At 44.8% G+C, this 72,089-nt stretch overlaps 1 protein-coding gene across 1 annotated transcript; it reads left to right on the forward strand.

Annotated features, from left to right (window-relative positions):
• Window positions 1-21,326: 21,326 nt before the first annotated feature.
• RBPMS2 (RNA binding protein, mRNA processing factor 2) lies at window positions 21,327-51,543 on the forward strand. Its single transcript, XM_063926329.1, has 8 exons — window positions 21,327-21,721; window positions 36,042-36,119; window positions 37,277-37,315; window positions 37,402-37,464; window positions 37,862-38,012; window positions 41,234-41,382; window positions 49,225-49,298; window positions 50,630-51,543. The coding sequence occupies exons 1-7, from the start codon at window positions 21,671-21,673 to the stop codon at window positions 49,285-49,287; spliced, it is 594 nt and encodes a 197-aa protein (XP_063782399.1). The 5' UTR covers window positions 21,327-21,670; the 3' UTR covers window positions 49,288-49,298; window positions 50,630-51,543.
• The last annotated feature ends 20,546 nt before the right edge of the window (window positions 51,544-72,089 follow it).

Genomic DNA, 72,089 nt, shown 5'->3' on the forward strand with positions numbered 1-72,089 from the left:
AATAGTTGTCTGTTTGGACTGGAAGAAATTAATTTATATTTGTATGTTTTGTTTTTCTACAGAGGGCAGTGAGCAGGGGCGGATTAACAGAGGAGAGGGCCCGTGTACAGGCTCTATACGAACCCCCTGCTCTCTGGCAGCGGCCACAGAGCTGTGGACTCTGGCTTTGTGTCTCAGTCTACTGCGCATGCGCAGGTCTCTGGGAACATGGCGCCTTATTTTCTGGGACATCTGTACTGTGCATGCGCAAATCACCAGGAAAGTGGCCAACACTTAATTTTCCCAGTAATTGCCAGAAAGGTAAGTATAATAACATGGGTGTAGGGTTTACGGTGTGGGTCCTCCTGGAGCCAGGGCCCCACGAGCACCGCACACCCTGCACCCATTATAGATACACCAATGCAGTGGCGAAGCCCCTGGAAAACTCTTAAGGTGGTATAAACCCTTAAATCTACATATTTTATCATATCCAAATAATCTCGGTATCATGCATATTACAAATATGTGCGATAAAAGAGATTATTAAAGCTTTATAAGTGTATTGGCTCTGCTTACCCAGCTACTAGCCATTGCGGCTGCTGCTCCTGGACTGCAGCCAGAGGCATTTTAAGAGAGGAGGGGGCTCGTGTGCACATTCCATGTGGGCCCCCTCCTCTCTGCAGCGCTGTAGACCCTGCATAGAAACATGGCACCCTCCATGTTACCAGTGACAAATCTCTATTGAGCATATGCATGTCTCCTTAAACATGACGCCTGCCGTGTTCCTGAAGATTAATCTCTACGAATCACCAGGAAAATGGGTGTTGCACCATTTTCTGAGTGATTTCTGCAACAGCAACAGCGCCAACACGGGACTCCAGAGAGGTAAGTAATTAAACATGGGTGCAGGGCTTGTGGTGTGCCCCATCCCCCTGGAACCAGGGTCCTGTGTGGGCCTTACTATGCCCTTTAATATAGACGTATTTTTGCTGCACCCGCGCGCTCCATAAGGGGGCGCCATTTTAACACGGGGGGCAGGGGGGCACGGGATGGCACTCGCTTCCTCACTTCCTAACTTGCTTGATCTGGAAGCGGGTCTCTCCTCCCCGGTCAGCGCCATCTTCCCAGTGATATTTGGGAGGATGACTCGGGTCACTAGAGAGCTAAGGCTCTGGCACAGTGCCAAAGTCTTTGTGCTGTGCCATCTTCCTGAAGATATCACTGGGAAGATGGCGCCGCCATCTGCCGGCCATAGCACAGGTATACTCAAGGGAGGGGAGCGGTAAAAACATATAAACATACCTTTAATGTTACATGTTTTATGTATGATGGCTGCCTGACCCCAGGGATCAGCAGCACTGTGTGTTTCACAGCTGCAGCAGCACTCGGAACGCAGTTCTCAGCTTCAGTTCTCCTTCCTGTATAAGCCTACCCCCAGTCTCCCATTGCTAGTTAGACAGGCATCTGGGTGCGGGTTTATACAGGAAGGGGAAGCTGAGTTCTGCTGTGTTGTGAGTGCAGTGATGGCTGTGTAACACATAGCGCTGTCAATCCCCAGAAATGAATTGCCAAATTACATATTTAATCTACAATATTTAGTGGCTGAATTTGGGGTGGGCCCCATTTATGTGGGTCCCTGGACATTTGTAAGTCTAGCTACCCTGTAGTTATGCCCCTGCACCAATGGCAGCGAGGAATGCACAGTATTTATTCACAATCACAGTAGGTAGGATTTTTAAGACTAGTCTTCATATATACGTACAGGCACAATATAAATATTGATTGATTGTTAATTTAGTGCAAAATGTGATGGACATGTGGGAAACAGAAAATAATGCTCCCATGGGGAAGTGTGGCCTAGTGGCCTTTAACCACTTGCCTGGCATGGTTCTCAAAAGATGCGACCACATAATCTTCCTGCAGTTGCTGCTGCCAGAGGGACCTCTGGTCCCTCTGCTCTCTGGTTCCCTCCCCCTCCAGTGCCTGCCATGCTGACAATAACTGCTGATCGCTGAGCCCGGTTGCACCCTAAGCCCAGCGGCTGCAAACATTAGCAGTCGCTGAGGAAATGTCAAAAAGCAGTCCCCTTGTGTAGCAGGCACGGAAAATGTGAAGTTGCGATGGTCGCGATGTTCTGAACATCAGTGGTTGATGTTCTGACCATCGATGTTTGTACTAATGTTTCTTGACAAAAAAATATATATTTTACTTTTTTTAAATGTTTTGTTTTAGTTTTTTATAAACTCATATTAGATATATTTAAAATAAATGTACTTAATCTAATTCAATCATAACAAAGCCTGACAATTTCTGAGCGTTTTATAGAAAAAATATTCGCCAGTTATGTGGTTAAGAAAGATGTGTCTTAGCAGGACTTGGTTCCAGTGTTAATCAGCTGTTGATCACCTATCACCTATGAGTTTTTCCAGCTCAACCATACATCCCTGAAAGAAGTCGAAACACCAGACTCAAGGGAGTTGCACCATATAATAATTGTTCTGCAATGAACCTGAGGGATAGCTTTAACAAATTGTGGCCTAACATCTTGCCAGATAGATATGGGCAACATGGTTCCACTGGCCTTGTACAATGCAATAGAACAGGCAAAAGTTAGAAAGCTCAGCACACTCCCCTGCAACTCACCTTCCTCTTTCAAGAAGCACCAGAAATTGTCAAAGTTAATTGTGCCTGCCGTAGATAAGTGAAGCTCCCAAACTGACACTTAATTATCTGCGGCTGGTGTTGTTGTTTTCTCATTAGATATATGTTTAGTTAAACTAAACTATACGTCTTAGTTCCATAAATCAAGACTTCCTTAATTATGATAGTTGCCATTGTCATTTCTCCATAATGTCCTGGTAGAAGCCAACAACTCTACACCCCAGTATCATGTAGATGAGTCAAACAGAACTCCTGACCCCTTCTCGTCCTGTCCTTTAAATCATCGCTAAATTCCCACAATGTCAGAACAACTCTGACCTGATACCATATTACCATATATACTGTGATTGGCTAATCTAAGGAACGGGGCAGGTTTTGGTGACATTACATAATAACTTGATTTTCTTTCTACCCATGCAGTTTAGATTTGTGCAGCCTAGAACAATAGGAATACACTCAAGTTAATTAAAAGGCTGAGTCTGGATCAGGGCTGGTAAGCTCCCAATTTAAGCCATGACATGCATTTTTCTGAAACTTCGCTTCCATGTGATTGAAACTTCTTGTCTCAGGGAGAGGAGGAGGCAGGAGAAATAATACACAACAATATATATGGACCTGTCAGAATTATTTACCTGGCCACATTTAAGTAATAATAACCATGAACATCTCAATATCACAGAAATGACACACATGTGAACACAATATATAGAAATAACTTGCATTACATCAAATGGAAACAATATAACACAATAACAGAATGGTCCACAAAATTGTATAATATCAATAATATTGGAATATTCATTAAAATATCCTCCATCCTGATCCTCCCCAAAATGTTATACATATTCCGAACTATTCCCATTCTTCTCCCTAACTACCTGATAGATAAATTTTATTCTGTCTTGAATAAATATGTTTGGCAGGGAAAAAAGGCAAGACTATCGAGAAAAATAATGTCTTTCCACAAGTCGGAGGGAGGCCTGGCTTATCCGGACTTCCCCAAATATCAAGCGGCTTGTATTCTGGCACAACTGGGCTCATGGGTGTCTCTTGATAATTCAATGCCCTGGACCAGGATAGAACGAGGGAAGCTCCTTCCTTTACCTATAACAGATCTTCTCTGGCTATCGTGACTGAGAGAAAATCTTTTGCTAACAGGTTACACTCCGTTAAGGCTACCCGGAAAATTTGGCTGGACTCTGTATATAAGTTTGAGGCTGTCCGCCTACCTTCTTCCAATTTACAGGGTTTGGCGTCCCTCATACCAGATTTAAAATTAGATGATTGGGAGTTTTGTGGCATAATAACCCTAAATGAATTTATAGATGGTGATTCCTTTGCTTCATTCTCAGACCTTACTGCACAATACTCAGTGTCACATCGAGATTTTTATAAATTTTTACAAATACGCCATTGGTGGTTGCAAACATTCCCATACCCCCATACACCCTCTCCTGTCCCTACTTATGTTTGTGACTTACTCACCAAGAGCGGAGCAAGAGGCTCGATATCCCGCTGGTACAATGTACTGAATAAATCTCAGAACCAGCACAAATTACCTTGTCAAATCAAATGGGAAGGGGACCTGAACTGCACTATAACAAACGAGAAATGGGAACATCTGTTCTAACAAGCCCAGTGTTTGTCGAAATGCACCAATCACACCGAAGTATTTTATAAACTTCTACACAGAGTATACTTAACCCCAATTCGGTTGCATAAAATGAGCAATGATAACTCCAGTAATTGCTGGCGCGATTGTGGTAATGTCAGTTCCCTATTGCACATATTCTGGACATGCCCAGCTATTGCTAACCTGTGGACATCCGTATTTTCCCTGATATCTGAGGTCTTGGGCTTTAGCGTGTCCCCTCATCCCAAATTGGCCCTCTTGCATATCTCTACCGAGTACCTCACGAATAATGACAGATATTTAATGAACCATGGGCCCTTTTAAGAAGCTAAGATTCACTCCCAGTAGGCGGCGGCTTAGCGTGTGTAACTCTGCTAAATTCGCCTTGCGACCGATCAACTCGGAATGAGGGCCCATATTTTATTAACTACCAAGACTCTCCTAGCGTACGACTGGTATACAGGTATACTTCCCACAACTGAGATTATTGACAATGCAGTCCAAGCTCACTATGAGTTTGACACTGCAGGTGGAAGCTACTATTCTTCTGCCTCCTGCCCACTTATTGTGTTGCTTCCCTGGAGCGATTATAGACAGCGAAAACTCTTAGACACCCACCCGCACTAATCTTAATTTTTCTTATATATATTTTTATAAATAAAAATATATATAAGAAAACATTCCCACAATTGAGATTATTGACAATGCAGTCCAAGCTCACTATGAGTTTGACACTGCAGGTGGAAGCTACTCTTCTTCTGCCTCCTGACCACTTATTGTGTTGCTTCCCTGGAGCGATTATAGACAGCGAAAACTCTTAGACACCCACCCGCCCTAATCTTAATTTTTCTTATATATATTTTTTTTTTACAACAGTCTCTGTTGTTGTGATCTGATTTTTACTTATTAGGCTCTGTACCGTCATATATGCCAATATGTTGTACTGTCTCTATTACACTGTTGCTTGTGCCACAATATTGCTTGTACCATGATGTTGTATTTCCTTCCCCTCCATCCCCCTCCCCTTTTTTCATTCTGTACCCCTATTTCTGCTGCGGGGTACACTGGGCTCCACAAGGAATGGACAATGGGGTGTAGAGTAGGATCTTGATCCGAGGCACCAACAGGCTCAAAGCTTTGACTGTTCCCAGAATGCATAGCGCCACCTCCTATATCACCCCGCCTCCCTGCACAGGATCTCAGTTTTGTAGTTGGTGCTGCAGTAGCAGGCACTTAACAGAGGGGCTGCTCCAGGCAGCCCTAAGAAGAGCTTTTTTTCTGAGGAAAAAAGTGAAGACTTCAAGGGCAGCAGCAGTGTTACATGTCAGTGGACATTCACGGCTGCAGCTCCGGCTCTCCCCAGCGGTGCTGTACACTCCCGAGTCCTGGTTGCCGGGTAACTACAGCTGGAGGCTCCGGTTTTCTTCTTGTCAGGCACACACGACGGGGGCTCTCTGGGATCGCGTGGCCGCGCTTCGGGAGGTGGTAAGTGGGTCCCGCTTGCGGGACCCAGTCTTTATCGCGATCCAGCGCGGTCAGTGGGAGGCAGGCCGCGCGCACTGGCGGTGGACACTGTGGCAGTACAGGCGATCCCACTAGATCACCAGGGCATGGGACAGGTCAGATTTTCTCTATAAACCGTTTTATTAGAGCCCGTAGTACCCAGTGGTTTTGCCAGCAGGGGGATAGAGCTTGGACCTGAAGCCCCTCCCCCAGCCCCACGGCGCCATTTTCTGCAAATGTTCCCGCCCTGGAGCTGCATATCAGTCTCTCCCTCACTCCCTGTCAGTGTCTGGGCACCATTATCCCTCAGCTCACTGTTCCTGGGAATTCTTGGGCAAATCCTCCTAAAGCCGCCTGGTTGTCAGTGCTGTGACTTTACAAGACACTTAAGTATTCTACCTGCCTTTTTTAGTCAGTGTTAGTTAAGAAAGAATGCATTTAGTCAGGGTTTCCTAGTACAATTACCCCGTGATATACATCCAGTTCTTACTGTGTACTGTTATATCTATTGTTATATAGCTGTGTAAGCTAGTCCAGTGCAGTATTATTGTTAGTAATAACCTCTGCATTATACAAACTGTGACTATTTGTGTGTGCATTTGATAGCTGAGTGGTGTCCATTTCGTATCTTTCACTCAACCTGCTATCCCTATATTCTATAACCTGAGGAGGCTTGGTGCGTCAGGTTTTATCTAATATAGGGTTTTCACAAAGATATACTGTTTTACGTATTTTTCTCTGTGATTTAGTCACCATATCTCTCTTTTATCTCTGCTGTTGCTGACTACACTGCGCAGGGGTTTGGGCTAGAGTTATCGTGCTGCTGACAAATTGTACTGTGTTACCTGATACTGCAAGTTATATCATGTCTGCTTCTGAGGGTAATGGTTCTGGGGCTGAACACACTGCCGGTGTTGCTGAAGCCGCAGATACCTATGAGGAGAATATAGCAGCTTTGGGCTCTGGTTCTGGGGACAGCTTGCCCCCCAGTGGGACGGTGGCAACGGGGGCAAATAATGACCCGCCGTGGGCCGCTTTTTCCATGCTTCTGCATACGCTAGTTCATAAACTAACACCCCCTATGGGACCCCCAATGCCGGTACAACCGTTTGTGGTCCCTGCAGCTAACCCGCCGTGGGCGGACGATTTATCTGCTCAAATAAAGAAGTTGAACCAGTCCCTGACTACTAAAAAGTCTGACCGTCGCTCGCCTATGTCCAAGGGGTCCTCTAAGCGAGCGCTTGTCTCCTCACAATCCACTGCTGTCACTGACACCTCATCGGATGAAGACGGCACTTACACTGACCCCACAGGTTCTGACTCAGATACGGCTGATGGGGAGAGTGGTTCACATGTGGATGTTCCTGATCTCTTGGAGGCTATTAAGTTAATTTTACAGATTATGGATGATCCCGAGCCATCCGTTCCTCCTAAGAAACCAGATAGGTTCAAGCGTCAGAAAATGATTAAACAAGTTTTACCTCACTCTGACCACCTAATTGATATATGTCAGGAACCCTGGAAAACCCGGGTACGAAGTTTGCGCCTCAAAAGAATATGCTGGCTCGCTATCCCCTCGCGCCAGAGCTGTCTAAGAATTGGGAAACGCCTCCTCCAGTGGACTCACATGTGGCTAGGATGGTGGTTTCCTCAGCTCTACCGGTCACCACCGTCACGTCTCTAAAAGTGCCTACGGATAAACAAGTGGAGGGTTGTCTGAAAGCGATTTACACCCTCACGGGTGCTGCACAAAGGCCCACTATTGCAGCTACTTGAGCTGCAGAGGCCATTGAAGAATGGGCCTTGGAGTTAGATGCTGAAATCTCCTCTGACCATGCTAGACAATGCTTGTCTTATATTGTCACAGCTTCTCGTTATATTTAGGAGGCGGCTTCTGATGCTGGTATCCTGGCAGCCAAGGCCTCTACTACATCAGTCCTGGCTCGCCGGATATTGTGGCTGAGATCCTGGTCTGTGGATCTGGACTCTAGAAAAACCCTGGAGGTACTCCCTTTTAAGGGAGATATTCTGTTTGGGGAGAATTTAAATAAGATTGTGGCTGACTTGGCTACTGCCAAAACTGCCTGTCTGCCAAGTACTGCTCCTTCTGTGTCGAAGGCTAAAGGTACTCCCTTTCGCCCCTTTCATCCTTCAGGTAAAGCAAAAGGTCAGGCGTACAACAAGCAGGCCCGCACTTCCAAACCTGGTAAGCCTAAGCCCAAAAGAGCCTGGGCGGCCCGTCAGCCAGCTTCCAAGACAGATAAGCCTGCCGCATGACGGGGCGGGCCTCCCTCTGGGGGATCCCAGGGTAGGGGGCCGGCTTCTAGGGTATACCCAGGAATGGTTGAAGACCACTTCAGATGCCTGGGTACGGGAAGTCGTCACTTGAGGTTACGCCATAGCCTTCAAAAACCGACCCCCTCATCGATTTTGCCAGACAGATGTCCCATTGGACAAGACAAAGGCAAACACTCTACATTCGGTGGTACAGACCCTCCTGGATACAGGAGTCGTAGTACAGGTGACTCTTGCGCAGAGGGGCCGGGGGTACTATTCTCCGCTGTTTCTAGTCCCGAATCCGAATGGGTCCTCCCGGACCATTCTCAACCTCAAGGCATTGAACAGGTTTGTGAAGGTTTCCAAGTTCCGGATGAAAACCCTTCACTCTATAGTTCTGGCCTTGGAACCTGGGGACTTCATGGTCTCCCTGGATATACAGGATGCTTACCTGCATGTTCCTATAGCAGTGTCTCATCAGCAATACCTGAGATTTGCGATTGGCAACTGCCATTACCAGTTTTGGGCGTTACCTTTTGGTTTAACAACTGCTCCGCGAGTCTTTACAAAAGTCATGGCGGTGATGACGGTGGTACTCCGCCGTCAAGAGGTCAGGATACTGCCGTATTTGGACGACTTGTTAATCCTGGCAAATTCCCCAGAACTTCTCCTGCATCATCTAGATGTGACGGTCTGGTTTCTGAAAGCCCACGGGTGGCTCATCAACTGGAAGAAGTCATCCCTGATCCCTGCTCAGAGCATGGTGCATCTGAGAGCACTATTGGACACTCACAACCAGCGGTTGTTCCTGTCTCAGGAGAAAATCCTGAAACTTCAGGACAGGATTCGTTGCTTCCTATCTCGTCCGCAAGTGTCGATACATTCGGCGATGCAGGTGCTGGGCCTCATGGTGTCTGCATTCGACATGGTGGAGTACGCTCAATTTCATTCTCGCCCTCTCCAGAGGCTGATTCTAGCCAAATGGGATGGCCTGCCTCACCGGATCAGGTCTCAAATGATCTCATTGACTCCGGAGGTCCGTCTGTCCTTGCTCTGGTGGCTCTGGGACCAACAACTGTGCAGGGGCCGTCCGTTCTGGATATCTGGGTCCTGTTGATGACAGATGCCATTCTAAGAGGTTGGGGCGCGGTGCTGGAGCAACACTCCCTTCAGGGGCGGTGGACCAAGAAGGAGTCCCTCCTCTCGATCAATATTCTGGAGTTGCGGGCGGTCTTCAATGCCTTGAACCTAGCCCAGCATTTAATTCAGAACCGTCCTGTTCAAGTACAGTCGGACAACGCCACCACAGTGGCTTACATAAATCATCAAGGTGGCACTTGAAGCCGCCTAGCAATGAAGGAAGTCTCACGGATTCTACAGTGGGCAGAACGCCATCTACCGGCCATATCGGCAATATTCATTTCGGGAGTACTGAATTGGGAAGCGGACTTTCTCAGTTGTCAGGACGTGCATGCCGGCGAGTGGGGCCTCCATCCAGAAGTGTTTCAACTCCTTGTGGAAAGGTGGGGCCTTCCAGATGTAGAATTGATGGCGTCTCGACACAATCACAAGGTTTCGGTCTTCGGAGCAAGGACAAGAGATCCTCAAGCAGCATTCGTGGATGCGCTGGCAGTACCGTGGAGGTTTCGGCTGCCGTACATGTTCCCTCCGGTGTCACTCCTGCCCAGGGTAATTCGGAAGTTCAAGCAAGAAAAAGGAAATCTGCTTCTCATAGCTCCAGCGTGGCCCAGACGGCAGTGGTTCTCAGACCTGCATGGCCTATCGTCAGAGCGTCCATTTCTACTTCCACAACGCCCAGACCTCCTCGTTCAGGGCCCCTGTGTCTACCAGGACCTAGCCCGGCTGTCTTTGACGGCGTGGCTCTTGAAGCTTCCGTCTTAAGGGCTAAAGGGTTTTCGGAGGCGGTCATTCAAACTATGTTGCGGGCCCGGAAACCGGCTTCGGCTCGGATTTACTATAGGGTCTGGCATTCTTACTTTGTTTGGTGCGCATCTAACGATTATGACGCTTCCAAGTTTAGTATAGCACAGTTGTAGTATACGCACTGTGTGGCATGGGGATAATAAAATATGCTTATCACAATTTGTATATAACATTAGCATATAAGGTTGAAGAGTACATTATATATAAACAGGAACACATTTACAGTATATGGACAGGGTAAGCTCTACTTCAAATACTGGGACAGTGCCCCATTCCCAATGACCTGGGGACCATCAGAAATGCTAGAAATATATCAGTTCTTTGCTCCTCACGTTGTAAGAACAAAGCACAGTTTGACTAACAAATAACAGTACTCCATCATGTAAGTAGCCCATGACTAATCAACTCAATTCAATGGAACACTTTCCCTTCAAGCACCCATTCCTATTTCCTATTTTCACCCCTTTGCCATCTGACTTCCCAGGGTCCTTTCCTTATTACTAGAATGTGACTACACCAATATGCCAAGGTAAAGTTATTTGACCAACAGTGAATAGGAAATCCATGAATCTGTTAATGCAAAAAGGTGGAACACATGCCACGCACAAAATCTGTGCAGACAGATTTAATGTTGTTTTCACCCAGGTGTCTCATTACATACATGACACTGCTCAGTGTGAGGCTTAAGCATCTCCCTTTCCCATCCTCTCCTTACTTGAACAAGCTCCCAACAGCTTTCCTCCCATGTTGCTTACTACTGTGGGAGGATGAGGGGCCTGATTCCGATTTGCATGCTAATGCCGCTACAGCTGCGAATATATACACAGATACTGCATCCGCCTGGATTTATACTGAGACGCCCACCAGCGGCTTTACGAGTCCCAGCAGCTGCAGACAAAGATGCAGCATCGTTCATATATCAGTCGATTATTGGGCTTGAATAGCCCTATGGTGGCATAGCATGGCCACAAGAGGTGAGCCACTGGAGCCACTATTACTGTGCATGAGGTCGCAGATGCAGGCTGACACACGCCCCGGAAACAGTCATGACTCGCTTGTGATTTTGCTGTCATTTCCCATTTCCGCCCTCAAATGGTCCCTGACTGTCAGTTACTTTGCAAATAACTCCTCTCTGTGACTGCCATACACAGGTAAAGTTAGACGTATGCACAAAGAAACTAAAAAGTATATTGTGCAGAAATAGATGTGTTCTTAAACAGCGTTTAGAGAAGTAGAGGGGAAAATGTATATGGAGAATAAACCAACTTCCCTTGTAAAAGCAATACGGTATGATCATCAGGATACAGGGATGATCTAAGGCCTGAGGGTGCATAATGCCCTATTCTTCCCTTAGATCAGTTAATTCTTCCTTAAAGGGTCCTTCTCATTAGTGGATTTTCCAGTTCTTTATCTCACAGACATGGTGAAAAGGGGATCATATACCGACAGCGGGATCCCAGCCACGAGTATGCCGGCTCGCTGTGCTTGCCACGCTGCAGGCACAGTGGCTCGCTGCACTTGATAGAGGATTTATTCTCCCTTTATGGGTGTCGTGGACACCCATAAAGAGAGGAAAGGCTGTGGAACCGGGATTCTGTCATCTGTATTTTCCCGCTAGTTGGGATTCCGGTGTCAGCATTGTGACGTCTGGGATCCCGACTAGCGGTATGGGGACCGCTTCCTGTGAAAAGATATACAAAAAATCATGGTGTAGCACCTTCTTAAATCTTTCAAATACAATCCCACCCTTAGTGAGGAATCATGTACATGGAGGGATGGTCAAACACCCTTCCACTAGATGTGCAGATAGATAAAGGCATACCCCACTCACAGGCACACACAGTGTGGTGTGTTCATAAAGGTAACTTTATAACCCAGGCTCCGTAGTGCTGTGCGTATCCCACTCACACTGGTATTATTTTCATCATACATGGTACAGTATTTATAATAACTGTAAAGGATTGGGCGTACCCCACTCACACTGAATCCTGCTGTTTTAATGAACTTCATTCAGGACAGGTATGAAATAATTTGATTGATTTCTGCATGTGCTCAGTCAAACAGTAGTAAATCCATTATCTCCCAAAACATTCAGGTGCAATACAAAGTGACACAATGGGGGTCATTCCGAGTTGATCGCTCGCTAGCTAGTTTTAGCAGCCGTGCAAATGCTATGCCGCCACCCACTGGGGAGTGTATTTTAGTTTAGCAGAAGTCCGAATGCTTGTGCAGCCGAGCTCTGCAAAAACAGTTTGTGCAGTTTCTGAGTAGCCCTGAACCTACTCAGTGCTTGCGATCACTTCAGCCTATTCGTGTCCGCATTTGACGTCATACACACGCCCGGCGAACGGCCAGCCACTCCTGCGTTTTTTCAGACATGCCTGCATTTTTGCAAACACTCCCTGAAAACGGTCAGTTGACACCCAGAAACGCCATTATCCTGTCAATCTTTTAGCAGCCGCCAGTGCGAAGAAAATCTTTGCTAGAACCTGTGCACAACCACAAAGGGCTTTGTACCCGTACGTTGCACGTGCGCAGTGCGGTGCATACGCATAAATGCAGTTTTTTCACCTGATCGCTGCGCTGCGAAAATCGGCAGTGAGCGATCAACTCGGATTGACCCCCTATGACTGCAGACATCAATATATTGATTTATTGACAGTCTGCAGCTGATTGGGGCCGGGAGGTGGCAGCTATGGCAGCTATATATATATATATATATATATATATATATATAAAAATATAAAAAAATAAAGGGAACACTTACACAACACAATGTAACTCCAAGTCAATCACACTTCTGTGAAATCAAACTGTCCACTTAGGAAGCAACACTGATTGACAATCAATTTCACATGCTGTTGTGCAAACGGAATAGACAACAGGTGGAAATTATAGGCAATTAGCAAGACACCCCCAATAAAGGAGTTGTTCTGACCACAGACCACTTCTCAGCTCCTATGCTTTCTGGCTGATGTTTTGGTCACTTTTGAAAGCTGGCGGTGCTTTCACTCTAGTGGTAGCATGAGACGGAGTCTACAACCCACACAAGTGGCTCAGGTAGTGCAGCTTATCCAGAATGGCACATCAATGCGAGCTGTGGCAAGAAGGTTTGCTGTGTCTGTCAGCGTAGTGTCCAGAGCATGGAGGCGCTACCAGGAGACAGGCCAGTACATCAGGAGACGTGGAGGAGGCCGTAGGAGGGCAACAACCCAACAGCAGGACCTCTACCTCCGCCTTTGTGCAAGGAGGAACAGAAGGAACACTGCCAGAGCCCTGCAAAATGACCTCCAGCAAGCCACAAATGTGCATGTGTCTACTCAAACGATCAGAAACAGACTCCATGAGGGTGGTATGAGGGCCCGACGTCCACAGGTGGGGGTTGTGCTTACAGCCCAACACCGTGCAGGACGTTTGGCATTTGCCAGAGAACACCAAGATTGACAAATTCGCCACTGGCGCCCTGTGCTCTTCACAGATGAAAGCAGGTTCTCACTGAGCACATGTGACAGACGTGACAGAGTCTGAAGACACCAAGGAGAACGTTCTGCTGCCTGCAACATCCTCCAGCATGACCGGTTTGGCAGTGGGTCAGTAATGGTGTGGTGTGGCATTTTGTTGGGGGGCCGCACAGCCCTCCATGTGCTCACCAGAGGTAGCCTGACTGCCATTAGGTACCGAGATGAGATCCTCAGACCCCTTGTGAGACCATATGCTGGTGCGGTTGGCCCTGGGTTCATCCTAATGCAAGACAATGCTAGACCTCATGTGGCTGGAATGTGTCAGCAGTTCCTGCAAGACGAAGGCATTGATGCTATGGACTGGCCCGCCCGTTCCCCAGACCTGAATCCAATTGAGCACATCTGGGACATCATGTCTCGCTACATCCACCAACCCCACGTTGCACCACAGACTGTCCAGGAGTTGGCGGATGCTTTAGTTCAGGTCTGGGAGTAGATCGCTCAGGAGACCATCCGCCACCTCATCAGGAGCATGCCCAGGCGTTGTAGGGAGGTCATACAGGCACGTGGAGGCCACACACACTACTGAGCCTCATTTTGACTTGTTTTAAGGACATTACATCAAAGTTGGATCAGCCTGTAGTGTGTTTTTCCACTTTAATTTTGAGTGTGACTCCAAATCCAGACCTCCATGGGTTAATAAATTTGATTTCCATTGATAATTTTTGTGTGATTTTGTTGTCAGCACATTCAACTATGTAAAGAACAAAGTATTTAATAAGAATATTTCATTCATTCAGATCTAGGATGTGTTATTTTAGTGTTCCCTTTATTTTTTTGAGCAGTGTATATATATATATATATATATATGTAGTATTAGTGTAATTGGCGCAGTGGGGTTGTTATAACACCCCTATTTTTGTGACAGAATTACCTAATGTCAAATAAAATCTTGTTTATGAAAACAAACAATATGTTCCAATTTGCAAAATTTATTAAAATGTATAAAAGATCATCTGATACTGTATTGATATAACTGTCCATAACACATTTCAACCCCCACTAATATCCAGTGGTGATCCACATAAGAGCAGATGTATAAATATTTATTTTGCAAACTCCTCCTTCAAGGATTGTAAGTTGGAGGTCAGATCACATCAAATTTGATAAACCAACGCGTTTCGTCTCTCACAGAGACTTCATCAGGGGTACATCTTATTCGAGTAATTAGCCTCAAACAATCAATGGATTAATTTGCTCTGGGATATTAACATCGGTAAAAAGTGGATCATCCACTATGAGTACATAGCCAATAAGCTTGGCCAATCAGGAGGGATAAAAGTGTGGAAATTAAGGAATCAAAAACCCACTGGAGATTCATATAATTCACAACCTGATCAATCTTTAAAATTGGCATGTCATACTCAAAGAATCAAAATCAGTAGCAGCACTCAATGGTTTTGTACCAATAGTGTGCTGTGCTGTGTGTCCCAGTATCACATATGAATCTCCAGTGGGTTTTCATTGTTACTACAATTACACTAATACTACATATTTGCTTTTTGGTTCCTCATAACAGGGAACCTAGTGTAATAAGGCAGCCGATCCTAATTATTGAATGTGATCTCTACCCTATTATTCTATTTTCAATCAGCGCAGAAAGAGGGTTTTTTTTTGTATTTATTTATATATAGATATATATATAGATATAGATATATAGATATATATAATATATATATATAGATAGATATATAGATATATAGATATATATATATACATTTAAATGTAGTGAAGGGTCACATATAGAAAAGAGAATAGTCACATTGTTTCTCAAAATGCCAACCCCCTCACATCTGTTGTTTACTGCCCTAAGAATTAACTGGGCACTATTTATCAAAGTTTTCATAAATCAAGCAGCAAATTAGCAATTTCAGCAGGATTTATAATTTTAGTAAAGCACCTATTTATTAAATGTCTAACGCAGATATTTCCTGCATTATAAACAAATGTTTACCAACAACCATCCCAACATCCTCATACAATGTATTGGAATGCTGCAATTGTGCAATTTATCAAACTCGAAAAACGGTAGGTTTCCATAGCTTGACTCCGATAACTCAACAAATCAAATCAAATCAATACATTCTACTACAGGGGTGTCATACTCGCAGGCCCCTACTGCATCGTTTTGCGGCCCACAGGCAAAGCTCCTTTTGTGGCCGCTTGTTAGGTCAGAACATGGCAGAACTGGGTCCCCGGCGTTCTGCCTCTGTCCACTTACAGCAGCGTTGCCCCACTGCTTGCACCGCCCACCAACACCCATGCGGCAGTGTGAAGCAACCAGCAGGGAGCCTGAGAGCCCTGACAGACAGTCGCAGCACAGAACACCAGAGCCTTACAGCCGGAGCCCTAACCCCTGAAGCAGCATGCCCACAAAGGAGCCTCTGGGGCATGCTGCATAGGGGGATGGGGGTGTAACAGGGGCATTATGTGTATTACGCTATACTAAGGGACATTATGTATAACTGGCACTATACTGGGGGCATTACTTGTATCTGCCACTATACTGGAGGCATTATGTGTATTACGCACTATACTGAGGGACATTATGTATAACTGGCACTGTACTGGGAGATATTATGTGTAACTAGCACTATACTGGGGGCATAAAAATATTCTGAAATATGGAATAATCCACTATACAAAATGCTTCTTGTCCCAAGCATTTTGGATAAGGAATACTTGACCCGTATATATATATATATATATATATATATATCAGGCATTCCCAACCACGGTCCTCAAGGCACACTAACAGTGCAGGTTTTAGTGATATCCAGGCTTCAGCACAGGTGACTTAATTAGTAGCTCACTTATTTTGATTTAACCATCTGTGCTGCAGCCTGGATATCACTAAAACCTGCACTGTTGGTGTGCCTTGAGGACCGTGGTTGGGAATGCCTGATTGATATATATATATATATATATATATACATATATATATATAACAAGAAGAGGGTAGTAGGCACTCACTATTACAGCAGCCACCGGGGTGCCATCCCATTAGAATACACACAATACAGTTCCCTGGTATGGATCAACCAGATATCTCTCCCAATCAGGGACCAGGCGGCACTCCACGGATTTATGGAAAAAGCAGCTTTTTTATTCAAAGTGCAATCAGTGCAACAAAATGAGCTCATTTTGATGCACTGATTGTACTTTGAATAAAAAAGCTGCTTTTTCCATAAATCCGTGGAGTGCCGCCTGGTCCCTGATTGGGAGAGATATCTGGTTGATCCATACCAGGGGACTGTATTGTGTGTGTGTATATATATATATATATATATATATATAATCTTTCTTTTTCTTGCGGCCCACATGTCGGTTCTACAACATAAGATGGGATGCAGTTAGAACCCCATAAGATAGCTGTCAATCCTACAGAATTTCTGTGTACAAGTTGTGACTAGTGCATAAATGTGGGCTTTGAAGTATTTTGTGCCAACACATTGAAAGAAGTAAAAATGGAGGATGTACTCAGATATGTGGGTTGGGAAATGTATTTGTTTTTATTTTTCATCCATAATTTCCTTTAAAAAATAAAAAAAAGTGCTAAAATCACAATAAACATCTTAAGGGTATATTCAGTTGTAGTTGGATCCATTCCGACATTCATTTGTCGGAATGGATCCGACCTGGGCTATTCAATGCATTCTCAATTCTACTTTAAAAAAAGTCGAATTGAGATGCGGGAGCTTAGACGGGGGAGAGCAGTGGGCAGACGGGGGAGAGCAGCGATACAGTAGCTGCTCCCCCGTCTGCCAGCGGCTCTCCCCCCGTCTCCCCCCACCACCTGTCTCTGCCTCTGCCCATCTTCGCATCACAGCCACCGCTCACGGCAGCGTCCACCCGGCTCCAGCAAGCGGGGTTTCGCTTGCTGGAGCCGGGTGGACGCTGCTGTGAGCGGCAGCTGTGATACATCCTGCGGCGCTGATCTCCTCATCTGCCCGCGGCTCTCCCCGTCTCTGCTCCCGCATATCACTTCAACTTTTTTTAAAGTCGAATTGAGATGGTCGAAAAGGGGGCCAAAACCTGTGGGTTTTGGCCCCATTTTCAGCATAGCTATTCCGCCGATCCACGTGCTTTTCGACAAGTCGAATTCCTCAACTTGTTGAATAATTTGGGGTTAGATTGAATAGGTCAGAACCCCTTCTGACCTAAAAAAGTTGAAAACTGCCGTCTTTTCGACAGACGGCAGCTTTCGATTTCAATTGAATATACCCCTAAATCTTTTATTTATACACAACATGAGCATGATAAAAAAAAAGTATTTATAGAAAAACCTTGAAATGTGAATGACAAAAGTATTTTGTAGTGAAAAAAAAGGTAAAATAAAATCTAGTTTAGATGGCTCAATTCAATTAGCCGCAATTAGGTTGCGGACGCAATTAAGTGCGGCTATGTGCCGTACTTATGGTACATTTATTTTTGACATTTAAAAAAAAAAAATACTATCCTCTTCATTGTGTGATACTGTGCTTATCTGAATATTTTTACAGGCGGACTACAGGTGCCAGCAGCAGTGGCAGAACTAGCAAGCGGTGGGCCCAGGGGCAACAAAATGCTTTGGGCTCCCCCTCCCTCATCCCGTCCAAGTCCACCCCCTCATCCATGGAGAGGATCTCGTGAGGGGGACCTGCTAAGGGCCAGGGAAATGGATACCTAGCAACAGTGCCGTAACTAGACGTTTTAGCGCTGTGTGTAAGAAACGGCATCGGCGCCCCCCCTTTATGTCAAATAGGGGCAGTGCAAAAAATAAGGGGCGTGGCTTCATGGGGAAGGGGTGTGGCCACAAAATAATACCAATTCATATAACGGTGCACAGCAGTCTCCAGTATTCAAATTACGCCACACAGTAGCGCCACTACACCAGGTAGATTCCCCTTTTTACACATTACGGCAGACAGTGTCCTCTTTTTACACATTATGGCAGACAGCGTCCCCTTTTTACACATTACGGCAGACAGCGTCCCCTTTTTACACATTACGGCAAACAGCGTCCCCTTTTTTACACATTACGGCAGACAGCGTCCCCTTTTTACACATTACGGCAGACAGAGTCCCCTTTTTTACACATTACGGCAGACAGTCCCCCTTTTTACACATTACGGCAGACAGCGCCCCCCTTTTTACACATTACGACAGACAGACAGACAGACAGACAGACAGACAGACAGAAAAGATTATACTTACTGGCTCAGACAGTCAGGCAGATCGATGCAGGCAGTCAGGCAGATGATGATCCCAGGCAGGGGAGGGGGAGGAGGGAGGGGGAGGAGGGACTGGAGCCGCAGCAGCGCTATGTAATTGGTGGAGGCACCGCTGCAGCTGTCCCTCTCCTTCCACATAGGCTGGCAAGCCTATGTGGAAGGAGAGGGACAGCTGCAGCGGCGCCTCCTCCAATTACATAGCGCTGCTACGGCTCCCTCCTCCTTCTCCCCGTGGCTGCGTCCCTGCTGCTCCTCTCCTCTGGCCCGCAGTGGCAGGCGGCACTGGCTTTGGGCCCCTTGACAGCAGCGGGCCCCAGTGCAAGGCACCGCTTGCACTGGTGGTAGTTCCGCCACTGGCCAGCGGGTACTTAATGTCTGGGCATGCCTTGGTAGTTTTGCTGGGTCCTGTAGGCTGTATGTAAAGAACAGTATTATTTTCTGTTTTTACACCATTAACTCTGCACCCTCCACCCAGGGGTTGCGGAGAATAGCCCTTGAGTTTCCTCAAGAGTAGGGACCTCTTTTTTTTGGAGGTGGGGTCCCAAGTTCCTGAGGATTTCCAGGCCCACGCTGCATGTTTGGGCTAGCTTATCAAATTCCAGAACTGCTCACATTTCCTTCATAAGATTTCCTATCCAATCCCCACTGTACAGTCCACACATATCCTCCATATATTTTCTCTTTCTTCACTTTCCTTTCCTCCTGAACCTGGTTCATCATTGCTGTGATGTGATATCATGCAGCCCACCTAGAACCTTTGCAATCTGGTGGACAACTATGCAATAGAAAGCACCTTTCCTTGTGTATCAATGCCTATTTCCCCATAGATTGTAAGCTTGCGAGCAGGGCCTTTCTACCTCTATGACTGTTTGTTATTACCTAGTTTTGTCTTATCATTGAGTGCAGTTGTAAAGCGCAACAGAATTTTCTGCACTATATAAGAAACTGTTAATAAATAAAATAATAATAGTTTACAGAATGGCAGAGGACCGCAGGCTAACTATAACGTAAGCCTATTGGCTGGTTCACCCCAGTTTGGTCATTTAAAAATCGGGGTTCCCCACAATAGGTTTTCCCCCAGTTTTCCAGTGCCAGATAAGCCTGAGAGGTCCGAGGGTGGTTTAATGATTTGGAGGGGACCCCACACTTTTTGAATTTTTTTTAACCCTTTATTTTCTTTTTAACCTGTTGCCTGAAAAGACCATACTAATCTGTGCAGTGCCTTTGTTCAAGGGGCCTTGCCATTGGTTTGGAACTTATGATTGCAGTCGATTTTGAACTGAAAGTTCAAGACTGACAGTATTTAGAGCTGCAAAAATGACTGACATCAACGTCAGGTTTCAATTTCAGCTAAACCTGACGAATGATAAATATCCTGTCTTTACACTTCTAAACGATGGCGATATCCTTTGTTGTCCATCGGTTTTGGTTTAGAACAAAAATTGACCTTTAGTGAATTTATCAAAATCATTTGGATAAGGCTGTATTTATATCATTCACACATGAAAAGTCAGAAGGTATGCCAATTTCAGGGACTATTATATGACATAAAGCAGAATCTGCAAAAAAAAACAAACCTTGACAGTGAGCAAGGAACTTCAAGAAATTTCAAAGCAAGCAATTATTAGTTATAGCAACTTAGAAAAAATAAAATGCCAAAAATAAGTTTGTTTGATCAATTACATATGCAGGTTGTTCCCCCTAATAACATGCCTCATATATAATCAGTCACCAATATATTTATTTTTTTAAATATACCCTCCTGAAATTACATAAAACTACTTTTAGATTTTTATTTGAAACTTTTGTTTCATTATTCAAAATAATACTTTTTTTTTGTACTATCATTTTGTATTGATGCTTGCAATCTTTAATGTTTGGTTCATATGGTTTTATAATGCATGTATTTAGCAGTCTACGAAGAGATAAGGTTAATTCAGAAGAAAATGATTAAAAACAGCAACATACATAGAAAAACATTCCACTTTATTTATTTAAATAACACGACCTATGCCATACTGCAATGGGAAACACACTCCCAGTAAAGTCCTTCAGAAAAGTGCCGGGAAGGTCACAGCCTCTGTTATACGTATTTGAGCGCATATCTCACAGCTTAACTGAAAGATACAGTTCAGAAATCTGTCAGGTAGGGAACACACACCATGGGATTCTGGACAATGTACGTGCCTTCGTTCTTACGAAGAAAGTTAATACAATAAACTTTTGCCACACGTTTTGTGCTGTTACACTGTTGCACAGCACCGCGCCTATCTCTGGGTGCGACATAGTAGCTCAGATCCTGGATCCCACCCGCTGTCCTGTGGAACTGAAACTTCAATAACAGAACTTCATTAAAGGAGCAATAACTTTTATTTTCTGACTAGGAATCAGCTGGGCCGGCGCGGATGATGTGATTGGGGGATTGTTCTTGTTGCTCCCAGCCGCAGGATACACACAGGGAGGAGGACACTCAGCTGATCCCACTAGCAGCATAATAGGGCACAGCCCTCCACGCCTCCCACCCTTTCCTCCTCTCTTAAGTTTAATTGATGAACAAGCTAGATGAGTCTCAGGGCTTCTGCATAGCCTCACTCCCCTTTCTTCATCCTACCCCTCCTTAATTAAGTTTTCACTTCAGGAAGGGGTGGTATAAAGAGGCAACATCCCGCCCTTGTTCTTCTGCACTCTCTCCCACCTAAGCACTCACACATACACCTCTTACCACCGCATACATACCTCTAGCACCCTCACTGGGCACCGATACATCACATGAAAATTCAACTTTCCCATAGTTGGGTTCCAGCGATCCCAAACTTCAGCTCCATATAACACAGTACTTGCAGCACAGGGGTACAAGGGGGTACATTCTCTATCAACAGGGGATCCAGACATCTGCAACCGTGGACTCTGCAGAGGAATCAGCTGTTGGTTTGTACACCATGAGTACTCTAAAGGCAGATAGTGAGCACAGTAATAATATAGAGGAAGAGGTGAGTGGGTACGGTCTGTCTGCTTCCATGTTACACCCTCCATTCTCCATACTGTCTGCATCTCCCATTGTAAAACATTTTAATGCCATATCCTTTCAAGTTTAGTTAAGACTCTTTTGAAGGCTTGTTGTGCTGTTTATTGTTGTCACTCCTGCATCTTGTTAATTACTGTAGTAGCTTCAGTGTCCTATAGGCTCTGAGATTAGGTAGTTGGCTGCAATTCTTGTTGCATTTCATTTCTCTGTGGAATAATTAATGTCGGTGTTTTTCTTCTTGTTTGGGGTTTTTATAATTTTTTTTTTTTTTTTTTTTTTTTTTGTTTAGGGTTCAATTTAAGTGAAAGCTGGGTCTTTCATTTTGTTTTCAGAATAACCTTATTAACTATTGTTGGTATTTGGGTGTTTTGTTTGTTTTTTTTTTTTGCCAACCTCACCAACTGTCAAGAGTGTTAACAATTTTGTGGAAATCCCTGCAATGAGTAGCATAAACACTCAGTAAGCCTGCTGATACATAAGTATATGTAATGTAGGTCAATAGTTCACTAACTGTCAAACATTAATGCAAAGATTAATTTATAAAAAAAATTTAAGATGGTAGTTTGTAATTCTGATGTTGCAGATAAAGTAACATGTAATGTCTGCTTATAAAAGTGTTTAACAGACAGCTGAACTAATTAAACAAAAAAACTGCTTTATCCATAGTTGTGACTGGTTGCTGTGAGTGTGCAACCTACTAGTATTGATCCGTCACTGATGTGGATGAGTGCTTTTCAGGTTCATCTGTGCAGCAGGAAGCTTTGTGCACCCATCAAAACCAGCAGTAGACATATGCGGTGTTTTTTTTTTTTTTTTTTTTTTTTTAAAACACTAAAAACCCCAAAACCTTTGCACAGTTCTAGTAACACACCAGAGGTCTCATATTTGAGCATGGTTCTCAAATACTGCCCTGTTTCTATGAATATGAAATGGGGGTCCTCTGTTGGTAAAATATACCCATCCCTGCTGCCTACCTGTAAGGGTTTCTTTGACCTTGAGAATTGTATACATGCATTTTTATTGACTACAATTTAGATCTTACATAAATAAGGTAGATACTGACCTTGCGAATCTTCATTTTGTCACTGGCATTATCCTCATTGCTTGGAGGCATCGGCAAACATGTACAAGATGGCTTCTAAAATTGGCATATCCATAATCTATGGCTCGGATGCACTGCCTTGTTGGCCCTTATGGATAGAGGATTAGAATCCCTTGCCCAAATGACCTTCACTTAGAATGTTTGGTGTAAGCAATGGAACGGCTGTAAGGATTTTGTTAATGATGCACACCAGCCATATACTGTATATAGACTTGCCAATCTGTCTGGCCAGAAAAACATGCCCACACAGTTATGTCATTTCCAGTGGTTTTGGTGGCCAACATAATGTACAGTTTGGTAGTCTATAGACCTGATAAGATGTGAACGATTATCTGTATAGTATTGCCTCTGCTGTGCAGCATTGTCGATGCAGTATATCAGACATTTTATACTTTTTTGTGATCGTGGCCATTAGTTTAGTCTGGTTTAGCTGCTTTATGCACGAAACCTGACACAACTGGGTGCCATAACCAGCATCGATTGAATATTGCCCCTGCAATTTCCCATCACTTTAGAGGGGAGAGTGGCTAGCAATAACAATTGAATTCCCCCTCTCCCCCCTATATTGTGTACACACACGTTCGGTACTGGTGAAAATGTACTAAGCCTTGAATAATGATACATTTCACAGTGATAAAGTACCAGCCAATCGGCTACTAACTGCCAGGTTACGGGCTGGGTTTGAAAAATGATGGAAGCTGATAGGTATTTTATCACCATGCAATTTATCACTTTTCAAGGCTTAGTACATCTGGCACATACTTCCGTGGCTGTAATAACGATATATTGCCTAGTGTACCCAGCATTCCTGTTGGGGGGGGGGGGGGGGTTGACCCTGGGGGGGTGCCAACAGAAATCCGACAAAAGTGCTGGCGCAAGGCTGATTCTGGTGGGAATCGGCATTGCATCGGGCAGTTAAGTCGGAGAATGCCCGTTCTGCTGACAAATCAACCTGTTAAGTCCGGGAGAACGTGCATTCGCCAACTTAACATGAGCAGAATTGAATAGCGACTGCAGCTAATGCCTGGGGCTATTTAACTGTCGGCAAATTGAATTGACCCCACTGTGCAAAAATCGGGCTGACTGGCCTGATCATAGCGCAGTGTGTACCTAGTATTAGAACATGGGGTGGATATCTGGCACTTTGGTTAATGTTTGAGAAGTGTAAAAGTTGAAGTCTGTTACAATATTTGAGGCTGCAGTCGATGGTTTTCCCTGACATGGGAGCATTAGCTCCTAGCTGGGGAGACTTGATAGTTTTTAGGTTACCAGAGGCAGAAAAATGTTCTGAATGGCCTTCCTTTAATCTGCTCGGGCGTGAATGTTTTAAGATCCCTGCTATGGTCTAACTTTGTACTAGTTGCTATGACTATAGTCCGATAGTATTCATAAGGGGCAATTTCATTTTTTCAATGGGTGCCCATAGCTGCATTTCCCCGGTCACTTTAGATAGGGTGGTATGCAATTGTTTTGGTTCCTATTTGATTTGCAAAATGATTAAAGTGCTGCGCAAAGTCACATTTGGCCATCCAAAAGGCAGTCTTTGCACATTACTACTTGGTTGGGCTGCAAACAGAAATCTGTGACAGCAGAATACCTGTCCACATGGCAGCATAATTGAATTGCTGCCAGTGGGTGCCCTTTAAACAATTTAATTGCCCCCATAAATTATAGTGACTCCTGAGGTTTGGCAAGACTGGTAATGTTGTAAATATTGTGAATATTTGTCTTTTGTAGACAACATATGATTTTTACACCAGTGACTTCATACTAACATGCTAAAATGGCATCCCAACTAATGGCATCCTATCCAATTGTCATTAAATCTTTGCACAATTCTAGGAACACAGAGGTCTCATTTTAGCATGTTAGTATGAAGTAACTGGTGTAAAAACTGTGTTCCTAGAATTGTGCAAAGATTTAATGACAATTGGATAGGATGCCATTAGTATTTGTAAAATAATGCCATAACATCAGACAAATATTACATTGGGAACACATCCTGAGATGCCATAGCAGTACCTATATACTGCAATGACAAAGAGCTGTGCTACTGTACATACCCAGCAGTCAAACCTGGGTCTGCCAGCACTTGTCTGGTATTTGGCCAGAATAATTTGGGTATACCTACCCTTGCTTGATCTGTGCTACTGGAGAGAAATAAACTCCTCCTAGTCCATACTTTAAGTTGAAGGAAAATGGGTAATTCACCTGGTTGGCCTTTACACTCTTCCAGACAGACTGCACATACGGGATTGTATCGGGATCCTGGCGCTCGCGATGTGGCAGTCAGAATACCAACGTTAGCATCCAGACACTTAGGATCCTAACCATAACTGGTGGAGCCTAACCTCTCCTGTCACTACCCCCACCTTATCTCTGTGCAGAGCCGGCAGTTCTTTGCTTGGGATTCCGGCGCTGGCATGGAGATCCATGTAAGGATCCCAACATCTGCATTCCGAGCAGTGTCAGAATTCCAGCATCGGTGTTCCGACTGCCAGGGTCCTGAAGGCCAGGATCCTGGTATTTGGAATTGTTTCTGCATTTGAATATTTTTGCTTCTTCAGGTATTCATTATTTACCATAATTGAGGCGGATGCAAGCTTATAAATGGCCAACAGCTGGGTGTTTGGATGTCTTTATGACCATCGTGCCCTTTACTTCAGTCATTGTACACCATTGTGTTTAATACAGTATGCATCTTGGGATATGACTGGAGTGCATTACAAACCCTTTGTACCAATTTTCATAGGACTTTTATGACTTCCATCAGTAAATCAAAGATAATGATTATGACTTAACACCTGGTGCTGTTACAGCTGCATTTATTCTTGTTTGACAAAGTTTTAGGGGGGTATTCAATTAGCTGCAGTAATTGATCACGGGTTAATCGATCCCCTGGGGCAGCCCGCACTCTGCACTTAACAGGGATTTCTTTTCAGGTCTGAACAGACCTGAAAATAAATCCCAGATAAATAGCCTGTGCTCAGGTGCCTCGACAGTGTTAATACATAGGTCTGGGACGTTATCCCGGGTTCTGTGTGCTAATGTCCGACAACAGATTAATTTAACGGGCAAGAAAAGGGGGCCCTAACTGAATAGCCTAAAATGTTCAAGCCAGAGGCTACCACCCCCCCCCCCCCCCCTAAATTAAAGGTGCTAATTTAATTCCCCCTTAGTCAAAGTGAAACTGTCGCAGGTACAAGGTAAAATTAAGAATTTTACAATGATAACTTAATAAATTTCACAACAAAATACAGATGCTTGAAATAAGTTGCAATATATACCCATTGCTAGTGACTCCAAATGGTTTTGGCCTTTATTTTGATGTGCTAATGGCATGAGGACCTTCAGAGCTCTCTAATTGTACAAGGAAAAATGAGTGTATTAAACAGCAAGGGGCATTGTAACCCCCATTACAGGTACTCTTGGTTAAGATCCTCTGATCTAGATGCTGTGCATTAATGTGTATTTTCATTTGACAATAACACTCCATTCATAATTTCTTTAGGAAAAACTCCTGCAGCTTAACAAAATTGTCAGCTTTTGCCTGTGGAGTACTTGTCTACAATTGTCTGCCATGCAGTTCTAGCTATTCGCTAGTGGCTTGACTAGGTATAAAGGGAAATAAAACTAAATGTTGCCTTTTGAGGTGCAGATTGGGTGTGATTGTTGGTCGGTCACCAAGGGGATGCGGTCAAGATCCCGCCGGCCGGAATCCCGCCGGCACAATCCCGACATATTCTCCCTCCGTGCGTGTCCACGACACCCATAGAGGGAGAATAAATTAGTGTGCCGAGCGTAGCGAGCCCGCAATGGGCTGTGTTGCGCTCGCCCCCCCCCCCCCCCCCCCTGGCAGGATTGTGCTGGTTGGGATTCCGGTGTCTGTATTCCAACCGCCGGGATCCTGTCCAGCGGGATTTCGTACTGATCCCTCACCAAGGGCTCCTTATCAGGGGTGGTCTTGTGTTTGTGCACATGATAACTAACTTGTTCAGGCGCTTTGTGTACCCAGCCTAAATCTGTTACATGACATTGTCCTCTAAAGAGCTGGAAAAGCCAAAAGAATCAAATTTGCAATGTTGACCTCTTAACCTGTACTTTGCATTGGTAGATAGTTTTTCAAAAAGAGAAATGTTGTTAAACTGTTTTTTCCCCTGGCTAGGTGTGAGCTTGCTGATGGAGAGGGCTTCTCTGTATGTGTGTATGTATATGTTCCTTTCCAGTATATAGCTTTTAGAGGGAGATATGGTTAAAGAAATATTGGCATTTAGATAAATTGAGGTTGGTATATCAGATGAACGCAAACAAATTTAAAATGTAAGTATAGGAAAAATGTCCAGCCACAAAGTTAAGTGGGCAAGGTACATGAGTCCAGGTTGTAACTTAAACTATGTACTCTTATGAAGCTAGGGACATGCATGATTGCAGAAGAATACTAATCCTTGATCCACCGAAGTGGAAATGTAAAACTGTGTCACTAATTTTTTTATTTTTTTTTTTACCATTTTTGCTGCAAGACTTAAAGGGGATATTTCACTAAAGGCAATTAACACCAAGTTTTACCTGTAATAAATATGCCCCAGTAAGTATGGTGGCAAAATATATAAATGGTGATTGTGGCAAATTATACTGTAGTTCATTACTCCTCCACCTACAATCACCAGTACTCTGACTAGAAGAGGAGTCAGGTGTGATAACTGCTCTCCCTACTAAAGTGATGGGATATTGGTGGGGTATTCAATTCTATTTGTGACCAGTCTGGCTAGGTATAGCAGATTAGAATGGCTAAACCCGGGCAAAGTGCTTGGTGTGACTTAAAGTGCTATTTGGGCTCCTGAACGGGGCACTTTTCATACACTTCAGCTTGCCAGTATGAGGGGCTGCAAACTTAAATGTTTCCCAGTGACTCATTGCACCCAAAGAGAGCAACAATTGAATTGCTCCATTGGGCACCATCTAGTACCGGCCACTGGGAGAATCTGTTGCATTGCCCTCATAGAATGGTTGAATGCACTAAAACTGGATGGAGGTAGGTTCAAGGGAAATTTAAGGAAAAAATACTTTACAGAAAGGGTAGCGGGTAAGTGGAATAGCCTACTGCTAGGGATGGTAGAGACTAAGAGCAATTTAAACATGGTTGGGATCGGCATATTGTTCTTACAAAGAGCTAAGGATCAAATAGGGTTGAGGTTACCTAAAGTATCATTAAAAGGGGCAGACTTGATGGGTTAAGTGGTTCTTATCTGCCGTCATATTCTATGTTAATAGACAACTTTGCCCCACCTTCCCCATCAAGTGATTATTGGTAAAATGGGATGATACAAATATATACATCACAAAATCACCTACAGCAGGGGCAAATTGCCTAGACTTTTATTTTCCACAATATTGAGCTGCTCTACAATATATAAATACAGCATTAGTCAAACAATTCATCTGTAGTCTCGTCTTAAGGGCCATACACACTTAAAGATTGTCTGTCCAATCTTTCTGGTTGGAAGCAAATGCCAATTGACCATTTGCTCTCAGACATTGGAAAACTGACAAAAATGGACTTTTAGACAAATTGGTTAAGTTTGTTTCCTTAAACCAATCTATCTGAACAACCATTTTTGTCCATTTCCTGGATTTTGGGAGCAAATGGTTGGTTGTTTGCTCCCAGACATTGCCAGATTTTCTTTCCACTCACCCAGATTGGACAGAATCTTTAAGTGTGTAGGGCCCTTTAGCGTGCTGGGTACTTGTTGATTATCATCCTGAGCAGAAATGGAGAAACGTACACATGATCTGGGGGTAATATATCCTTGTAGTATGTACCTATGGCTATCATACACATATATAATATTTGTAGATACCACAAACCTGGATGAATGCATCAGTGATGTTACAAAGGTAGGAGTTATCAAGATGTAGTCTTGTCATTTAGTATACCTCAGGGCACCAGCATTATCTAGTAGCCTTGGTGGTACTGAAATGTCATCTGATTATTCTAAAATGTGTAGAAGTACTATGAGGAAAATAATGGGGCAGATCTTGAGGAGCTGTAGTGTAAACTGTTGGATGGGGTGAAAGTAGCCCAAACCTTCTGTTAAGGCTGAAGGTTCACCCCCCCCCCCCCCCCCCCTGGACACTCCACAATCCAGCAAATATATTTTTAGCAATGTAAATTGTGTATATTCAGAAAAGCACTTAGAGGCTGATGTCTCAAGACATGAGATTTTTATTCTTCTCCATATACAGTATAACAAAGGGCAGAGACTTCTCCGGCGGCAAGTAAGAACAGATATCAATATTGCTGGCTGTGGCTAATTTCTTTCTCAGCTTATCAAGCCACTAAGGGGCCTATTAAGCAATTACAAACTAGTTTCTGCATCATTTTATGGTATGTGACTTAAGGTTGACACAAATGAGGTCGACATGAGAGATATATATTTCTCCATAATGTGACTGGGAACCCCAATTGCTGTGCTTGGCACAGGTTACCGTTCCCAATTGTAGTCCACGTGGATTGTAAAGTATAAGAAATGAAAAAAGCAAAACTCGTGTCTACCTTATTGGTGTTGACCTGGAGTCTGGATACTGCCTAAAGCAGGAGGTTTCGCAAATCTCCTGCAGAAGGCTCATTACCGCAGCAGATCAGTACCCATTAATGGGGACTGATCTGGTCCCTATGTAACGAACTCTGAAAATCACTGACTTCATTAGTTGACTGCAGAAGTTCCAAAACTTCCCCCTTTTTTTTTTTTTTTTGTACAGTTTTTAAAGCAGTGGTTCCCAAACGATTCCCTAGAGTACCTGAATGGTTTTTCACAGCACTCCTAGGCCAAAAGCTTCTTTTTAAGACCTTTTTAAATAAATATAAAATTGTGTAACGTGGGCCATCCTTGGGTTCAGTTAAAGGGTTCGGTATGACTTACCGATGGCTGGGATGCTAGCTGTCTGTGTACAGACAGCAGCATCCCAGCCGTCAGTATGCCAGTAGTGGGGTGAGTGCTAGTAAGCCCCTTGTGGGCTCACTGTGCTTGTCATGCTGCAGGCACAGTGGCTCACCACAGGTTATATTCTCCCTCTATTGGTGTCCATGACTATCTCCTACCTTGCCGGTATTCCAGCGCCAGCATTGTACCGCTGTGTGGGATTCCGGCGTTGGCATTGTGATCACTGGGATCCCGTGTGGTATGTTAACTGCTTCCCAAGTTATGTGGTGAGGGACAGAATTTGCTTGTTTGCCCACTTTATCATTCGAAGCCACAAGCACTGACTTTGCCTATTACACTGACCATAAGTAATTTGAATTGGCCCAGGACCACCAAACCAGGGCACACTTGCAAGGGCCTGAGCAGAGCCGGCCCAAACTAATGCCCTATGCAAGATTTTGACTGGTGCCTCCTGGCACCGCCACTAGTTCTGCCTCTGACCCTGCACCCCTTTTCTAGCAGCATCACCCATAGCTGTCGTCCTTTTGGTGCTCCTACCCCATATATTTTAAATAGGAAAAGTGCGCACATTTCGGCGCACAGCCCAAAAAAGGGCGTGTTCTTGCTGGGAAGGGGTTCGACCACACAAGTACCCCCAGTTCAAATTACACCGCACAGTACTGAAACTTTATTCACACTTTATCATGCGATAGTGTCCCTCATTCATGTTACATCACACAGTAGTACCACTTAACCTTGTTACTCCTCACAGTAGTGCCCCTTATAATCTCATAACATCACACTGAATTGCCCCTTATTTCTCTATTCACATTAGACCACACAGTAGTGTAGACTATACATAGTAGAGCACCTTCTACACATAATGCCACACATTAGTAATGCATTTATACACCTAATACCACACAGTAATGCCCCTTACACATGACACATTAATGTCCTTATAAACATAATGTGCCTTACACATTATGCCAACCTTTATTAATGCCCTTATACACGTAATGTCCCTTACACATGCTGCATATTAAGCCCCTTATGCACATAATGACACATATGCCACACATTATTAATGCCCTTATAAACATAATGACAATTGGTGCCCCTTACACATCCACAATTATTAATGCATTTATATGCATGACACACACAATGCCCCTTAGAGATATGCCAAACACTATTGCACAACCAACCCACTCAAGGCTGCTAACACTGACCTCTTCCTCTGCTTGGATACAGATGTTTCCTCATACATTTTGCCTCAATACGCCATGCAGCAGGAGATGCCTAGCGTGAGTCGGCTGGCAGTTCTAGGCCAGCTCTGCTAACATCTTGCTCATTTTTGCCGAACATGCGTCTTATTTGCATTGCTATGTGACTAGGATGCACAAGCAGCTTCTGATTGCAATGATATGCAGCATGCCTATATTCTGTAACATAGCATTTCGTATGCAGATACAGCTGCAGTCACACACAATATAGGCATGCTGCATATCATTTTAATCGGCAGAAGCTGCTTGTGCCCCTAGGCATTCCAAATTCCCAAGGCAGTTGCCTAGTTTGCCTATGCCTAGGGCAGGCTCTAGCCCTGGGGCACACCAGTGTGCCATGGCCCACAGTTTGGGAACCATCGTTTTTAATATCCTTACTGAGCTCAGATGATATCAAATTCAGGACTGTAATGGCAGTGTTTTGGAAACTCTGGGTTACATCCTGTTCAGATGTGTTATTGTGAATGTTGTTGCTGAGTTAGTCCAGTACATAACAGGATTTTTTTTAAGTGAGGGGGGGATGAAAAATTGGCCACAAAACAGATTGATCGTGGCAGTGCGGAGCTTCTTGTCTCCTGTTCAAAACCAGGATGCCATATATATTGCAATGTTCTGTCATGGAAAGGTCTGTTTTGCTAAATTGTATTCCCTCCATAGAACTACATATTGCGTCACAATAGCACTGAGATATTTGGGGTTAGCAGATTGTGGCTGGATGCACACTTGGCCAAATGCACCACCAATTGATGGACCGAAAAAGGGCAATTTATTTTGAAAAGCTTACACCAATCGGCCGCATGTGTGTGACAAGACATTACAGCTCGGTGGCCATTTAAGCTGGATCACCCTGTTATGTCAATGTTGGTGGTTCCTGCAGCCAGCTTAATAGGTTAGTAGGCATGTACATACAAGCGGATGTACATATATATGCATGCATCTGCTGTGCAGCAGGATCATTGTGATATGCCTGAGAATTATTCTGTTCACTGGCTGTGTGATATATCGTGCAGGGAGTACCCAGCATAAGACTGGTTTTGATACATTAATGCAAGATATCTTTGCATTTAGATAAAGGACATGTTGCTGAATTCCATTGTGCTGTTGATTAACTGCTACAAAATTGTTTCTGGGCTTCCTTGCCAGTGCTTGCTCCAGAGTTGGGGCTGCAGTGCAGCCCAATATTCAAATAGGGGAGCCACCCCAAACATTGCCGACCAGGAGTCACTGGCAGTTGGCGTGGCTGCCCTAGTTGAATTTTGTACTGCGCTGCAGGGAAGTCCAGGAACACACCATTTTGTACTGGAAGGAATGGGTCATGTTGAAGGTTATGCTCTCTCCTTGCATTTAAAACTGGTATTTGCTTCGTTAAGCAACTTCCCTTTGACAATCCTGTTTCTTGTAGGTCCATTTATTATTGGGATAAATTCAATTGTTTTGGGTGTCTAAAAATTCAGTCTTCACTGGACCTTTGTAAACACCCAAACAATTTGTCACAAATCATTTGTTTGGGTGCCCATGTACATCATGCATGTTGCGCCCAAACAGACCAGGTTTAGACACCTAAAACTGCTAAACCTGTCTATACTCTCTGCTTTGGGCATCCAAACTCCTGTTTGGTTGGCCCAAAGTACCAATTTTCCAAACCATTTTTTCTATTTTTCCTCAACTCGAGGCTGAGAAGTCAGCCCTGAGGCTACTGGGCATCTAAACGGATCAACAATTGAATTGCTCTGTTTTGTGTCTCCTGGTGATGGCCTTGGGGTAAAACAATTGAATTGGTTGCAGTAACAACTCAAGCCATTTTGTTTTCATTTATATAATCTGCATGACCAAAATCTACCTCAAGCAAATATTAAGCCTTCTTGAAAAGCCCCCGGTATTAGTTGGCATCCTAAGGTTAATGTGCACTGTAGAATAGCACCAGGAAGTTTTAACATCACCAGTGTTTCCTAGATCCTTATAAGCACTGTTCTTGCTGTTTAAATGCATCATAACATTCCATCTGGCTTCAGTCAGCCTCAACTGTAGCTTGATGCACATGTAATGTGGCTCCCTGCCACTGCTCTCCAGACAATGATAGGAGAATCATAGTATGATTCTATCTAGGGTACCATGAGGCAACGCACCTGGATCCCGATCTGATTGGTCGTGGCAGAGATTTTTGTAATTTGGTTGCCTGTTTTCTGGTGTGTTGTATGTTATCCTATGGATCCTGATAACATTTAGAGAACCTTTAGCAATGCATTATAGCAGCAGTTGTGTTAAGCATACAGAAATGTGGTAACATTGTTTATTGTAGGTCACATGTAATTTGTGAACCAATGTTACCACATGGCATCTTGTAATGTTAAGACAGCAAGCTTATAGATGTGGTAAATTTGTTGCTACATTTTCCATTATTTTAATTTGCGGTGCCTGACACTAGTTACAGTAGTTCAACAAAGTGCAAACAGAATAAAGCTGCACTTCTGCAATGTGGAGTCCTGTGACTCCAACCCACTGGGCTATAATTTCTGTAACTTTACTAGGAAAGCTATTACTAGAGTATCAAAGCAGTCTGATACACTGGCTGCATTAATCACAGTTGGAGTGATGCCACACTCCTCCCCCAGAGTTGGTTTCTGTTATGAAATGACTGAACTTCCTCTTGCATCTGGCCCGCAGGGCACAAAGCAATGGTGATATTTCTAAAACGGGTATTAGTTGGGAAGATGGTTTTTGCTTTGCATTTACAGCCAGTGCTATGCAAATGCTTATATAATCAATGGTCACTGGCTGGTATAGTAGGGACTTCTATGGGTTTTGTGTTATGCCTGATGTTTCTCATGTACACTTGTCTTCATAATGCCTCCTGGATGGCAAATATTTAAAACTGGCATCCATCGAAAAAATTTGGCCTCCCTATGGAGAACTATTCAACAATATACTCTGGCAGGGAAAATAAAAAAAATCTGTAGTGCTTGTTTAAAGAGATGTTTGATAGTCGCCCACTAAAAATCCCTCTAGTGTTGAAGAGGTTGGATTTCATTGTGGCTTATAAATAAAATAAAAAAATAAACTGGAGATTACATTGTAGTAACCTGAATACCTGCAGCACATCAAAGCTGGTATTTGAAGCAAAATAGTCTCTGCGTCTGTAGTCTAGCTCCTGCTACCTGATAATTTCAGGGCAGATGTGGAACCTAAGCAACCATGCATAACCAACAGACTAGATCAATCTCCAAGCCCTGATAAAGTAGTCTCGCCCTCCCCACCCCTGGTGCCTACCATGCTTCCTTTTGCAGAGATAAATATTTCATAGCATAGAGTGTGGTGCTAATGTGGAGGGGGTTTTTGTCACTCAGACAGAAAACATCCCTGGTGGTTTTAATAAGTGAGCTGCTGACATGTCTGGAAATAAGAACCTATGACAGGTGGGAGGAAGAGTGCAGCTTGTGAACCTGTTTGGAAAAGGCAATGTGTAAAGTGATGCGTCATAGTTCACACTTAGTTTTAACTTTACTAACTGCAAATAAGGGCTCAGATTGGCTTTTGAATAATGTATTGTTACGGTTTTGTGGGGATCTTCAAAGATGCTAGGGTAGAGTTTATAGAACCAGTACAAAAACTTGGGACACTCGTTTAGCCAATGGTTTCACATTTATTAGTAATACTATCCCTTGCAAATAAGGCCATACTATATATTTGTTATAATGCTAAGCTACCTCAATTACCAGTTATAGGGCTTTTTAAATGTTAAATTGGTCTGAGTGCACCTGATAGTTGCAGTGTGGTTTAGCAAGGAATCCCTGCCTAGTATGGTCACTAAGCCCCATTTGTATGTGTACTAAATGATTGACTCTGAGCTTGATGCATAATGTAGCAAACGTTTACTATTGAAATTGGGGTTTGTGCTTACTCGGTTATGCATTCTTGGACACTGTTCCTTTTGTTGATCCACACTTAAGTAGCCACTTTGTCTCATGAGCTGCAGTGGAATAGAAGGATTAAGTTTAAGAAACACTGACAATATAAGTGGAAGAGTATGTGGAACATGGGGTTGGGGGAGTGAGTGCTGCCGATAAATGATAGACTATACGGAACATCAAAGGCACTGGAAGAAAGGGCAAAGAACAACACCAATGGGTGGAAAATAGACGTGTCGACAGAGGGGCACATAGAAAGTAGATGACCACTCTTCAAACAAAGGAGTGCTAGAAATAAAGTGCCACTGAGATCATAGCAGCAAACGGTCAGGCCCACTAGGGCCAGCACCCTGGTGGTCTAGTCTGGTAGAGTAACTACTTACACTGTGTTTATAACCCTTTGAATGTAATAGAACTCTGTACAGGTACAGTCCCACTAAGGTACAATATTTTGGTTTCATGTGCCTAAAAAAAAAAAAAAAAAAATTTCTTTGGGTTTTGGTTGCAAGGCCATTATAAGGTAGAAAGTCTGATCTGATGAGGTAACAAATCTTCAACATCAATAAGGGTGTGTGGAATTTTATTCTACCTGTACTATATAACGGAAAATAATGTGGAGATTTCTATTTTTTTTTTTATTTTTTTTATGCATGTTCTTGTTGGTATGGTGGTGGTCTCATCTAATTACATGTGTTTTTGTTACCTGCCCCCCACTTTAGTGTGTAGATTTGTTTCTAATAGCATCAGTTTGACTGTATATGGAAATACTGGGATCTGTTTCCTGCATCTGTATTTTGGCTGCAGAAATCTTAAACATATACTGAAATACTGTGTGGTTCACTTGAGCTTATTGTGTAGAAAGATTCTGGTATCCCTTTATCCAATCATGGTAACAAATTGCAGATACTAAATATGCACTTGTGTAACAGTCTATTTTGCATTAACTAAATGTGTTACTCACTTGACCCTGAAATACATTTAACTAGTGTTTGCTGAAAGTTTTTTCTGACTACAATAAAACTTGAATGTATTTATGAAATGTAACCCCCCCCCCCCCTTACTAAACCTACAGGTCAGAACCCTCTTTGTCAGTGGTCTTCCAATAGACATCAAGCCCAGAGAATTGTACTTGCTCTTTCGCCCATTTAAGGTAGGATGACTGACTATTGTGTTTGTTTCTAAGACTCTGTAATCCATACTGTAATCTTGTTTGAACAACTAATATAAATACCATTGCTTTTGGTGCTGCATCCTCTGACTTCTCTTGAAGAGACCATTGAACTATCAAATGCAGTTTCAATGTTGCCAATCACTGCTTGTTGTATTAGCAGCTTTTTCTTATGTAGGCCTCTGAAAGGTCAGGTTTGTGTGCCTTTTAGTTAAAGGCTGTGGTAACCATAGTTAAACTTTTTATAGAATGGGGTTTGTAAAATGTGAGGTTTTTATGTTATCTCTAGAGGGCTGTGTAAAAAAAAAAAAAAAAAAAAAATATATATATATATTTTTATTATAAAAATGTCTTTGATCTGTGATGTCTCCTGAATCAGGCTTTGTTTTTGGGATTCTTTCTGAAGAATAGACCATGCCCAGACTAGATGCAAAGCCATGTAAACTTGACTGAATCTTTAATCTTAAATCTGTCACTGTTTCTGGGACCCATCCTATAACAAAGGGGTTTATCAAGTGGGAGGTAATCTGATGCTGGGTGGCTAAAAATCCCTTAGTTCAAAAAAAAAATAAAAGGTAACTGGTTTATTTTTCTTTTCCCTTCTTTGCCTGAACTTGGGGGTCTTACTACAGTGAAAGGTACCATTTCAGATTCCACCACTCTGCCACTGTACATAGATCAAATGATGGGCAAAATTGACTTGGATTTTACACTTTAAAATGTACATCAATGTTGCTGCTTAATGTTCTGTTGCTCTATTTCACTCCTCCATAAAGTAGTTCTAACTCACAAGGGAGTGTAAGCTGACATTTTAAAGTCTGTATGCCCATGTCAATGTATTTTAATCTCATCCTTCAATAAATTTCACAGCATAAGCACAAAATTCCACACTGACAGAGCACAGCCTTAAGCACTGCTGGGAATTATGGGTACCACTTCAGTTCTGCTACTTGGGACCACAGCACCACCCCATGGCAGAGGGTGCAATTACACCCCCTCTGCAGCTTGTCACTGCTGTCCCTAATTAGCCATGCAGATCTACCCTTTTCCTAGTGTCCAGCACATCCACTTCCCAATGCTGCAGTAACACCACAGGCTTCACTTACCGTCTGTTGTTTTAATATATCTTCTGCTTTTAGGGCTATGAAGGATCACTGATCAAGCTAACTTCAAAACAGGTAACTTTGTCAGACTGAAACTAGTGCTTTCTTAGAAACCCATCATTTTTATTTTTTATTTTCTTTAACCCTTTCTTTTTCTTCAGCCTGTAGGCTTTGTTACCTTTGATAATAGAGCTGGAGCTGAGGCAGCAAAGAATGCCTTAAATGTAAGTAACTACTGTATGCTGCTAATCAGTGTGAAGAGGGCCATGTACTAGTGCAGTATGGGTTAAGCTATATATTTACAGTAAGTTGCAGAGTTAGTTGGCTGTTTTGCAGACTAATATATTAACTAAGATGTCTTGTGCTTTCTCAGTTGGTCTTGGGTAAAGGGGTGTCTCATGCTCCAGGTTATCTCCCTCCACCATATTGCTGCAATATTGTCTAACAAACTGTATATTTAGGAGGTCCTAGGTCTGCCTCGAGACTGGAGAGTGTCTTCATATAACAGTAATAAATGGGCATTATCTATTAGTAGAAAAATCTTAAGGGCTTTGGTATTTGAAAAAAAGTATTGCTAATTAAGTCTGATGTGTGGATAAGTTGGTATTCTGCTTTCTTTAGGGTATCCGTTTTGACCCAGAGAACCCACAGACGTTAAGGCTAGAGTTTGCCAAGGCCAACACAAAGATGGCAAAGAACAAATTAATGGCTACACCTAACCCCACAAACCTCCACCCTGCACTTGGAGCACACTTCATTGCACGTGATCCATGTAAGTTCTGGTCATTTTCAACACTTACTATATCCTCCTAGGTATATAAACATTCCCTGCACTTTAAAACTTTGGGAGACTTCCCCACCTCCTTTCCTGCTTAATATACAATTTTGCTAGCAGTGTGCAGAGAACATCTGTTAAGGAACTTATAATTAGGAACTGCATAAAAAAAGTTAATCAGGACCTAATGCCTAAACAGATGAATGGTCTATCTGAAATATGCTAGTAGGAATCTGTGACAATCCTAGTTCTCAGCTGTCAAATTTTCATGAGATCTGACTCTTATGAATTGCTACATACTCATGAATTCAGTCCATGTAATAACTTGTAACCTATGCAATGGAGACAGTGTGAAAACCCCATTGGCCATTAACTAAAACAATGTTTTTCCAGTCCTTAAGTACTACAAACTGGAAAGATCATGCAGTGGTCAACCAGCAAGTCTAGTTGTAATCTGTTCAGTCAGATTTGGCCATTTGACTTCAATTACCAGCCCAACACGATTAGTCTACACCACAGGTTCTCAAACTCGGTCCTCATGACCCCACACGGTGCATGTTTTGCAGGTCTCCTCACAGAATCACAAGTGACATAATTAGCTCCACCTGTGGACCTTTTAAAATGCGTCAGTGAGTAATTAATACACCTGTGCACCTGCTGGGTTACCTGCAAAACATGCACTGTGTGGGGTCCTGAGGACCGAGTTTGAGAACCACTTCTCTACACGATTAACTTTGTTTAGTTGGATGCAGAGCATATGGACCCGACTGGAGTAGAGGTCCTTGTACACCTGTCCTCGCACCATTTGGTATGAGATGCCTGATGCATTTCCTATGCTCTGCACTTCCCTCCGTTTTGCATCTTAGTTCGCATATACTGTAGACTAGGTATTTGGTTTTTTGTTGCAAAGTAGATGGTTTAAATTCTGTAAAGTACTACAATACATGGAGCGTCATCTGGTACTGGACTGGTCTCCTCCTCCTCTTTTTAACCTAGTTTATGTACTTTCATCAATTTTGCTACTTTTGCCATCATTGTGCTATTTCCTCAGTTTTGCATTTTGATTTGCTTGGTGGATTTCGTTTTGGCATGGGCAACTCCAGGGTAACTAAACGTGGTTCTGAGTATAGTTGCATGTGAATAAATCTTTAGTATGGGCCTGGTTACTGTGATGCTGGATAAGCTAAATGTAGTTACCAAAACACAGCACACGGGGCTTATGCATCTGTTGGCCCAGAGTAAAGGGGACCTGATAAATTGCTACAGGAATGGCCCTTTGCTATCGGCATCTGGTCTCTAGGTCGACATGAGTTGTGGTGTGGGTTTTTTAGATTATATTTTTTTTGGTAACCTTTTTCATACTTAATGATCCATGTGGACTACAATTGGGAATAGTAACCTGTGCCGAGCGCAGAAAGGCACTTTGCTTGAAGCAGAGCGAGCCATGCGAGGGGACACTGTACTGATTGGGGCTCCCGGTCACTGTACAGAGAAAACGACACCAAAAAAACACATGTTAAGAACAGATCTCCTCCTCCCCAAAAACTAGGACACAAGTGTGGTCGCATGTGATCTGTCCATGCCAGTTAAGTGGTAACATTTTTAGATCTTCCAGAATCCTGCACCTCTGGCAAACTGACCCTATTACATATGCCCCAAGGGATTTGCATTTACTGCTCTTGGATGTAGTAGCTATTATGGCTATTCGGTAATGGTAACTTAAGCTGGGTACACACTGGAGCAATGTGTCCCAGTCAACATGACAGGCTGACATATCTGAACCTGGGTACACTGAGCAAGGTTAATGAAGGATGGAACTGTCGCTGTTCCGCCCCTTCATTAGCATACATGTCGCTGGTGATATTGTCGGGTTTGATGCACCGCAAACATGACTGTCACTAGTGATGCCAGGTAAGTGTGTTTTGGGCATACACACTGCCCAATATGCACCGAATTGAGCTACGTATCTGTGTTCCCAGCTTTAGTGTGAAACAATAAGTGGACAGATCTAAAATACCAGCCAATTTGCTCCTTGTTTTGTTTTTCTCTCCCAAACGCACCCTGTAACATGAGAGTAAGAAGCTGATTGGCTGGTACTTTATATCTGTCCACTATATCACTTTTTAAGGCTTAGTGCATCTTCCCCCACAACTGCTATGCTAGAGTAGAGGTGTATATGGTGGGCATTTTACTGGCAGGGAGCAGTGTGTATAAAGTTTGGCTGATGACTTGCCCAGACTCGGGAGCATAAGTTCATACCAGGTGCTTAGAGGTGAAATAACAATGGTGCCTCTCATCCTTACTTTCATCACAAACACCCCAGCAGACAGGGCCAAATTAAGGGTCACATGGCTGGGAGACAGAATAGTTATTCCTAATATTATAAACTGGTAAAGGGACTGGTATTTACGAGGTCACTTAGTAACCCCCTCCCAACCACCACTTACACCTTTCTTCCCTCTCCCTGTTCCACCCTGCCCCATAACTGCTGTGTATATTTACCCTGTTCTTGGTGCAGGGTGAACCACAATCCTCTCTGGCTGGTCCGTCCTGCCATTATAGTAGAGGCTATTGGGGGGGGCCATGCGCCTGTGGCACATTCTCTGATTCTAGTGATGAGCGGATTCGGTTTTACTCGGTTTTACTCTGTTCTCAAAACCGAATCTTATTGGCTCACTGATGTCACGTGTTTTGGATAGCCAATAAGATTCGGTTTTGAGAACCGAGTAAAACCGAATCCGCTCATCACATTCCCATTGTACTTGTCAAAAACCTTACCCAGGGGCATAAAGTCAAACCAGACGCCTGGAGGCTAAATGATGGAATCTATTTGAGGGACAGCCATAGGTGGCTCTGACTATTGTATGAAAGTTAATCATATTGTCTAGAGCCTGACCATACTCATGCACTGCTGCATGTAGGACTCTGCAAGAATAGTGTGCTGTGGATTGTCTGTGCCAGAAAGGGAGGATACTCCTGAGCTATATTTGAGAGAGTGCTCATTGTTCTGTTAAACCAAGCCCTGTCCACAGCATTGAATAAGTAGATCTAAACAGTGTCTGGAATGGGAGATGCATGGTGGGTCACAAATGCATGCATTGCAAGGATTCTTAATGGACTTGTCTGAATCTGCCAGTTGCTCTGTTGCCAAGGCTATGGTGCAGCTGGACAGGTAGTTCTGTGTGGATGCATGCTAAAAGGTTTTCCTTTGTTTACAGATGACCTAACAGGTGCTGCACTAATCCCAGCCTCACCAGAAGCCTGGTCTCCCTATCCACTGTACACTACAGAGCTGGCACCAGCTATTCCTCACGCTGCATTTGCATACCCAGCTGCTGCTGCAGCAGCTGCAGCCCTCCATGCACAGGTAAGCTTTATACATGTTCTTACCTCTCCAGGGCAGAAATCACTGACTCCTGCATAAACCAGTTTTATCATGGGATCAACGTACCAACTCAATCACTTTGTTCTTTTGTTTCTCTTTTCCTGTTCATTCAGTTGGTGTCTGAGTAATACTTTACCTGCTTCTGCCAGGAACCCATTATGACTGTTTTGTGTTCTATTCTTACTGATAGCTAAGATAAGATGGTATGGGTGTTGGATACAAGGGCTATTTATGCGTAGGTGCAGCATGGGCATATCCTATTCCCTTATGTGGCTCAATTATGTCTTGTATAAGGAACATGTTGCACTGTTCGTTGTCATGCAAGTGAATGGCTTACTAATCTGTTCTATGTAGTTAAACATTACATTCATCTAGTGACCCAAGACTGCTTTGAGAAGTCTAGCTGGAAACCTGACTAAAGGTTTAATGGATAATGAAGACAACCTTAATCGGGGTCTGATCTAGAAAAATAATACAGTATAGCAGTTTTGAGATGCAATCCAGAATAACACTGACAAACTTGAGGAGTATCCTGGACCCAACATTGAGCATTAGTAGCTGAAGCTCAAACTAAACTTGGACATAAATTTGACTTGCTGTCCATATGTAGAATGAAATGGATCTTCCAAAGTAGAATGTAAGTACTAATCGGATGGGAGGCTATAAATCCCTTTCCTGCTTTTCACACATCTCTGAAGTAAAGGTGGGCACAACTTAATGCTAATGGCAACACGCACCTGCCCACTAGGTGTTTAATGAGGTTGGTAGGGCTACATAGCTAAATGAATGTAGTCTCAACACCTTCCCACTCACTTTACAAGGCGTGTGTTTTTGCTGTCAAACTCCATGTTTGAGGTTTGTCTTGAATGCTAGGAATACTCTTGGGACAGTAGGCAGTCATCCACTTCCGGCCCAATATGTGTGGCCTGTGGACCTATTTGAATGTCCGCCCAGTTGTGAATTCATAATCCATGGACTCTGCAGCAGATATAGCATATGGCTGGTGGCTTGCCTGTACACACGGGAAGATGTAGAGATCTGCTTCGGCTACACTGCAGGGCCTACTTGAGTTTTGTGAATAACACGGTTGAGACATACAGTATCTGTACACACATGCTGATATAATTCGTCGGCTAGATGGACAATACATTGGCAAGCATGTAATCTGCTTAACGCTCTCTCTCCATGTCTCCAGTACAAATGAAATATGAAAATTGTTCTGGACATGTCTAGAAGTCCTATAGGTGACCCACTAATTGGGGGAGCTTGCAATGGAGAAACCATACCTCCCCAATGTTAGAAAATCCAGGAGCAGAACTTTGCTTGTGCTGCAGACGTGGGCACTCGGGTTTGTGGGGCCACGCCCTCAGTGCATGGCATTTTTGAGGCATGACCGCATCACAACCCTGTTTCCTGTTATATAAGTGGAGCTGCTGGGAAGCCTTCACTCTTCCTACACTGTGGATGATTTGTGCATCTTCCATTCACCGCCATACAGAGCAGCGCTTAGAGTGCCCCTTCCCGGGACAGTGGCCAAAAACATTTTGCTGAATTTGTGATGGTTGGGAGCTATGGAAGTATATTGTTTTTAATATAAGTGACTCTACCTATGCAGTTTATCCCTGCTAATAAGGTCAGGTTTAAGTGGACAGGAAGGGGTAGGAGTAACTTGCCTGAACTAGGAAGCTTGGTGTTTTATATGTATGCCAAAATATTCCAGTGGCACAGCAATGAAAAGCTAAACTGGACCTTGTTTGAGTGAAGGGAAAATAGTGAGAACAAAAGTTCAATTTCATAAATATTTGGGTGTCATTAGGGTTTTGGACATGGTTAAAGGATATCATGGGCATATAGTGCAAGTTTTATGCGCAAAGTCTTCCAGGTTGTGGGGTAATCTGTCTGACTGTACAACAGACCCATATAGTTTATCATTTGTCCACACATTCTTCTGGAAGTATTTGAACAGTCTAGGACTACTTCTATGTAGTGCTGCCCCAATCTGCGTTTAGAGGCAATGTTGGGAACTGTAATTCATGGCCAATCCTAAATATGTGAACAGCATATAGATGTGCTTTTAAACATGTATAGGCCCAGATGGAACATCTACTGTTCATTTTTAGTTTGGGATCCTCCATTCCCCAGTAATCGGTCTATTATATCAGTCTATTCGTAGCTGTACTCTTGAAAGTGTCTGTAATGCAGTACTTAACACTATTCACATAGCTCCTGAGATGTGTCCAGCTCCTTTACTGCAGCTATGACTATCTTAAAGCAGTGTCTGTGAAATAAATACTAATATATATTAGTGTGTGTGATATAGAATTTTTATATATTAATATATTTCCAACTTGAATTATATTGTAAGTATAAAAAAAAAATAATAATAATAATTCTGGCCTTTCTCACAAATGGTATGGGTTTTGTTTTTTTGTTTTTTAATTGCAAATTCATTCTTGAGGTAGCCTTGCTCCTAATATGTTGCTTAGCAATGGAATGTTATCTCATGTTCCTTCCCCCTGCTCACAAACAGACTGAACAAAAAACATCTGTCTGAAAATGGCTATTGGATAGTTGTGTAATATCCTAGAGTGCTTATTTAACACAAATCCCTAGGGTAGAGATCTTTCCGGGGAGTTGTGCGTAGTCCAAATATCGCCCTGCAAATTACTGTAGAAGTGTGTGCACTTTCAATTCAATTCCATAGCTCTAAATACAACAAAATAAATGGGGTTATACCAAATAAGGGGTTAAAAAAAACAATCAAACCATTGACCATTGTACCTGATCAAGCAGCTAAATGGTTAAGCAAAGCTGCTTCATGGTATATAAGGGTTGTGGTTTTTTTTTTTTTTTTTTTATAGCACTGAGTGTAGCAAACTCCCATAGAGGGCAAGTAGCTGGGATGAAAGTATTACATTGCGCAACAAATGAGTTTCCTGTTCTCACGAAGATGCTACATGAAATTAATTCCACATGGGTTGTCTGTAGTGGGAAATACTAAATATATTGAGAACCTATCTGGGTGGAATGTTGGATGACTGCTGCAAATGAAAGGTAACAGTCCTGTTTAATGGGTGCTAAATATATTAATGTTGCATGGACTCTCTTCCTTCTAGCCCTCTAAACAGTGGCGTATCTATTATAGGTGCAGTGTGTGGTGCACACTGGCCCCTGGGTCCACAGGAGGCACACACTGTGTATATATGTGTATGTGTATATATATATATATATATATATATATATATATATATATATATATATATATATATATATATATATATATATATATATAATATATATATATATTTTTTATTTTTATATTTATTTTTTGGATACTTGCCTTTCTAGTGTCCTCTGTGTGGGCCCCCTCCTCTTCCATAGCCGGCAGTGCTGTTGGCGCTCTGAGCACTATAGACTGGCACGGTGCCAGAGTCTACAGTGCTTGTGCAGGTCTCCAGAAATATGGCCATGTGCCATTTTTTTCAGACACCTGCACAAGCACTGTCTCTGGCACTGTGCCGGTCTATAGTGCTCAGCGTGCTAACAGCACTGCCTGCTATGGGAGAGGAGGGGGCCCACACACAGACTGCACACGGGTCCCCTCCTCCTTTGATACGCCTCTATATCCCCGCGTCCAGGCACTGGCGCTCTGTTTGTAAATTGGTGCCTGCACTGCAGGCACCAAACAGGGGGGCTGCACTAGGCAGCCCTGAAAAGAGCTTTTTGAAGAAGACTTCAAGGGCCGCAGCACAGGCACTTAGAAGTGCTATATGTCAGTCTGACATATCGTGCTGTGGCTCCCTCACCTCCCCCAGCGGCATGGTATACTCCCGCTCCCTGGTTGCCAGGTACTTGCAGCAGAGGGCTCTGGTCACTACACACTCACTCACTCACTCTGCTGCTCTCCAGGATCGCGTGGCCGCATCTTTGGGAGGAGGTAAGAGGGTCCCCCAGGCGGGACCCACTGAAATCGCGTTCCGGTGCTGTCTCTGGAGACGGACCACATGTGCTGGCGTGGACACTGGCCGTACATGGACCCCACTAGACCAAGGGGCACAGGTTGGATTTCTCATAATCCATTTTCTGTAAGCCCCGCAGTACCTGGTGGTGAAGTCCAGCAGAGGGGAAAGGGTGCTGACCTGTAGCCCCTCCCCCAGCCGCTATTTACTGCAAAAGTTTCCGCCCTGGAGCTGCATTTCTCTTCCTCACGCCCTGTCAGCGTTTGGTCGCCATTACACAAAGCTGCGCTGATCCTGGGACTGCTGGGCAAGGTCTCCTCTGTAAAGTCGCCTGCCTCATCAGTGCTGTGCATTTACAGGACAATCAAGTATTCTACATGTTTAGACAGTTAGTTAAGAACAAGTGCATAACTACAGGAATATTTTGACCAAGTATTCTGTGATATACATCCAGTGTTTACTGTGCATTGTTATATATGTGTACATACATAGCTTTACTTGGTAGTCCAGTTACTTAGTATTGCTAGTACAGTGCAGTTTTATTTGTATTTTCTGTATTGTACATGTGACACTGGCCCTCATTCCGAGTTGTTTGCTCGTTGCTATTTTTAGCAGAATTGCTAATATCCAGCAGTTCTGCGCATAGGTATGCACAGCAGGGTGCACGCGCTAAGTATTTTTACACAAAACTATGCTATTTTACTCATGGGCGAACAAAGCTTTTCAATCGCTCTGCTAATCGTAGTGTGATTGACAGGAAGTGGGTGTTTCTGGGTGGAAACGGTCAGTTTTCAGGGAGTGTGCTAAAAACGCAGGTGTGCCAGATAAAAACGCAGGAGTGGCTGGAGAAACGGAGGAGTGGCTGGCCGAACACAGGGCGTGTTTGTGACGTCAAACCAGGAACTAAACGGACTGAGGTGATCGCAATCTAGGAGTAGGTCTGGAGCTACTCCGAAACTGCAAGGAAATACTTAATAGCAGAATTGCTAATCTTTCGTTAGCAATTCTGCTATGCTAAGATACACTCCCAGAGGGTGGCGGCTTTGCGTTTGCATTTCTGTTAAAAGTAGCTAGCGAGCGAACAACTCTGAATGAGGGCCGGTGTGCCAATAGCTGCTGCTGTGGTCTCTATTCTGTGTATCTTACACATCACTATCCCTATATTCTGTACCCTGAGGGGGGCTATGTGCATCAGGGTTCTCGTATAATAGTGTTTCACAGGATATACTCTTTTGGTATTTTTCTGTTTCAGTCACCATATACCTCTTAAATTCTGTTTGTGCTCTGCTTTGCAGTCACACTATATAGGGTTGTTGTTGTTGTTGTTTTTTTTTGTCGGGTACTGTCTGGTTATACTGTACTATTACGCCCTAAGGCAGGCATTCCCAACCACGGTCCTCGAGGCACACCAACAGTGCAGGTTTTAGTGATATCCAGGCTTCAGCACAGGTGACTTAATTAGTAGCTCACTTATTTTGATTTAACCATCTGTGCTGCAGCCTGGATATTACTAAAACCTGCACTGTTGGTGTGCCTTGAGGACCGTGGTTGGGAATGCCTGCCCTAAGGTTACGCTTCCCAAGAATGTCTACTTAACAGGGTGGTAGATCCATGGCTGATCCTGCATCATGCAGTGCTGACACCAGATTGCTTGGAGGAAAACATTGCAGCTGAGGGTTCAGGTACAGGGGGTTCTATACTCAGTCTGCAGCACCAGGGGCACACCAAGACCCACCTTGGGCTGCCTTTTTCTAATTTATGGATTACACTAGTAACTAGACTTGCGCCCCCTGTGGGACCTCCTGTACCATTACAGCCACATATTGTCCCTGCAGTTAATCCGTCAGATTCTGTTAACTGTTACAGCAATTAAATCAGTCTTTGGCTAAACAAAAACCTAACCCTTGTCCGCCTAGGACCAAGGGGTCCTCTAAGCAGGCTGCTACTTCCTCACAATCCACACATTTCGGATACTTCATCCGATGAAGATGGCGTATATACTGACCCCTCAGACACTGATGCAGATTCTTCTGATGGGGAATCTATTAGAGGTGAATGTTCCTGACCTCTTGGAGGCTATCAGATGGATTCTTCAAATTGATGATGATGATGATGATGCAGAACCTCCAGGTACCTCTAAGACACCTGATAAGTACAAGCGTCAGAAGGTTACTAAATTAGTTTTACCCCATTCTGACCATTTAGTTGACATACGTCAGGAATCCTGGGAGTATCCAGGAAAGATCTTCTCCCTGTCTAAGAAGATGCTAGCTCGTCATTCCCTCGCTACAGTGTTAAGTAAAAACTGGGGAAACACCACCACCGGTGGACTTGCAGGTCGCGCGTCTGTCATCTACTCTGCCTGTCACCTCTCTGAAGGAACCGACAGATAAGCATGTGTAGGGTTGCTTGAAGTCTATTGACACACTTGCAGGAGCTGTGCCTATGCCCCCTATTGCGACTTCTTGGGCTGCAAAAGCTATTGAAGCCTGGGTTCAGGAAGTTGAAGTGGAGCTACCATCTGATTTTCCTGATAATGCTAGACCGTGTCTTCCATATATTACAGCCTCATTATATTCAGGAGGCAGCATCTGATGCCAGTGTCCTGGCGGCCAAAGCGTCTACTACATCTATTCTGGCTCGCTGGATTCTCTGGTTGTGGTCCTGGTCTGTAGATCTGGACTCTATAAAAAGACCTTGGAGGTAATCCCCTTTAATGGTAACATCCTTTCTGGGGGAAGATCTCCACTAGATTGTTGCTGACTTGGCGTCCGCTAAGATGGCCTGTCTACCTAGTACTAATCCTTTGGCTCCAAAGGCTAAAAGTACTTCCTTTCGACCTCCAAGTAAAGCAAAGGGTCAGGCTTGCACTCCCAAATCCACTAAGCCCAAACCTAAACATTCCTGGGCTGTCTGCCTGCTTCCAAAACAGACAAGCCTGCTGCATGATGGGGCGGGCCTCCCCCTGGGGGACCCCAGGGTGGGAGGCCGACTTCTGCAGTTTGCTCAAGTATGGTTACAGACCATTTCAGATGCCTGGGTAAAGGAAGTTGTCACTCACGGATACGCCATCTTTTTCAAGAAACGTGTCCCCCCCCCCCCCCCCCCCTCGCTGGTTTTGCTCAACAAACAGCCCTTCGGATCCAGTAAAAGCAAACTCCATTTGGAGGTACAACCCCTCTTGGACACAGGGGTGATAGTGCCGGTACCTTTTGGCTCAGAGACAGGGGGTACTAAACGTTCCTAGTTCTGAAACCGAATGGGTCCTCCTCGAGATCCAACTCTACACCCTCATGTAATTCCCTATGGAATCCAGTGTACCTCGCAGAGAGATTTAACAACAGTAAGTTCTTACCACAACTTTTTTTTTTTCTTTAATTCTCCCTCCCCCCATGAGTGAGCTGGTGAGGCTACAGAGTCATACGTACATGAGAGCCAGTGTGGCTGTGCATGAGCACAACTAATAAAGATTTAAGCAAACACAGCAAGTATTGAGGTAAGTATGACTGCACTGCAGGAACCATAGCCTCCAACTGCTTTTTTGGCCGGTACAGTACCTTTATGGTGCAACACTAGAATGCAAAAAAAGTGACTTCTCCAGTGTTCAGTGTGGAGAATAGAAAGGTATGGACTTCTCAAACAAATATGTGGTAAATAGATGGCTAAATTTGTCTTTGCTACATAGAAAATTATTTGGGGGACATTCATTCACTGAGTATCTTGTAGGAATTAGAGATGTGGTGCAGTTTGTAAACATTCTAGATGTATGCCTCCAAGCCAGAGAAAATGGGTTTGAACATGCATACATGATTCTCCTGATTATCTGTTATCAAATGTTTAATAACATGAAATTGTCTCCCTGTAGATGCGTTGGTATCCACCATCTGAAGCGACCCAGCAAGGATGGAAGTCTCGCCAATTCTGCTAAAGCCTCTTTAGGTAAGGCGTTAACAGTGGCTATAGTCTTTAATACAGTTAGTCTTTGAAAAACCTGTCTTATTCCATAAGGCCAGTGGTTCTCAACTCCAGTCTAAAAGTACCTGCAGCAGGTCATGTCTTGTGGGGTTTGTGTTGTGTTTTTTTTTTTTTTTTTTCTCATCAAACATAGTGACTTTCTAACAGCTGTGCAGCCACCAGGTACACAGATCAGCAGTGCTCAACAGCACTGCAAACACTGGGGGAGGGTGCAGGGGGGCAGAGACCTTTCCGGTCCCTTTTGAGCTGCAGCTAGTTTATTTTCCCTGCAGCTGCACACAGCTGCTGTGGTCTAAATTGGTGCAGCAGGTGCATTGCACCAGGGCCCATGAGGACTAAGGGGCCTACTGCTGCCCTGACCAGCAATGTGTCTTCTGATTCACTGCTCTCTGTATTAGACCGCTCACAACCGGTGGAACTGGCACTTTCAGTCTGACCCAGTGCCAAACTGAGGAAAGCACAAGGGATCGGCGCTGCTGTATTCCTGCCCCCACCAAAGCACATGCCTCATGTTATAATTATTACACAGGGCACTGTTCATGTACCCCTGTCACCCACTGCCATGTGGCACATTGTAAACTTGGGTTGGAGTGGAGGAGGGGGGTCCAAATTATCTCTGCACCTGGGCCCACAACTCACAAGTTCAGCCACTGATGCTAGGCAAGTGGTTAATTATGCACAGGGGAGTTAATCTATTTCTTGGCGTTAGTAATTGTTAAAAACCTGTTACTGTTTGGGGGTACTTAAGGGATAGAGTTGAGAACCACTATTAGGCCATGACTAATACCCCTTTTCCACTAACTTTTTAAACACTGGTAAATGCGTGGAGGCGCGCATTTACCCGTGTCTTTCCCTAGTGGAAAAGGGTCCCCCCTGCAAATTCCCGGATCAAGTGATTCAGGAATCCTACCCGGGTTGAACACATGTTCAACCCGGTAAGCTGTTACCATTCAGTGTATGTGATCTCCCAGCGCCGCCCCTGCCGCGTCACTAGCAGCGTTGCCAGGTTGGTGAACGCTGTGATAGGGGGCTGTAGCACGGGTCGCAGCTGTGTCAGGTGACACAGCTGCGACCCGCGCTACTCGGTGGAAAAGGGGTATTACCTAGAATGACCTGCTTTCTCTGGGGTTTTTTATTTTTTGCTAAAGATCAAAGCACTGATTACTAGACTTGAGTAAATGCTTCGTTCAAAGCACAATTCTATTCTCTGATACAGTGTTCAGTTTAGCCCTTGATCGTTTATGTGCAGCTACTTTTTAACACTTCCCTTAACAACTCTTCTATTTTGATTGCAGGATTTTTTTTTTATTTTTTTTTTTTGGTTTCTCCGTGAAGTGATGTACCAGACATATGAGCAAGTGTTCATAGCACATTAAGCCTCTGTTTGGTCTAATCCTTACAACATGGAGTTGTCATGCCAATTCCTTCAACTACAATGGACTCTAAAACTGTCCTTTTTCTGTGGGAAAAAAACAAGATACTATGGGCAATGTCAGCAACTAAGTCTAAATGAAGCAACACAATCATGTGACTTCTGAAACTGTTCCAACAGAACATGGCTCAGCCATGGTCTAATTCTGTAGTACAATGGATCTTCCTTTTTTATTGCATGTTCATTTTCCTGGCATGAATTTACTGTTGCAGTGTGTGCTTGTTACATCTATTGTATACCAGTTTCAGCAGGTCTGTCTTGAGACAATGTTTTGTTTTTTGCCTGCTTCTAATGTGCTGCTCAATCCACCACCTCAAATGCAGTTTGCAAGTCCACTAACTGAAATGTTAAATATTCTGTTCCTACATTTTCATTGGAGAGTCTGTTCTTGCCAAATAATGCAACCTTATGAGGAAACAGAGTAATAGTACCAGTATTTTTGTAACTTGTTTAATAAGGAAATATTTATGCATCATGTTTTTGTTTTGTGTGGTATTAAAAGAATATATTAATCTGTCATAAATTATTGTTCAGTTAAAGAGCTCAGATTCTGTATGGCTTGTCTACTGTACTCTATGAACAATTGTGCAATTTTGTTTTCCTGCAGTCTACTGCATGGTATTGAGTTTTTCAGTATTATGAAATGTCTCTGCCTTGTGTAGAGATGTTTCTCTAATAATCCTATGAGAATGTGATACTGGATAAAATATAAACTATTTAAGAAATGTTTGAATGTTCTGACAAAATAAAGTCATTAAAAAAAGTTTTTTCATGGAATACTTCTCTAAGAGGCTCAATACAATCTTGTTTGAATGTTTAACTTTTCAATTAAACATGATAAATATACATCTACTGATCTATTTAATATATCTAAACAAAAGTAAAAACTATGCTTCTAAAATCATACTTAACACTTGCTTGTAGGCCCCGCACTCGTTCAACGTTGGTGCCGGCTTGTTTAAACATGCAAGCCAATATGGACAATCTCTCATCCATATTAGCTTGCACTGCTATGGTGACGGGACGGGGGGAGTGAAGAAACTTCACTCCATTCCCCCCCCACCCCCCGCTGGCCGTATCGGGCACCTCGGCGGTATATCGCCATGTGTGTAGGGCCCTTGACTTTATATTCGCCCCCTATGTATTTATGGACTATCAAGCCTTGAGCTGTAGTACTAACCAACCAGTTCCTAATTTTATTACAGGCTGTGAAAAATGAGTTGGGAGCTGATTTTGTTTGGTACTCCATCCATACAATTTTAGGTCTTGCCAAGCTTTGAAAATCTCTTCCCCCCCCCCCCCCCCCCCCCCCCCCCCCCCCTCCCCCCCCTCTCTCTTAAAGTTGTTCAATTCCTACAATATTTTGTAATGGTCTGCCATGTTGCTTAGATGCTATTGGGAGTGCAGAGGTATAGGTGCAGCCTTCACTTCTACAATGTATGAACAGATATGGGTCCCCCGGCACCACTAAAAGAATGCTTAGTCCTAACTGGAGACTGGCCATCCTGTTACTTGAAGTGATGGTGTATGATTCCAGAAACATGAATGGTCTGTTTTTATAATTGAAAGCTATAGAGGTGGTGTCTATAGCCTATTAACATTCTGTGACTGCAATGGTCTTAACTTTAAAGGATCTATGCACTAAGCCTTGCACAGATGACGTACACACCAACTGTCTTCTGTCACATTTCAAACATGGGCAAATGTGTTATGGGGGAGAAGTGGTATCTGTGCACATTGGGTGGGGTGTTCAGTTGTGTAATCACGCCTGATCTCCTGTCTAAAGAAACAAGAGATCTCGGGGTGAGATTCAATTTGCGTGCCCAAACGGGTCACTTCTTGCACACTTTCAGTTTGCTACCCACAGGGGTAGCGAGTTGAAATGAAATCTCTCGCCCGTTGGCAGCAATTTTTTGAATAGTGGCAGGCACACGTGGGGACCTGCGATAACATTTGAATTCCCCTGCCCCCCTGTATTATGTGCACTCGTACTGCTTCTCCCCCATGTGTGACAGTGGTGGTGATGCCATCTGTAAGAGAGCACGCTGATAGGCCAGGCAATGTATGGAGTTCAGGGGCACTGACCATTCAGATAACTGCAGCTATCTAATCTGCAGTTGAGATTGGCCGGCGTGGGGGTATTTCTGACCTGTGTGCGCAGGCAGTATGCAGTGGCGGTCAGAGGGAAACACGCACTTTCCCTTTTCAGCAAATTTTTTATTTATTTTTTATTTATTTTTTACACCATGCTTGTTATGTGGACCTGCATCACTGATCCGGAGGTGAAGCGGGTACTTTCTGCATAACTGCCAGAGCATGTATGTTAATCTACCCCAGTCTGTAACATAGCAGTTAGGAGCTGATTTGCTTGTACTTTAGCTGTCCACTTGATCTCTTTACAAGGCTTATGGGCCCTACACATATCACGATGCGCCGCCGAGGTGCCCGACGGCCGATACGGCCGACGTGCGACCCGGCGGCGGGGGGGCAGTGACGGGGGGAGTGAAGTTTCTTCACTCCCCCCGTCACGCGGCTGCATTGAAGTGCAGGCAAATATGGACGAGATTGTCCATATTGGCCTGCATGCACAGCCGACGGGAGACCAGCGATGAACGAGCGCGGGGACGCGCATCGTTCATCGCTGGAGTCTCCACACTGAAAGATATGAACGAGATCGTTCATATCTTTCAGAAAATCGGCCAGTGTGTAGGGCCTATTAGTACATAGACCCCAAAAGTAATTAAAGGAGGGTGGAATGTGGCAGGATAAATCTACAGTAAGACATTCATTATTAGATGGTGCAGTGATTCAAAGTATTATCATAGCAACACATCTCTCAACATGACCTGTACAGGAGGCACAAAATGCTGTTCCTGGGCTTCCCTCTTAATTTATGATTGCTTAACCTGTGTTGAACTAGTTGGTAAGACAGAATTTACCATTGCATCACCTGTGTTGAAATAAAGAGGGAAGTCCAGGAACAGAGGCTTTCACTCCTAGAATGGGTCATGTTTAAGTATGTAGTAAATGGTTTCAGCATCCACATTAAAGGAAAGGAGTATCTTGTTGGCCAACTTTAATCTCTTGGAAGGTGCTGCCTTTATGGCATGTTCCCAAATGTGGGCCTCAAGGCACCCTAACAGTTCAGGTTTTAGGTATAGCCATGGCTCAGCACAGATGGTTAAATCAAATTGACTAAGGTGCTAATTAAGATGCATTTAAAACCAGGACTATTGGGGTACCTTGAGGACTGCATTTGGGAACCTCCTGTTTTATGGCAAGGCTTTTCATAATTAGCCAGGGATAGACCAGGTTTGCACACCACTCCTGCATCTGTCAATGATGAACTATGATCTAGTCCACAGGTTCTCAAACTCGGTCCTCAGGACCCCACACAGTGCATGTTTTGCAGGTCTCCTCACAGAATCCCAAGTGAAATAATTAGCTCCCCCTGTGGACATTTTAAAATGTGTCAGAGTAATTAATACACCTGTGCACCTGCTGGTTACCTGCAAAACATGCACTGTGTGGGGTCCTGAGGACCGAGTTTGAGAACCACTGATCTAGTCCTAGTAGATCCCAATTTTTGTGGCAGAAAGCCACCACTCCTCCTGTAATCTTTTAACACCAGATTCAGAAAGGTGAGGTGAAATCAGAGGATCCAGACTGAAGGTGGTAGCTGTAGCCTGTATGCTAGTAAATGTTTTCCTGCTGCTAGGATATGGATCCAATGTTAATGAGGCACTATCCAGGGTGGTGATGCATGTAAGGGCCGTTTCGCACTACCTGGTTTTCACTGGATGGCAAAAAGCTGGACAAACTTTGTTCAGCTTTTTTGCCATCCGTCAGTCCCTTACACACCGGTTTTGTGCTGTGTTTAAGGCTATGCGCCGCAGCACGGCACAAAAAACGCGCTGTGTGAGTGCCCATTCACACACTTAACTCACTGCCTGTAAGCACGGCAGCCAGACCTTTCAGTGGACATTTCCGGCAGCTGTGCCGTGTGACTTGACGCATTGCTCTGCATGTGTCTCAGCAGTACGGTCGTGGCAAAAAAAACATCCGGTACTACCCGGAGTATGTGTAATGGCCCTAAGCAGGCATTCCTAACCTCAGTCCTCAAGACACACTAATAGTGCAGGTTTTAGATACAGTATATCCAGGCTTCAGCACAGATCAGATCAAATCAACTTAACTGAAGTACATTCCTAACATCTGTCATCAAAGCACACAATCGCCTAATGATAAGACCACACCATCTCGTATGGTTTGTAATCCATTTTGGTTAGCTAGCACTGGGGCAGATGTATTAACCTGGAGAGCATAAGAAAGTGATTTAACAAGTGATAAATGCAGGGTGATAAACACACCAGCCAATCAGCTCCCATATATAAATTAACAGCTAGTAGCTGATTGGCTGGTGCATTATCACCTTGCACGTAACACTGCTTTATCACTTCCTTATGCCTTCTCCAGGTTAATACATCTACCTGACTGTCTTTAGCTGGTACTCTGCTTCTTCCACAGACCATGGAGCTTGTACAAATGCTTGCCTGTAGAGAACAGGTTCTCAAACTCTGTCCTCAGGACCCCACACAGTGCATATTTCTCTAACGTCCTAAGTGGATGCTGGGAACTCCGTAAGGACCATGGGGAATAGCGGCTCCGCAGGAGACTGGGCACAACTAAAGAGAGCTTTAGGACTACCTGGTGTGCACTGGCTCCTCCCTCTATGACCCTCCTCCAGACCTCAGTTAGAATTTTGTGCCCGGCCGAGCTGGATGCACACTAGGGGCTCTCCTGAGCTCTTAGAAAGAAAGTAATATTTAGGTTTTTTATTTTCAGTGAGATCTGCTGGCAACAGACTCACTGCTACGAGGGACCTAGGGGAGAGAAGCGAACCTACCTGCTTGCAGCTAGCTTGGGCTTCTAGGCTACTGGACACCATTAGCTCCAGAGGGATCGAACACAGGCCCAGCCTCGGTCGTCCGGAGCCGCGCCGCCGTCCCCCTAGCAGAGCCAGAAGCAAGAAGACGTTCCTGGAAATCGGCGGCAGAAGACTTCGGTCTTCATTAAAGTAGCGCACAGCACTGCAGCTGTGCGCCATTGCTCCCCAGGCACACCACATACTCCGGTCACTGATGGGTGCAGGGCGCTGGGGGGGGGGGGGGGGGGGGCGGGCGCCCTGGGCTGCAATATAAGTACCTTACTTGGCAAATTAACACATAATATAGCCTTTAAGACTATATATGTGTAAAATCCCCTGCCATAACTGTATAAAAAAAGCAGGAGAAGCCTGCTGGAAAGGGGTGGGGCTATCTCCCTCAGCACACTGGCGCCATTTTCCCTCACAGCTCTGCTGGAAGGATAGCTCCCCAGGCTCTCCCCTGCAGTTCCAGACTACATAGGGTAAAAAAGAGAGGGGGGGGGGGGCACTAAATTTAGGCGCAATCTGTGATATATAAGCAGCTATAAGGGGTAAAATCACTGTGTAGTGTGTATCCCTGTTTTATATAGCACTCTGGTGTGTGCTGGCATACTCTCTCTGTCTCCCCAAAGGGCTTTGTGGGGTCCTGTCCTCAGAGCATTCCCTGTGTGTGTGCGGTGTGTCGGTACGGCTGTGTCAACATGTTTGATGAGGAGGCTTATGTGGAGGCGGAGCAGGTGCCGATAAATGTGATGTCACCCCCTGCGGGGTCGACACCTGAGTGGATGGATATGTGGAAGGAATTACGCGACAGTGTCAACTCCTTACATAAAAGGTTTGACGACATATCAGATGTGGGACAGCCGGCTTCTCAGCCCGTGCCTGCCCAGGCGTCTCAAAAGCCATCAGGGGCTCTAAAACGCCCGCTACCTCAGATGGCAGACACAGATGACGACACAGATACCGACTCCAGTGTCGACGATGATGAGACTTGTGTACATTCCAATAGAGCCACACGTTACATGATTACTGCAATGAAAAATGTGTTGTACATTTCTGATATTACCCCAGGTACCACAAAAAAGGGTATTATGTTTGGGGAGAAAAAACTACCAGTGGTTTTTCCCCCTTCTGATAAATTAAATGAAGTGTGTGAAGAAGCGTGGGCTTCCCCCGATAAGAAACTAGTAATTTCTAAAAAGTTACTAATGGCGTACCCTTTCCCGCCAGAGGATAGGTCACGTTGGGAGACATCCCCTAGGGTAGATAAAGCGCTCACACGCCTGTCAAAGAAGGTGGCACTACCGTCTCCGGACACGGCCGCCCTAAAGGAGCCTGCTGATAGGAAGCAGGAAGCTATCCTGAAGTCTGTTTATACACACTCAGGTATTATACTGAGACCAGCTATTGCTTCAGCATGGATGTGCAGTGCTGCAGCTGTGTGGTCAGATTCCCTGTCAGAAAATATTGATACCTTAGACAGGGACACTATATTGCTAACCGTAGAGCATATTAAAGACGCTGTCTTATACATGAGAGATGCACAGAGGGATATTTGCCGGCTGGCATCTAAAATAAGTGCAATGTCCATTTCTGCCAGGAGGGGTTTATGGACTCTGCAGTGGACAGGGGATGCAGATTCTAAAAGGCACATGGAAGTTTTGCCTTACAAGGGTGAGGAGTTGTTTGGGGGATGGTCTCTCGGACCTCGTTTCCACAGCGACAGCTGGGAAGTCAGCATTTTTACCCCATGTTCCCTCACAGCAAAAGAAAGCACCGTATTATCAGGTACAGTCCTTTCGGCCCCAGAAAGGCAAGCGGGTTAGAGGCGCGTCCTTTCTGCCCAGAGGCAGAGGTAGAGGGAAAAGCTGCAACATACAGCCAGTTCCCAGGAACAAAAGTCCTCCCCCGCTTCCTCTAAGTCCACCGCATGACGCTGGGGCTCCACAGGCGGAGCCAGGTACGGTGGGGGCCCGTCTCAAGAACTACAGCAACCAGTGGGCTCGTTCACGGGTGGATCCCTGGATTCTACAGGTAGTATCTCAGGGGTACAAGCTGGAATTCGAGACGTCTCCCCCTCGCCGTTTCCTCAAATCTGCCTTGCCAACAGCTCCCCCGGACAGGGAGGCAGTGCTGGAGGCGATTCACAAGCTGTATTCGCAGCAGGTGATAGTCAAGGTACCCCTCCTTCAACAAGGAAGGGGTTACTATTCCACAATGTTTGTGGTACCGAAACCGGACGGTTCGGTGAGACCCATTTTTAAATTTGAAATCCTTGAACACCTATATAAAAAGGTTCAAGTTCAAGATGGAATCGCTCAGGGCGGTTATTTCAAGCCTGGAGGAAGGGGATTACATGGTATCACTGGACATCAAGGATGCTTACCTACATGTCCCCATTTACCTTCCTCACCAGGAGTACCTCAGATTTGTGGTACAGGACTGTCATTACCAATTCCAGACGTTGCCGTTTGGTCTGTCCACGGCACCGAGGGTATTTACCAAGGTAATGGCCGAAATGATGATACTCCTTCGAAAAAAGGGAGTTTTAATTATCCCATACTTGGACGATCTCCTTATAAAGGCGAGGTCCAGGGAGCAGTTGTTGGTCGGGGTAGCACTATCTCGGGAGGTGCTACAACAGCACGGTTGGATTCTGAATATTCCAAAGTCACAGCTGGTTCCTACGACACGTCTACTATTTCTGGGGATGGTTCTGGACACAGACCAGAAAAGGGTGTTTCTCCCGGAGGAGAAAGCCAAGGAGTTGTCTCTAGTCAGAGATCTCCTGAAACCAAAACAGGTCTCGGTGCATCACTGCACGCGAGTCCTGGGAAAAATGGTAGCTTCCTACGAAACAATTCCATTCGGCAGGTTCCATGCAAGAATTTTTCAGTGGGATCTGTTGGACAAGTGGTCCGGATCCCATCTTCAGATGCATCGGCTGATAACCCTGTCTCCAAGGACCAGGGTGTCTCTACTGTGGTGGCTGCAGAGTGCTCATCTTCTAGAGGGCCGCAGATTCGGCATACAGGACTGGGTCCTGGTGACCACGGATGCCAGCCTTCGAGGCTGGGGGGCAGTCACACAGAGAAGAAACTTCCAAGGGCTATGGTCAAACCAGGAGATTTCCCTACACATAAATATTCTGGAACTAAGGGCCATCTACAATGCCCTAAGTCAGGCAAGACCCCTGCTTCAAAACCAGCCGGTACTGATCCAGTCAGACAACATCACGGCGGTCGCCCATGTAAACCGACAGAGCGGCACGAGAAGCAGGACGGCGATGGCAGAAGCCACAAGGAATTCTCCGATGGGCGGAAAATCACGTGTTAGCACTGTCAGCAGTGTTCATTCCGGGAGTGGACAACTGGGAAGCAGACTTCCTCAGCAGGCACGACCTCCACCCGGGAGAGTGGGGACTTCATCCAGAAGTCTTTCAGCTGATTGTAAATCGCTGGGAACGGCCACAGGTGGACATGATGGCGTCCTGCCTCAACAAAAAGCTAGAAAGATATTGCGCCAGGTCAAGAGACCCTCAGGCAATAGCTGTGGACGCTCTAGTGACACCGTGGGTGTACCAGTCGGTTTATGTGTTCCCTCCTCTGCCTCTCATACCCAAGGTACTGAGGATAATAAGACGAAGAGGAGTAAGAACTATACTCATTGTTCCGGATTGGCCAAGAAGAGCTTGGTACCCAGAACTTCAAGAAATTATCTCAGAGGACCCATGGCCTCTGCCGCTCAGACAGGACCTGCTGCAGCAGGGGCCCTCTCTGTTCCAAGACTTACCGCGGCTGCGTTTGATGGCATGGCGGTTGAACGCCGGATCCTGAAGGAAAAGGGCATTCCGGAGGAAGTCATCCCTACGCTGTTTAAAGCTAGGAAAGAAGTTACCGCAAACCATTATCACCGCATATGGCGAAAATATGCTGCGTGGTGTGAGGCCAGGAAGGCCCCAATGGAGGAATTTCAGCTGGGCCGTTTTCTGCACTTCCTACAGTCAGGGGTGACTATGGGCCTAAAATTGGGTTCCATTAAGGTCCAGATTTCGGCTCTATCGATTTTCTTCCAGAAAGAACTGGCTTTACTGCCTGAAGTTCAGACATTTGTTAAGGGAGTGCTGCATATTCAGCCCCCTTTTGTGCCCCCAGTGGCACCTTGGGATCTCAACGTGGTGTTGAATTTCCTAAAGTCACATTTGTTTGAACCACTTAAAACCGTGGATTTAAAATATCTCACGTGGAAAGTGGTCATGCTGTTGGCCTTGGCTTCGGCCAGGCGTGTGTCAGAATTGGCGGCTTTATCATGTAAAAGCGCTTATCTGATTTTCCATATGGATAGGGCGGAATTGAGGACTCGTCCCCAATTTCTCCCAAAGGTGGTTTCAGCTTTTCATTTGAACCAGCCTATTGTGGTGCCTGCGGCTACTCGTGACTTGGAGGATTCCAAGTTGCTGGATGTAGTCCGGGCCCTAAAAATCTATGTTTCCAGGACAGCTGGAGTCAGAAAGACTGACTCGCTATTTATCCTGCATGCACCCAACAAGTTGGGTGCGCCTGCTTCAAAGCAGACTATTGCTCGCTGGATCTGTAGCACGATTCAACTTGCACATTCTGCGGCTGGACTGCCGCATCCTAAATCTGTAAAAGCCCATTCCACGAGGAAGGTGGGCTCTTCTTGGGCGGCTGCCCGAGGGGTCTCGGCTTTACAACTTTGCCGAGCAGCTACTTGGTTGGGGTCAAACACATTTGCTAAATTCTATAAGTTTGATACCCTGGCTGAGGAGGACCTAGAGTTAGCTCATTCGGTGCTGCAGAGTCATCCGCACTCTCCCGCCCGTTTGGGAGCTTTGGTATAATCCCCATGGTCCTTACGGAGTTCCCAGCATCCACTTAGGACGTTAGAGAAAATAAGATTTTACTCACGGTAAATCTATTTCTCGTAGTCCGTAGTGGATGCTGGGCGCCCGTCCCAAGTGCGGATTGTCTGCAATACTTGTATATAGTTATTGGTTAACTAAAGGGTTATTGTTGAGCCATCTGTTGAGAGGCTCAGTTATATTTCATACTGTTAACTGGGTATAGTATCACGAGTTATACGGTGTGATTGGTGTGGCTGGTATGAGTCTTACCCGGGATTCCAAATCCTTTCCTTATTGTGTCAGCTCTTCCGGGCACAGTATCCTAACTGAGGTCTGGAGGAGGGTCATAGAGGGAGGAGCCAGTGCACACCAGCTTTCTTTAGTTGTGCCCAGTCTCCTGCGGAGCCGCTATTCCCCATGGTCCTTACGGAGTTCCCAGCATCCACTACGGACTACGAGAAATAGATTTACCGGTGAGTAAAATCTTATTTTTGTAGGTGTCCTCACAGAATCGCAACTGAAGTAATTAGCTCCACCTGTGGACCTTTTAAAATGTGTTATTGAGTAATTAATACACCTGTGCACATGCTGGGTTACCTGCAAAACATGCACTGTGTGGGTTCCTGAGGACCGAGTTTGAGAACCTGTGCTGTAGAGGATCACACAGAGGAAACATCTGAAGATGGGGCATTGGAAACCATGGTTAAGATAAAGTAGGATAACAACCATGGAGTTTTTGCTGTGTTGTAAGTAATTGGGGCCAATTGTCCTGGGCATCCAAGGAATACATTAGAAATGTCTCAAGGGATTCGTTAGCATGCTCCATCCGTTCCACTGGTGATAGTACCCATAAGAAAAGTTCTGGGAAATTCCCAGATCATTGGGAAAAAGGCTCTGAGACTTAACCACTAACTGGATCCCAGAGTTTTATTCAATTTCCAAAGGAAGTCTATGCAGTGGTAATTTCTTTGGTGAGTTGGAGAGCCAACAGGTTATTCAATGCCATGAAATGTGCTTGGAGAAACAATCTGATCTATTAACACCTGGATAGAGCAACCACTGGTTTAAAAATACCTTCACTTTTTTTTTTTTTTTGTCATATTTGTTTACACTGGTAGATGACCAGCCACATAGATGCAGCTTTTAAATACCCTGTTTATAATAAATGAAGTACATTTCTGTAAAAAATTAGGTACAGTAGCTGTAATTTGTAAGCTGATGTTTTGGCATGTTGTGTATTCTATATTTCTTCAACACACATTTGTTTAATTGTTAACTATGCTCGCAGCTGACTGGCGATGTGTATCTCCTTCCTTACACCAGACAGTGTTGAGTAGAGTATATTTACTAAATGGAGTATGTGATTTGTCTGCTGAAAATCTCCTCTACATCATTTTGTAAATATGGAAACCCTGGGCCATTAATTTTTAATTAAGATTATATTTCCCAACTATAGTGTTCTTATAAGTGACTGTATCCACATACTTTGTTACTCTACTTAGAGCTATACATTATTAGACTAATTATGCACGAATGTGTACAGCTATATCTCACTGCGCCAACCTTGTGGTCTGTATCAGTTTATGGAAAATACATGGTGATGTGAATTGCTTAAACTCCATGTCTTGATGTATAGAAGTGATTACACCCCAGTGGGTGGTTTCATTGGGGAAGTGGGAAATATTCTGAAGGGCTGTCTACTCTCCTGGTAGCCCCATTGAACAACTCCAAATTTAGGAGTCTCCCTCGTCTTTCCAAGAGCTTCCAGGGTTATGTCTCACAATGATGGCACATGTTTCAAGGGAAATATCTGTAACACGTGTAGTAAGGGTCCACTTGATGATGATCAAAAAAATTGCCTTGTTGCCTTTTCTTTTGCCCTGTCCAGTACTGAATAAAGATGCAGCTGTGCTACAATATATATCCCACCTTAGTTTTATCAGTCTATGTAGTGGTGTCTTGAAACTGTGACACTGGCCAGATTATAGCAGTCCTGTAAACACTATCAATCCTAGATCTGACATAACATCCATTCCTGCTTAACATCATTTTAATGTTGGTACTTGTTTCCTAAAGGATTTTCTGTAATTTAAAGCAAGTGAAGGACATTGTTTTCAATGGAAGTTTCTATAGTGACAAGTTATTAAATTACTCAACTAGTTTGCAAAGTTAAAGATTAAGAGTAAATGACTCCGTAAGTGCGAGAAAAACTGCAGCACCTGAAGCAATGGAATGACGTAAGAGGATACAGCTCTAACACTATACTCCACTCTGGCCTGCCTCACAAATCTGTCCCTTTATGGTGGAATTATTCCATCAAAGGTAATCTACTGGCTGAGAATGGAGAGACAACATTCCGGTAAAACAGTTGGAAAGAGTTTGTGTAATAGTTCTTCTAAGAATGTGTATTAACCAGTAGAGAACTAAACCTACACAATAATAGTGTCAGACATGAAAATACTATGCATACAGTAGCTCCTGTTAACGGTCCATTGCGGCTTTTCTAAAAGACACAAAAATATCTTCTTACATTATTATAGACATCCAAGGCCAACTGTCACCTCTTTAGGATAGTTACTTATGAGATGCAGGTGAAAAAACAGACTGGACAAACAAATAATAAATAAAAATGTATCCTACAGGGCATCCAGAAAGTATTCACATCGCTTTACTTTTTTCACATTTTGTTATGTTACAGCCTTATTCCAAACTGCAACAAATTCATTTTTTCCCTCCAAATTTTACACACAATACCCCATAATGACAACGTGAAAAAGGAGTTTTTGAGAGTTTTGCAAATTAATTAAAAATTAGCTAGAGTACCTGGTGTTCCCTGGGATTTTAAGAATGTCTGTTTCCAAAAATAAATGTAAATGTTAAACACACAGTAGAAATAACATTGTAGATAGCTGAAAACCTGTGCTTCGCTACGGGATGAGGAGGGTAAATTAGAATGATAGTTGTTCGTTAATTTACGCTGGTTGGAGATCTAGTATATAGGCATATCTTACTTCCCTGACGCACTTTGTGTAGTGGCCAGACCCCTTTTTGGTCCCCCAAGGGGCCCTGCTCTTCCCACTATACAACTCTCAGTCTGTGGCTTCCTGCTGCCTCCATTCCCCTCATCACATCATGTCACTGCCCCTGTAAAATGATCAATTTTTTTTTACAGTTTCTTATATAGCACAGCACATTATGTATCTCCTGATATACTCTGTGCTGCTGGGGGACCGTGCTACTTCCACTATATAACTCTCAGTGTGTGGGTTTGTGCTACCTGCATTCCTCACATCATGTGTTACCCCCACAGTGTTTGTTCCCAGAGTGTAAGTCATATGTGATGCAAGTTTGGTGTAAATTGCTTCAAACATTCCAGAGTTATACTGTCTGCTGAAAACCTCTGTGCTGCTGCCTCACCCCTAGGGGTGTCTTGCCCCCACAGTGTTTGTTCCCAGCTTGAAAGTCATATGTGCATCATATTTGTTGTGAATTGGTCCAGACATTCAGGAGTTATGCTGTCTCCTAAAATACTCTGTGCTGCTGTCTAACCCCTACAAAGTTTGTTCCCAGATTGTAAGTTAGATGTGTACCAAGTTTGATGTAAATTGGTCCAGGCCTTCCACAGTTTTGCTGTCTGCTGACATACTCTGTGCTGCTGTCCCACCCCTAGGGTTGTCTGACCCCCACAGTGTTTGTTTCCCCAGTGTAAGTCAAATGTGTATCAAGTTTGATGTAAATTGCTGCAGGCATTCCAGAGTTATGCTGTCTGCTGAAATACTCAGTGTTGCTGTCCCACCCCTAGGGGTGCTAGGGGTGTCTTCCCCCCCCCCCCCCCCCCACAGTGTTTGTTCCCAGATTGTAAGGTATATGTGTACCATTTTTTTGAGTACATTGCTCCAGCAATTCCAGAGTTATGCTGTCTCCTGATATACTCTGCGATGCTGTCTGCCCCCCTAGGGGTGCTAGGGATTTCAAATTGTTTTAGTTGCCTCGCCCATGTTTTAATACACTGGTATGTAAAATTTCACGATTTTCACTTGTAAACTGTGGATTTGTACAGAAGGACAAATTTTTATTTTTATATATTAGATATAACAATAATAAAGCAACAATTCATATTAAAATAACAATGCTGACATAATTACAATGTATAGATAGTGCATTGATCTATATGTAATTATACATTTTAGATAGGAGTCACAGTCACTGTATAATGATATTAAAGTGGCGTTTAAATATTGTACTGTCCCCAAATTTAGGCAGCAGTGGTACACAGTTCACAGTAAGTATAGAAAGTAGTAGTAGTTGAAGCAGGTAGAAACACTGTGGAGACTCTCAATGCAATCCCATCAGGCTCAACACAGTGCACTCACTGGTATACCGCATGTGGGGCAGATGTATTAAGCCAGGAGAAGTGATAAAGCAGCAATAAAGAAGGGATAAGTGGAAGGTGATAACACACCAGCCAATCATCTCCTGTCATTTTTCGGACCCGTAATCACTGGCTAGTGCGTTATCACCTTCCATTTATCACTTCTTTATCACCTTTTTATCACTTCTCCAGGCTTAATACATTTCCCCCCTGATGTCTTTGGGGGTCATTCCGAGTTGATTGCTCGCTAGCAACATTTTGCTGTGTTGCGATCAGATAGTCGGCGCCTATGGGGGAGTGTATTTTTGCTTTGCAAGTGTGCGAACGCTTTTGCAGCCGACGGCACAAAAAGTTTGTTGCAGTTTCTGAGTAGCTCTGGACTTACTCAGCCGCTGCGATCACTTCAGACTTTTTGGTCCCGGAATTGACGTCAGACACCCGCCCTGCAAACGCTTGGACACGTCTGCGTTTTTCCTAACACTCCCAGAAAACGGTCAGTTGACACCCATAAATGCCCTCTTTCTGTCAATCACCTTGAGATCAGCTGTGCGAATGGATTCTTCGTTAAATCCATTGCACAGCACCGATTCTCTTTGTACCCGTACGACGCACCTGCGCATTGCGGTGCATACGCATGCGCAGTTTTGCCGAGTTTTAACCTGATAACAGCGCTGCAAAAAGTTGTTAGCGAGCAATCAACTCGGAATGACCCGCTTTGTACGGTTGTGTACGATTGCCTTAATCCTTAGTTGGACTCCAGCTGCTGTAAGTGTATCATCCAATAGAGAGCCACTGGGTGATTGGTGTACACCGGGCGGCACAGTAGCGGCAATAAGGACACGTGTCTCAGCCCACCGATGTTCGTTTCATAGCTGAGTGGTTTTCTCCCCGCCGTAATGCTGTTATTCCCAATGCGGCTCAATGGAAATGTGTCTGATACAAAGTTGCACATGCAGGTGTGTCAGTTAGTAGTAGCAGCGGCTGCAGAATTCCAAGGGTTCCGATCCTTCAACGCGTAGCAGCTTTTTCAAGAAGCAAATTTTTTCAATCCACTTCTTGAAAAGCTGCCACGAACAGAGAAACACTATGAAGTCAGTTTTGGGGGAAAAATACCCTGTTGGTGAGACAGGGCAGAAGAGAATGGCCAGACTGGTTCAAGCTGGTAGGATGGTACCAGCAACTCAAATAACCAACAGTAGTATGCAGAAGAACATTGACAGTTGCAATAAAAGGTATTCACCAGAGATGTAGTCATTAGGTTAACAATAACAATGTTGACAGTTATGATGTCGACATTCTCAGAATGTTGACATTTGAATTTATCAACACTGTTAGAATGTATACATTAGGAATAAACTGTGGGTGGGAGGGAATCAGTAGGAAATGCTGGCCCTTAGCATCCCGGTGGTCAGGAGACCAAAGCCAGAATACCGACGGGTGAGTTGTGGCTGTTTACCCCTAAGCCTCACTTGCTGCAGCATAACCCTAACCTCTCCCTATAGTGCCTAACCCTAATCACCCCTCGGTGGTGCCTAGATCTAACCCCCCATCTCCGCAGCCTAAACCTAAGCCCCCCCCCCCCCCCCCCCCGCGCATCTAAAACCTAACCCTCCCTGTGGGTGTCTAACCCTATCCCCCCCCGGAGCCTAACCTTAACCTTCCCAGGAGGCACCTAAACTAACCCTCCCACCCGGCCCTAAACCTAACTGTGGTGGTATACTTAGTATGGTCGGGATTCCAACAGTTGGAATTCCAACATCAGTCTCCTGACCATTTCGGAATTCCGAAGCCGGCATTGTGACTGGTGTCGGGATTCCGTCGTCAGGATTTCAACGGCTCGGATCCCGACTGCAGGTAACTTAACCGCATCCCGGTGGGAGGGCTAGGGTTGGACACTAGGGGGAGCTCAGGTTTAGGCAGTAGAGAGGGTAGTAAATAGGGTTATGGATAGGGGGAGTGTAGTTACCAGAATGCTGCTCCATTAGAGAACTCCCTTAGAAGTGACGGTGACATGACTACAGAATCTTGAAATTTGTACTACTCGAATTGTACTACACAAAGCATGCTATTTTAAAGATATGCTATTGCTCTATTAATTCTTTAATTTGTACTTAAATTACTTTATGGGCTTAGGCACGTATCCTGCCTAAACAGTGGGCACCATTAAGTGACTTGGGACTAAAGCCCTGATAGCTTTAAGCAAGGGGCAGTATGCTTGTACAGGGACCTGGCCCTACTGCCCAGCCACTATCAGGGGCTCAGGCCGTTGGCCTGCCTACTGATGGGAACATAAAGTGACCTTGGCTAAGTGTCCAGGGTCATTCACACTTGTGGCTCAGGCCTGAGGCCTGCCTAATTGAGGGCCCAGAGACCTGGGCCTAATGCCCAGGGTCACCTTATTGCCAAGGCTCAGGCCTTTCTAACTGTAGAGCCTGACACCTGGTGGTCTAGAGATGCGTTAATTACTGGTACCAAAGGCTGCTTACCAGTATGATGGGAGAGGCTGCACTGGGGAGCTTTGTTGGCTCTTTTGCTTCCCCCACTGGCAGCACTCCCCGGTACGCTCAGTTTCTTTCTTCCTGCCCAGCAGCTTTGCCTCTTTTTTGCTTCATCTAGTCACTGCTACACATCTTCCCTCTTGAGCACACCATATTTTGGCCTATTCCATGGCTACTGGAGCTCTTGAAGTGACATCCTCTTCCTTCTCCCACCAAACCTGACGCACCTTTTGACAGTATCTGACGGAAAAAGCAGGAGGAGTTATCTTGCAGCAAGCTGCATTTGGCTCGCCATAGCCGCTCCTGGTTGGCTGTTGGTGCACAAGCTGCGATTGGTTTGTGCAAGGCGGGCCTGGGCCCCAGTCCTGGCAGTCCCCTCCTGAGGGTGGCAGTGCTGGTTGACATAGTGGTTAGCATTACTACCTCACAGCCCTGAGGTCATGAGGCCAGTTTCTAACTAAAAATGGTATGAAGTTTGTGTGTTCTCGTACTTGCTCCAATTTTCTTACATACTTCAAAAAATATATATAATAGTTAAGTGGCTTCTGACAAAAAAAATAAAAAAGTAACCATACTGTATGTGTACCCAAGCGTATGGAATAATGATTGTGAGCTCTGGCAGAGACTAATGTGGATAACTGATTAATTCTATGTAAAATGTTGCATAATAGGTGTGCACTATGCTAATAAGGGAGGCAATCACCAGACCACCTGTCGGGATCCCGGCAGTCACAATGCCGATGCCAGAATCTCGACAGGCGGTGAAATACCGCTGCCGTAATACCGGTGTCACGACACCCATAGAGGGAGAATAGATCCTGTGGCGAGCACAGCGAGCCACCGTGCCCACAGTGTGGCGAGCGCAGCAAGCCTGCAAGGAGCTTTTTAGCGATTGCCCCATTGCCGGCATACCGGTGGCTGGGATCCCACTGTCGGGATCATGACAGCCAGGATCCCGGCCGCCGGTAAAAAGTATGTATTACGTTAATAAAATAGTTAAGTTGGGTATGTAGCCTATGTCCAGAAGCGGTTCTAGGCACGGGCAAGCCAGGGCGCTGCAAGACGGGGTGCGGATGCAGGCGCCCGCCGCCCACCTGTACCCCGCATCCAGCAGTCCCCAGCTGCAGCAGGCGTCATGGGCTTTGTGTGCGCCCGCTGCACCCGGCACCATTGTCAGACGCTAGATGTCCTAATTGTGCGGCGCTATGGGAAAGACATCCTGACGTCTCTCCCATAGAGAGGAGCGGGCGGCCAGAGACGGAGAGCTGCAGTGGTCGGGAAGCAGTAGCGGGGCTGGTGAGTATTAAGTGTTGTTTTCTTTATGTGTGTGTAAGCGGCACTACTAGGGGGCACATCTACTGGGGGCAAATCTACTGGGGAAACCTCTAATGGGGAAACATCTAGGGGGGGCACATCTACATGGGGCACAACTACTGGGGGCACACCTGGGAAGGACCCGTGTACAAATCCTGGGTGTGAGCCGGTACTGAGGTCTGAAAGGGGTATTAGTATCAATGCAGTAACCTCATTTTAAAATGTTAATCAGAATCAGATTTATTGACCAGTCATACATCAGTACACCTGGAATTTGTCTCCGGTCAACTGCACGCTAAAAATTCACAGATATTCAACATGCAAACATTAAATAAAAACAGTCAACATACAATCAATAAAACCAACAGAGCTAATGCAGCAATTTTTTAAGAGAGGAACTATATAAGCAGTTGTTTAACAAACGGATTGCCTGTGGGCAAAAACAGTTTTTGTGTCTGACAGTTTTTACAGGGTGCGCTCTATAGCGTCTACCTGATGGAAGCAACTGTCTCATCGTTTACAACAGCGGTGGCCAACCCGCGGCTCTCGAGCCGCATGCGGCTCTTTCTATCTCCGCATGCGGCTCGTAAGCTCCCGTGGCGCCTCCCGCTGCCCTAGTCTGCTGTGCTCGGCGCCGGCCCATGTGCCAATCAGAGCTCGCGGACCTGCAGCCAATCAGGAGTCTTAGCTGCCGGTCCGCGAACTCTGATTGGCTCACGGCGGAGAGTGGAGACAGAGGGGCAGGAGAGGCGCACACTGCACTCTCCTCCCATCACAAGCAGAAGACTGGGCAGAGCAGCAGTGCAGCCGTGAGTAGCACGTGAGGGCATATTTGGCACTGGGGGAACGTGTATCTGGCACTGGGGGCATATCTGGCACTGGGGGGACATGTGTTTCTGGCACTGGGGGAATATCTGGCACTGGGGGGACGTGTATCTGGCACTGGGGAAATATACCTGGCACTGGGGGGACATGTGTTTCTGGCACTGGGGGCATATCTGGCACTGGGGGGACGTGTATCTGGCACTGGGGGCATATCTGGCACTGGGGAGACGTGTAGCTGGCAGTGGGGGCATATTTGGCACTGGGGAGACGTGTTGCTGACAGTGGGGGCATATTTGGCACTGGGGGCATATCTTGCACTTGGGGGACATGTGTATCTGCCACTGGGGGGACGTGTATCTGGCAGTTGGGGCATATTTGGCACTGGGGGCATATCTGGCACTGGGGGGACATGTGTATCTGGCACTGTGGGCATATCTGGCACTGGAGGGACATGTCTGTCTGGCACTGGGGGCATATCTGGCACTGGGGGGACATGTGTATCTTACACTGGGGGCATATCTGGCACTGGGGAGATGTGTATCTGGCAGTGGGGGCATATCTGGCACTGGGGAGATGTGTATCTGGCAGTGGGGGCATATCTGGTACTATGGGGACATACATGTATCTGGCACTGTGGGGGCATATATGTATTTGGCAATGTGGGGTCATATATATATTTGGCACTGTGGAGGCACCCATTTTTTGGTGTTTCTATATGTATGTGGCACTGTACAGGGGCTTTATTTGTATGTGGCACTGTATAACATGACTAAAAATGGGGTTCTGACACAAGATCATACTCCTACATACGTCACACCGAAAGGTGTGCGCATAAAAATGGGGTGTGGCTTTGTGACAACTATGCCACTCCCCCATTCTTGCTTGCGCGCGCATGATGTGGCTCTTACCCTTGACTACAGATCTTTTCTATCTCTTTGCCACCGACTGGTTGGCCACCCCTGGTTTACAATATTGCTGGCTCGTTTCTCCATCCTTGATAAATACAATTCCTGAGCAGATGGCAGACCCACCCCAATTATCCTTTCTGCGCTTCTCACAATTCTTTGGAGCTTAAGCCTAACACGTTCAGTTGCTGAGTCAAACCATACCACAACCAACGAGCATAGCACAGACTCGATTATGGCCGAATAGAACAGAATCAGCAACTCAAATTGGAGGCTTAATTGTTTCAGCTGGCATAAGGAGAACAGTCTTTGCTGAGCCTTTTTGACAACAGCATCATTGTTGGCCCCCCACTTAAGATCCCGTGAGATTATTGACCCCAAGAACTTAAAGGAACCTACCATATAAGTGGAGGCACAGGAGCTGAACTCCTCCTAAAATCCACAACCATCTACTGTTTTAAGAGGATTGAGCTCTATTTCTCTAATGTCCTAGACGATGCTGAGGTCCACATTAGTACCATGGGGTATAGACGGGTCCACTAGGAGCCACTGGCACTAAGAGTTTAATAGTGTGGGCTGGCTCCTCCCTCTATGCCCCTCCTACCAGACTCAATTTAGAAAATGTGCCCGATGGAGCCGGTCACAGCTAGGGGAGCTCCATAGGAGTTTTCCTGGTTTTCTTATTTTTCTTAGAGTTAGGCACAGGGAGGATGCTGGCAACAGCCTCCCTGCTTCGTGGGACTTAGGGGGGAGTAGTGTCCAACCCTGAGAGGTTAATGGCCTCTATCTCCACTGACAGGACACTGAGCTCCTGAGGGTGATGATCGTTAGCCGCCCCCGGCGACTGCTCACTCCCGCAGCATGCCGCCACCCCCTAACAGAGCCAGAAGATTACGGAGGCGAGTGAGTCACCGGTGACCTGACAAGCGGGGAGCCGGTGTGAATGGCGGCAACAGGGTAGGAGCGCGGTACTAACTGCGCTCCAGAGTGCTCAGCTGTACATCAGTGCGGCGCCAGGAGGGGCGCCCTGAGCCAGCGACGTTGATACCCTACACTGGTCACTAAAAGGGCTTTCTGGAACCTTGGTAATGCTGATTGCTAAAATCCTCTGGCCAGTATAAAATTTGAAAGTGCGGGAAGACGTGCCATCATCAGGGGCGGAGCTTCTCCTCAGAGTGGATCCAGCAGCGTTCAGCGCCATTTTCCTTCCTGTAGATCAAGCTACAGAGACACTGACAGGGAGCGTTGTCCCTCCACACGACTCCAGCTATCCTGTGCGGTAGAAAGGGGGTTGTAGAAGCGGGGGGGGCTGTGTATTTACTGTGTAGTCTATTAAGGTACACAGTCAGTGCCAGGTATTTTTGTTATAACTACCTAGTGAAGCGCTGTGTGTGTGTGCTGGCTCCAAGCTCTGTGTTTCTCTGAAGGTACTTGGTGGGGAAACTGTGTCTGATATTTTCCTGTGTGTGTGGGTGTATACTTTTTCACATAGCCATGTCCAGGGACTCTGTATCTTATGCTGCAGAGGACATTTCTTCTCCAGAGGAATCCATTCCATGTACACAGGATTGTAATGTCTTGTCTCAAATCCCTATTGCTGAGCCAGAATGGCTGACCT

This window comes from Pseudophryne corroboree, chromosome 6, assembly GCF_028390025.1.
Source record: "Pseudophryne corroboree isolate aPseCor3 chromosome 6, aPseCor3.hap2, whole genome shotgun sequence".
Classification (NCBI taxonomy): domain Eukaryota; kingdom Metazoa; phylum Chordata; class Amphibia; order Anura; family Myobatrachidae; genus Pseudophryne; species Pseudophryne corroboree.

What these genes read in the sequence shown, in the direction of transcription:
- RBPMS2 (XM_063926329.1), top strand. Translation starts at nt 21,671, where the DNA reads ATGAGTACTCTAAAGGCAGATAGTGAGCACAGTAATAATATAGAGGAA. An exon ending in TGCTCTTTCGCCCATTTAAG is followed by an intron (nt 36,120 to 37,276) that starts GTAGGATGACTG and finishes TTCTGCTTTTAG; the next exon opens with GGCTATGAAGGATCACTGAT. An exon ending in CAGCAAAGAATGCCTTAAAT is followed by an intron (nt 37,465 to 37,861) that starts GTAAGTAACTAC and finishes TGCTTTCTTTAG; the next exon opens with GGTATCCGTTTTGACCCAGA.